Source organism: Suncus etruscus, chromosome 9 (assembly GCF_024139225.1).
Source record: "Suncus etruscus isolate mSunEtr1 chromosome 9, mSunEtr1.pri.cur, whole genome shotgun sequence".
Classification (NCBI taxonomy): domain Eukaryota; kingdom Metazoa; phylum Chordata; class Mammalia; order Eulipotyphla; family Soricidae; genus Suncus; species Suncus etruscus.
Window position 1 is genome coordinate 58683069 of NC_064856.1, and position 60948 is coordinate 58744016.

Genomic DNA, 60948 nt, shown 5'->3' on the forward strand with positions numbered 1-60948 from the left:
TGGCATCTAGTAGATAGTGGTCACAAAGGCTACTATGTATCTTGCAAAGAAAAGGACAGCCATCCCTACAAAGAATCCAACCAAAAATGTCAATACTGAGGTGAAGAAACCTGTTATATGTGAATGAAAATTAATATGAGAACAATTTGAGATTCTGACAAATCTGGTGCAAGACTTCTGATCTAGTTCAATCCTTGGCATATCTTATGATCCTCTGAGCATCGCCAGGAATAACCCATGAGTACTGTAAGTGATGCAAAACAAAGAAAAATGACATAAAAGAACATACTGAAGGCCACAGAGAAAGCTCAAGTGAGAGAGCCCCTGACTAGGAAGTTCAAGGCCCTAATTTTGATCCCAGCACTCTATGGCCTGCAGAGCACTGATTGGTAGTATCCCTAAGTAATTAAAAAAAAAAAAAAAACCACCATAATATTTAAACTTCCTTTCATCAATTATTTTGGCTTCTAAAAATTTTTTTTCGGGGCCGGGAAGGTGGCGCTAGAGGTAAGGTGTCTGCCTTACAAGCGCTAGCCAAGGAACGGACCGCGGTTCGATCCCCCGGCGTCCCATATGGTCCCCCCAAGCCAGGGGCAATTTCTGAGCGCATAGCCAGGAGTAACCCCTGAGCGTCAAACGGGTGTGGCCCAAAAACCAAAAAAAAAAAAAAAATTTTTTTTCTAAAAATGCTAACAGAAAAGTTATTCAGGAAGAAGCTTGGGGGAAAAAAACTATCTCTGATGTTTTTCTCGATGTAAAGAGAAAAAGGAAATAAAATTTAGTACTGAAGAGCAAAGCCTAATAATATAGTACATTCACCCAGTATCACTGGTTTAAGTCATCATTTTTATTTTTTTATTTTTTTTGGTTTTTGGGCCACACCCGGTAATGCTCAGGGGTTACTCCTGGCTATGCGCTCAGAAGTTGCTCCTGGCTTGGGGGACCATATGGGACGCCGGGGGATCCAACCGTGGTCCATCCAAGGCTAGCGCAGGCAAGGCAGGCACCTTATCTCTAGTGCCACAGCCCGGCCCCAAGTCATCATTTTTATGACTTTACGAATAATGTTCTTTTATTTTTGTTTTGTTTTTGGGACACACCTAGCAGTGCTCAGGGGTCACTCCTGGCTGTTTGCTCAGACATAGCTCCTGGAAGGCACGGGGGACCATATGGGACACCGGGATTCGAACCAGCCACCTTTGGTCCTGTATCTGCTGCTTGCAAGGCAAACGCCGCTGTGCTATCTCTCCAGGCCCACGAATAATGTCCTTATAAATAGACATATAAGTTCAGAATTATCTTTAGCTCCTCTAGTTGAGAATTTGCTCCAGCACATAAACTTCTATGTATGGTTATTTTTCACTAATAATTTATTTTTTTTGGGGGGGGGGTCACACCCGGCAGCACTCAGGGGATATTCCTGGCTCTATGCTCAGAAATCGCTCCTGGCAGGTTCTGGGACCATATGGGATGCCAGGATTTGAACCAATGACCTTCTGCATGAAAGGCAAACGCCTTACCTCCCTGCTATCTCTCCGGCCCCCACTAATACTTTATAACCACTGACAGAGACTGGCCATGTGCAGAATAAGAACTTACCCCAACATCATCATCACTCTGTATTAATTGTGAGTGTCCAAAGAGGCGTCGTTTCAATATGGGTTCAACGAGAGTAAGGTACACCATGTACAGAAGCAGAAGACCCAAAATGGAGAGATAAATTATAATGGTAACCTAAAAGATATTAAAAGTAAGTTATATCTCATCCCTGCACTGCAGAAGCCCCAGAAGCTGCACCCACACCCCATAGCCACAGCCATACGTAAGGCCTATGTTCACTGCTTCAGAGATGCTAAGCCAATGAAATTTCCTGGTACATTGGTTTTCAAGTTGAATATTACGTTCCTCTTGAAGTGGGGGTGGGCACACACCCAATCCATTTCGCCAGAAGCCCCAGCAGCCACACCCATATCTCACAGCCTCTATTATGTGGCCCCGCTTCACAGCTTCATGACTCATCTCAGAAGAGATGCCAAGCCAAGCCGATGCAGCACATGGGGCACCAGCCTTTGGACTGAAAACTCTGGGCCCCCCTTGGGATTGGGTGGGCTGAGAATCGTCCCAGTACTACAGATCCTGGAGCTCATTCAAATCCCACAATACTGAGAGCCCCGCTGGAGCACACCAAATTAGGTGAGAAAGACCAGAGAAGCCTTCTAAATTCAATAAACAAAAACAACACAGAGGTTCAACTCAGCAAACATCTCAGTAAAACCTCAGACAGTGACTTTAATGACCTCATTGTGAAATACAACAATTTTCACACATTTTCTTTTATTGAACTATTTTTTGATAATTTGTATTTTGTTGTAACAAGCGCCAAAAAACCCCCAACAAATTATTTTGTGCTTGCCTGAAAGGACAGGTTTTTGGGGGATAGGGAGCTGGGGACAAATGGAAGGAAGGTCATACTGGTGGGTGCCCGAAACAACTGTATTACAAAAACCACAGCGTTTAAATAAAGCTTGTTTTTTTTAAAGTTACACTTGTATTTAAGCTAAGAAATCAGAATTCTGTTTAATAGTGAAGCTCTGTGATATTAGATCTATTTGCTACGTATAAAGATTCTCATACAAACCAGATTCCAGGATAAGAAATAAAGTCAAATATTATTTAAAAGTACAAGAAACAATTTGCCTTTGGGATCTTTATGTGAGTTATCTTATCTTCACCTTATCACACTTATCTTCACCTACTATAGTCACATGTCATCACTGCTAGCAATTTTCTTTTTTTAAGTGTTCTAGATTCTGCAGCATTACTGTCCAAACTAAAGGGAAACCTAACATAAAAGTAATTTAGATGATTTTCATAAAAATAGTCTTCTAGATCAACTTAGATGTGCAATATTTTTATTTATTTATTTAGTTTTTTTTTTTCTTCTTTTTTTGTTACACCCAGCAACACTCAGGGGTTACTCCTAGTTCTGAACTTAATCAGGGGCTGGTTTGTGGCCCTCCTGTATAACATTTTGTGGTCCTGCCCTAGAGGAATCTTTTTTTGTTTTGTTTTGTTTTAGTTGTTTGGGTCACACCCCCCAATGTTCAAGGCTTACTACTGACTTTGCACTCAAGAATCACCCCGGCTTTGCCTCTTGTGGCCCCCAGGTAAATTGAGTTTGAGACCCCTGGGCCTTAGATATTACTCCTGGCAGGCTCAGGGGACCATATGGGATGATGGGGATCAAAGCTGGGTTTGCTGCATGCAAGACAATTGCCCTACCCACTGTGCTATCACTCTGGCCCCAGATGTGCAATACTTTTAGATGAGTGATTATGAGATTTTTTTTTTAAATGTTTGTTTTTAGACTTCACCTTGCAGTGCTGGGAATAGTTCCCAGTGGTGCTGGGGAATCTGGCCATGCAAGGGATTGAAGCCAAGCCTCCTGCATGCAAAGCATGCACATAACCATTGAGCTATCTTTCTGACTCATTTCTGAGATCTTAGTCTGTACAGCATGACACCTCCCACCACCCTGACTATATTAAAAGACAGGCAATATCATACACTGGCAAGAATATGAGAAAATTGAGCATTCCTATATTGCTGGTGGGAATATAAAATGGTATAACCACTTTGGAAAAACAATCTAGCATAACAATTTAAGAGTTATATCTCTTAAAATGTTAGGTATAAACTTACCTACAGGATCTAACTGAGTGAAAGAAAAACTTATATATACACAAAAATGTGTGTGCAGATATCCAGGACAGTATTATTCATAATACTAAAAATCTGGAGATAATCCATATGTTCAACAGATCATCAAAAAGAAGATACATCCATATAATAGAATGCTATTTAATGATAAAAAGGAACTAAGCACTGATACAAGTTACAACATAGATAAAATACAAAATTGGTACGCTAAGTAAATGAAATAATAGAAAACCATGTTTTATTATTCTATTTAAATGAAATGTCCAGATCTATAGAGGCACAAAACAGGAAAGCAATTATGTGGGGCATGGGGTAGGAACTGAATTAACTAACATTAACCGTGGGATAACAGGTTGATTATATTTGGATTTCTAAAACTGCTTTGACTTATGTATGCTTAAAATCAATGACTTTGGGGTATGTTTTTAAGCTTAAACATCTTTTAATTAAAATGTACAAGAATGTCATCACATAACAGTCTCTCCTTGAACAGGCATTCACCCATAGGCTCAATCACAACAGAATTCTTTGAAACTGCTACAACTGTCCAAAATTCTACATGAGGCCTTTTTAGGGGGAAGGAATGGGAAATACCACATAATAAACAATCATAAGAGATATCCAAATAGTTATAAATGGTTTTTTTTGTTTTTGATTCTTGGGTGATACCCAGCAGCTGTGCTTTCTCCTGGTTCTGTGCTCAGGGTTTACTTCTGGATGCTGGGGATTGAACCCATCTTGGCCATGTGCAAGACAAGCACCCTACCTACTGCAATGTTGCCCTGGCCCCAAGAAGTATCGTTCTTATAGAAAATAAAAGATCTTAAAATCCAGAAGTGATGTATATAGAATAGTCATTATATGTACAATTTTTTCTAAGATTTGGGAAGATAAGAAATAGAGGATGTAACCAAGTTGTTCTTATTTCTCACCATGCATATTGTTGTCATACACGAGCTACAGAGTAGCCAGGATATCTTTCTGGGATATGCTACTTCTACATGGAGCATATCTGTCATTTCTCATATCACACCTACCTAACACATCCGAATTAGTCCACCAAGCCTCTCCATGAGGCAGGTAGTGAGCAGATCCACTGCTCCTTTATGGTCAGTTTAGGGGTGTGAAGAGAGAGGGAGATTAGGGGTAGAAATGAGGAGATTAAAGTAGCAGTAAAGTAATGAAAATAAAAGTTAGATGTCCAAATTTTTCTTTCTAGATACCATCAAAGACATTCCAGGAGGGGAAAAGAGTTTTCTTCTTCACCTTGATCGTAACAGAGCTCCTTTCCTCATATTTACATTCACAGCGTAAACAGTATGCTTCAACGTCCGGCCCACGTACAGGCATGGGCTCTACAACATGAAGGCAGTCGCTGAAAAACACAAAAATAAAATATTCATTCAGAATTTTCAATCCACAATAACAAAAAGTCTCCTGAATAATTAAACAATGAAAGAATATAAGGAACCAATTCCTATTTCAATAGTAGGACTTTGTTAAATATAGACATCTAAGAAACCATAAAAATACATACATAATACTGTCTACCTCAAATTTGTAAAGATAAAATGTATCTGAAAAATTCCAAAGGGGTTGAAAACGACTTAGAAGACCAAGTAATACTTACATTTGATCAATTTTTAAGCAAAGCTGTTTTAAATGATTTAAAGTGATCTGCTCAAATATGAGATTTTATAAATTAAGTAACATAATTTTATAACTGAGATGGCATGATATATGAGTTAATAGTTGGCAAATTCTGAAATGAAACACTAAATATGCATTGCTCTGGTAAGAAACAATTACTTTTCTAAAAAGCAACTTTAAAAAGCATTAAAAATTATGTGACCCAAAAAGCAAAAAAAAAATTATAAATAAAAATATAAAAAACTATAAAGCACTGAGGGGCCAGAGAGGTAATCCCAGGGCTGAGGTGCTCGCTTTGCCTTGCAATGGTTCACATACATCTAGGGCACTTGGCAGGTGTCACTCCTGAGGTGAACCAGGAATAGACCAAGAGCACCACTGAGTGTAGCCTCCAACATCCATACCAAAAGAGGAAAAGATGAAGTAGGGCTGATGACAAAAAAAAAATTTAAATTAAAATAGAATACCTTGAAAAGTATATTAAAAAGATAAAAGGCTAGAGGCCAGAGCAGTGGCGCAACGGTAGGGTGTTTGCCTTGCACATGCTGACCTAGGACTGACCACAGTTCGATCCCCCACCGTCCCATATGGTCCCCCAAGCCAGGAGCGATTTCTGAGTGCATAGTCAGGAGTAACCCCTGAGCATCACCAGGTGTGGCCCAAAAATAAAGAAAAAAAAGATAAAAGGCTGAATGTTTTCTCTGTTGGGTGTTCCTTATCTCCCTGCTCCACCTTCTATTTATTTATGGCTTACATAAAAACAAAGAAACCCACACTTATCAAAAAATGTTTTTCTGGGCCTGAGCAGTGGCGCAAGGTGTCCCATGTGGTTACCTAAGCCAGGGGCGATTTCTGAGCACATAACCAGGAGTAACCCCTGAGCGTCACCAGGTGTGGCCAAAAAACCAAAACACACACACACACACACACACACACACACACACACAAAGTTTTTTCTAAAAATCTATCAATTCTAGAAAATAAATTCTGGTAGTCTTCCCAGCTACCAAGAATCTACTATTCTGATCACCTTCAGTAAAAGCAGACAAAGATTTCCTATGCCAGCTGCTGGACACTTCTCTCCCCTTTTTGTCTTTCCATCTGCCTCAAGAACTCTACTGTGGTATCAAGTCTCACTCATTCTATCATCCTTTCTGGGGCACACATTTCTCTAAGCTGATCCTTTCACTCTGCCCTATCAAAGTGACTTTTTAATGTCCCATTCCTTTTTCACTGCCGCATTAGAAAGAAACCCCAAAATAGTATACATGGAAAAGGTTCAATCTGTTATTCTTAATGAGTAATTTAGTTTTAACAAAAAATAATAATAAAAATATATACCCCCACCCAGAGAATTGCATATAAGGGCAGGTTTCCAGTTCTCCACCATTCCAGCGTGTGATATCTGTTCCAAGCACAAGGCCAGGCATGTTATCTCGCTGAGTACAGGCATCTAGCTTCCTCTTTAAAAACAAACAGGGGCTAGAGAGATAGTACAGCCATAGGGCATATGCCTTGCACGCAGCTGATCCAAGACAGATGGTGTTTCGAATTCCAGGCATCCTGTATGGACCCTCGAGCCTGCCAGGAGAGATTTCTGAACACAGCTCCAGGAGTAACCCTTGAGTGCCACCGGGTGTGACCCAAGCAAACCAACCAACCAACTCAGAAGGGTTTTTAATCTCACAATCACAGGGATGATCCAGCCCTACATTCTCAGAGGCCACCTGCACAGGATCACAGAGTCAACTAGTAACTGCAAAAAACTAGTTGCCAGGACTTCTGCTTCCTGTAAGTTCTGGTAACTCTGAACATCGGGAAAATGAAAGTTGTCTCCTATTCAGTTTTTTTCTATTTTAGCTTCAGAAGCTCCCACAGCAAATCTAAGAAATATTTGGTATGTTAAGTGCTAAATACCAAGTGCTTCATTAGAAGCACAAATATAGTATTATAATAAAAGCTCAGAGCTGTGCAAGAGCTGGCCAAAGTGGAGAGGAAGAAAAGGTTGGCCAGTTGGTCTGTCAATAGAAACAGAACACAGATACAGACCACAACCATCACAAGAGCTAGACAACATCTCCCTCTAGTGCCCAATGGAGGATATCATCTGGGTTTTTCTTTTTTGGTTTATTTGTTTTGTGACTACACCTGGCTGTGATCAGGATTTACAGGCTCTGAGCTCAGAGATCACTTCTGGGGACTCATAAATGGTGAAGGGGATCAAATTCAGGTTCAACTGCTGTGCCTTACACACTGAACTATCCCTCTGGTCCCAACATCATCAGTTTTAAAACACACCCCAACACAAACTATAAAACTTTGACCTTAGGCCAACCAGCATAAACCAAAGAAATAAAGTTTACGACTGGAAAAATGGGAGGTCAGAGGTAAAACTATTTCTAGTGTCACACAGATATTGGAGGTCTTGTAAGAAAATAAAAACCTGCAAGATTCTGTTTAATTATACCTTATTTATCTCTCTAAAATCATTTTAAAGCTTTCAGTGACAACTGTGGGAAAGATTTCTTGTAAAAGGCAAGAAAGGAAATAAAGAAAGGAAAATCCAAAAGAAAACTGGTTTTCAATGGTCTATTTTCTTTTTTATTTTGGTTTTTTGTTTGTTTGTTTGTTTGTTTTTGTTTTTGGGCCACACCTGGCGGTGCTCAGGGGTTACTCCTGGCTGTCTGCTCAGAAATAGCTCCTGGCAGGCACGGGGGACCATATGGGACGCTGGGATTCGAACCAACCACCTTTGGTCCTGGATCGGCTGCTTGCAAGGCAAACGCCGCTGTGCTATCTCTCTGGGCCCCAATTGTCTATTTTCAAAGATCCTTATTTAGACCAATAATTAATGATAAATGAAAATATGGTTCTGTGGGACCGGAGAGATAGCATGGAGGTAAGACGTTTGCCTTGCATGCAGAAAGTCAGTGGTTCGAATCTCAGCATCCCATATGGTCCCCTGAGCCTGCCAGGAGTGATTTCTGAGCGTAGAGCCAGAATAACCCCTGAGCGATGCCAGGTGTGACACAAAAACAAAAACAAAAAACAAACAAACAAAAAGGGAAAGGAGCTGAAGAGACAACATACAAGACTGAAGAAAGAGTATGCTTTGCAAATAGGTAGCCCTGGCATCAAATATCACAAGGTGTGACTCCAAAACTGAAAAAAGTCAGAGAAAAGACCGGTGCTAAAACATGACTAGTGAATTCACCTGCTACTAAAATAATAGACATCAGATTCTATTACTGATATAATAATCACAGAGCAAACTAATTATAAGTATCCAAGATAGAAAATTTATAGAGTAACTTAAAAACCTTATTTGTGTTTTCTTCCCCCTACCTTTTACCTTTCCATCAATGATACCTTGTTGCTGCATGGCCTGGGTCACACATAATAACTATGGTCCTTATATATTTAGCTGTGGTGCTCAATAGATTGTATGTTTGCATATAACTGGCAGCAGTGTAGTTGGAAATGGCTTTACTATATCAGGTATCTCCATGAGCAGAGCTGCCAGGAACAGCTGAGTTGCCAGGATGGCACTCAGTGCAGGCAACTACACTGGGGATTGAACTCATTTCTTACACATACAAAACAGATGTATTAGCCACTGAGCCATTTATCTACTTGCCCCTGCCCTAAGATTTCTTGTATTTGTTTGTTTGTTTGTTTTGAGTTACTCCCAGCAGTACTCAAAGGACCTTATAAGGTACTGGTATTGAACCTGGATTGGCCAAGTGCAAGGCACATTTTTTTTTCTTTTCTTTTTTTTTTGGTTTTGTGTCACAACCGGCAGTGCTCAGGGGTTCCTCCTGGCTCTACGCTCAGAAATAGTTCCTAGCAGGCGTGGGGGACCGTATGGGATGCCGGGATTCGAACCACCGTCCTTCCCTCCATGCTATCTCTCCCGCCCAAGGGAAATTTTCTACCCAATGTACTATCACTTTTGGCCCCCAGAGTGTTTTGTATTATATGAAGCAACCTGCTGATATAAAACCTGGAAGAATGCTGGAGCTGAAAAACTGTATAGCAGTTTGGAAGCATACCAGCCTATGCGCCTACCTGATTCCCAGTTTCACACTGCCCTCAAGCATCTCCAGGTGCAGCCAGGAGGCCTCAGAGCACTGTCAGATGTGGCTATGGAAGCCCCCCTAGCACCACTGAGTTACGGGGTGTGAGTATATCAGATCCTGGGACCCTTGCACTGCATTAAAACAAGTTTCCCTGGGGCCAGAGAGATAGCATGGAGGTAAGGCGTTTGTCTCACATGCAGAAGGACGGTGGTTCGAATCCTGGCGTTCCCATATGGTCCCCGGAGCCTGCCAGGAGTGATTTCTGAGCATGGAGCCAGGAGTAACCCCTGAGCTCTGCAGGGTGTGACCCAAAAACAAACAAACAAAAAAAACCCCAACAAGTTTCCCTTACTTTTTAAAGCCAGCTTGCAACATGCATGAATTCAATTTTGCCTTCAAATCTTTGCTAGTTATTTATCTGTGAAACCATATATATAGAAGTATACAGCATTTAGAACTATTTCCTTATAATCCTAGTAATCTTCCACTGAGGTTTTGCTGTAAAATATCTGCTTTTTCACAGGCAGAAGAAGCTATTACTTATAAGGTCCAATGAGATAACTAGAGAAGCCTGCTGAAGGCTTAACCAGTCAGAATATCAGCCATTCCAGGCCTGACTGATTATCACAGGGGCTGAAAAGATCAATACAATGGCATACTTAAAATCTATTCATGGCACACCACTGAGAAAATACAGGACTCACTGGCTTTCTTTTAGAAACATTTTAAGTATTTTCCCAGAGTGATACTGCTCCTGAGAACACTGGATCAATTTAGGTATTGGGGCTGGGGGTGGGGGCACATTCTATTAGTTTAAGCAAAGTAGATTTTCAGAGGGACACCAAGTAATTTTTTTCTCATAAAAGTAATGGGCAGGGCCCGGAGAGATAGCACAGCGGCGTTTGCCTTGCAAGCAGCCAATCCAGGACCTAAGGTGGTTGGTTCGAATCCCGGCGTCCCATATGGTCCCCCGTGCTTGCCAGAAGCTATTTCTGAGCAGAGAGCCAGGAGAAACCCCTGAGCACCACCAGGTGTAGCCCAAAAACCAAAAAAAAAAAAAAAAAGTAATGGGCCAAATAATTCTGCAAACATCTACTTTCAAATAGTCTCCTATATTTGATAATATATCATCAGATCTACAAGTTAAAAAAATTAAAACCTAAATGAATCAGTCTTAGATCATGCACTCAGGGCTTTAGTTTCATTTTTAAATGAAAAAATAGAATTCAATATTTTTAAAAAATAAACTACACATTGAAAAAAACATTCTGGTTCTGCCTTTTATTCTTTTAGTGCTAGGAATCAAACTAATGGACTCATAATTACAAGACACGAACTCCCTACCACTGAGCCTCCTCCATGTTCTGGAAGAACATTCTGGGCTAACAGTGACAATCACAGAAATAAAGTTAACAGGCTTTTCAATAATATAGAATACTTACCAATCTTTTTGGGATATGTTCTTATTATAAATATGCCCAGAATTTTCTTTATAGGGAGGACAAATACATTTACATCGGACATCTTCGAAATTCTGTAACCAAAATGGAAATAGCATAGCTTATTGATGGTTGGTTCATCATTAATATTTAAAAAACCTACAATAGATCCATTTTGCAAAACATCCCCTGCCAAATATTCTAGACTTTCAAGGCTTTCTTTCTTTCTTTCTTTTTATTATTTTGTTTTGTTTTGTTTTGGGTCACACCCGGCAGCACTCAGGGGCCACTCCTGGCTCCACACTCAGAAATCGCTCCTGGCAGGCTCAGGGAACCACCGGGATTCAAACCACCGTCCCTCTGCATGCAAGGCAAACACTCCACCACCATGCTATCTCTGCGGCCTCAAAGCTTTCTTTAAAATAAACTTAAAGCTCAAGAGAAATAATTTTTTGCAGGTCATAGGTTGATTTTTGGTAATATTAATGAAATATTACATATTATATAACATTATTTTGAAATAATACCTAACCCATGATTTGTAACTTTCCTGGGCCACATGACAATCGTGCTACACCATTCATCACTATCTACCTGCCAGCAGAAAGACACACAGTAGACAGAGAACTCAGCGAACAAATTAGAATGTTTGGTACGAAAGGCTGAGAAAGCATCAAATTAAAAATTACTCTCAAAACAAGTCACAATTCAATCTAGCATTTTTATACCCTTTGGTATAAAGACATTGATATAAACCAAAGGAGCTAGGCCTCAATGCTTAGAAAGGATGACATTTTAGAGGCATTTAGCTTCAATTAGAAGGAAAGTAGCTTGAGTTTAGCTGAGATCAATTTGTCTACTCTATCCCAAGAAACTTTAGTACCAATCCTTGGAAACCAGACAGAATAACAAACAAAAAAATTCAACAGTCTTCAGGGCTGGAGGAAGAGATGACTAAATATGTAAATAGACGAAATAGGAGATACTTCTTCCGCAAAAGGGGATCTACCTGAGAAGGCAGTGGTTTATCAGTCTCCAGAGGATTAGCCTACTGCTCAAGTACAGGATGGTAAGTCAGACATGACCACTAACTGACTACTCATTCTTTCAACAACCATTTAGTGAACATTTCCTTGGTGTCAGACACTGAGCTAAAAGAGATGGAGTCTGATAAGCCTAAGAAGACACAAGTCCTGCCTGCAAGTAAGACACACCCTGGCATAGAAGACAAATAAATAAACACAAATAAATGTGTAATTACAACACAACGTAAAGTCGTGAGAAAAGATATGCAGAGAGTGCCAGCAATAATTAAAAGTAGAAAAACTTGGGCTGAAGAGAGAATTGAGCCCAAACAATATACACCCCCATCCCACTCTCTTGGGGTTCCTGAGCACTGATGGGAATAGCCCCTGACAGCTGGTTGTGGCCCAAAGAATGAAATTGAACAGCGCATCCTGACTTTGCCACTCAGAGTCAGGAGACTTGCAAGTAAGTGCCCCTGTTTCTGGGAAGCAGCAGGAGAAACTTCACTAAGAGCCCCTGTGATGTGCCTGCCTCTAACAGATCTTTCTCGGCCCCTTTACTGAGACATTACAGGCTAAAAAAAAAGTATGATGTTTAAACATCATTTGGTGGTGGTGGGAGACTCAGACAAACAAACGGAGCGGCAGGGGTGGAGGCCACAACCTCACTTGGGAGAGTGACAACCCTCGCTAACTACCAAGGAAAAGGATCAGAAGGAGAGCAGAAAGAGAGAGAGAGAGGTAGGAGGTGAGACCACTGGGCCGGTGACAGGCCCAGTGGGTTCGAGGGCAGGTAGTAAAGAAAGGAAGGGGACCGAGGGGGGGGGGGGCCGGAAAGCTTCTGCAAGAAGAGGCTTAGGGAAAGGGGGAGGCAGCGTAGCTGTCAGAGGTGGGATTTCAGAGTTACAGCCTGGGAAGTTGGAGCAGGGCGGAGGAAGGCGATGGCGATGGCAGCAAGTGGCAGGAGAGGGGCGCGCGGTAGGTGGGAGGGGGGTGAGCACTGCCAGGGTTGTCAGCAGCGAGAGTGCGGGGTTCTAGGAGGCGGGCAGACAGAGGGGAGCGGGGAGAGCTCCGCAAGGGGCGGCGCTCGCACCCGGACTCACCTTGGCGGCTGACAGCTGCACCAGCAGCAGCAGCGAGAGCGCCAGGGCGGACAGGCCGAGCGTCCCGCCGCCCAGCCGCAGTGGGCCCGCGCCCGCCACGCTCGCCATGGCTGGAAGGAAGGCAGGCAGGCCCAGCAGTGCCCGGCGCCCGGGACCCGGAGACCTGCTCCCGGCTGGGGCTCGGCTGCTCGGGCCGCACTTCCGCCCAGGCCCCGCGTCACTGCCCGCCCCGGAAACGGTTCCGGGCGCCGAGGGCCCGAGGTTGTGTGCTCGGGGCCGGCTGTCGGCCCGGCCTGCGCTCGGGCGCGGAACTGGGGAGGTAGGCGGGTGCCGGGGGTGTAGGGATCGCGTGTCTCCGATGCCTGATCCTGGCTCAGCAGCAGCTGGGACTATGGCACCAGATCCTAGACCCTAGGAACGACCCGCCCAGGCCCGCAGACCCAAGAGGATGGGCGGGTGGCTCTTCCCTCTAGGCCCGGGCGCGCTGCACGGGTGCTCAGGCGGGTTTGCACCGGCCTGCGCCTTTGCTTCCCGAAACTCAAGGCACCTGCTGCCCAATCGGGGACTTCTCCGGCCTTTGGGGTAACTAACACCTGTCTGATGAGAGACTTTTCTTGCTTTGGGGTGACTAGGCAGCTGTGCCGGCTTTCCCGCACCTCTCCCGTGGCAGTGCAGGTCAGGCCACAACATCCCTAGTTCTGGAGGTGGTCAGGTGCTTTCCCAGTCCAGGAGCCCTGAAGGAAGGCAATCCCGGGGCTAAGATCTTTTCCTTAGCTGTCACCCACTAAGTCAGAGTTGGGTGAGGGTGCTGACCCAGGCAAGTCAGCTTCCGGTCTTTAGGAGACTCCTGGAGATGTGTGAAAATCCTGTGAAAACTTTTTTCCCTTTGTGGGGATGGATTAGAGTTTCGTGGTCATGGAAAAGAACGAGGACTTAACACAGCCAAGGCGAGCTTGTGGAATGACATTGGGCAAAATAGTTAGCGTCCTGGACCTGCGGGGCTATAGCTCAGTATGAGGGGCGGGGGATCGATGTTTAGTTATGGGTTTCAAATTCTGCTCCTAGAATAACCAAGTTCCTTTGAACACATTATATTTTGAATTTGAGCCACACCTGGCTGTGTTCAGGGCTTACTTACTCCTGGTTTTGCGCTGAAGTGCTGGGGTACCTGGAGTGCCAGGAGGTGCTGGACACGGAACCACAGCCCAAGTAGGGTTAGCAGCTACAAAGCAAGAATTCTACCATTGTACTCTCTCTTTAGTCCGTTTCAAAACATATTTAATGTAATATATTTATATATACGGATTCTTGTTAATGCTAGACTCTAACCCAAGGTATCTCGATATTTCTTTCATTAAATATATTTAGACCTTGGGGCCAGAGAGGCAGTATAAGATTTAACACTCTTGCCTTGTATGTGTATACAAGGGCTCATTCAATAGTCCCTTGAGCACTGCTGGGTGTAGTCCCCAAACCCACAAACACTCTCATTCACCACCACCTCTTTAAGGCTCAACTGGCAAGTTGTGACCAGTTCTAACTAGAGGAGAGGGTTTTCATTAAAGTTCACTCTGGAGGCCGGCGAGGTGGCGCTAGAGGTAAGGTGTCTGCCTTGCAAGCGCTAGCCAAGGAAAGGACCACGGTTCGATCCCCTGGCGTCCCATATGGTTCCACCCAAGCCAGGGGCAATTTCTGAGCGCATAGCCAGGAGTAACCCCTGAGCATCAAACGGGTGTGACCCAAAAAACCCTAAATAAATAAATAAATAAATAAATAAATAAATAAATAAAGTTCACTCTGGCTGCAAGGTTGTAGTGGCATTAATATGTCTGTGTGGAAGATGTTTTGCTGACCAAAGGACAATGGGAGAGGGAAAAGGAGAGCAATATGACATTTCAGACTGTGAAGTTCTAGATCTGTTCAGAGCTAAAAGCTCAATGGCAACTTTAGAATTAATTTAGCGCTGTCTAGGTCTCCAATTTAGGAAGTGCTTCTCTTTTTTTTTTTTTTTTTTTTTGGTTTTTGGGCCACACCCAGTAACGCTCAGGGGTTACTCCTGGCTATGTGCTCAGAAGTTGCTCCTGGCTTGGGGGACCATATGGGACACCAGGGGATCGAACCGCGGTCCGTCCAAGGCTAGCGCAGGCAAGGCAGGCACCTTACCTTTAGCGCCACCACCCGGCCCCGGAAGTGCTTCTCTTGGGCTGAGTCCTCTAACATCCTCAGAATTGTTTTCAAAGCTTTGACTGGGGTACACAGATTTACAGGAAATACATAGTAATGCGTCATTGTGATATTTGTTTAGCAGAAACCATCCAGTAAGGTCAAACTTTAGAATTACACTGCTCACTCTAGCTAGCTACATGTAGTAATTTAGCACTTCGAAATGTAGCTAGTCTGAAATGAGATATGCTATAAATGTAAAATGTCTCTGGATTTCAAAGAACACTAAAACAAGAAATTTAAAAATATATTAGGTAGAAATTTTGGGATGCAATGTGCTAAATTTATATAATTTTTAATACACTGCTAAAATATTTTCCTTTGTTCCATTTTACTTTTTAAATGTGGTTACCAGACGTAGGGATGTACCTTAGGGTAGAACACTTGCCTTGCATGCATGAAGCCTGCATTTGATCCTGACAAAATAAAAATCAATAAAAATGTAAATATGAAACAATAGCTTTGCTTCACAGTCAATTTTGAAAGAGATGCCAAGCTAATGAAATTCACAGGTACATTTGTCTTTGGGCTGAAGACTAAAACTTCCTGGGGGTGGGGGCAAGTTTCCACACAGCTGAAGCACCAACAGCCCCACAGCTGTGCCATATAAATGGCCCAGTTTCAATGTTTCATGACTAATCTTGGAAGGGATGCCAAGCTGATGAAACTCACAGGTACAGAGGTCTTAAGGTTGAAAACTCAGGCCTTTTCAAAGTGATGGTAGACACCCCAATTCTACAGCTTCTGGAATGTGCTGCCATATATATGGCCACATTATACCTCCAAATTCCACAATACTGACAGCCCAGCAGTAGCTTGGCAAATTAGATTGTAAAGTAGCATAGAAGCCCATTAAACTCAATAAACAAAACAATAACACAGAAAGCTCAACTAGCAACAAATAGCTCAGTGAATCCTCAATAGTTGACTTTAATAACATTGTGAGAGAAATCTTAACAAATTTTCTGAACTATTTTTTTTTATAATTTCACTTATTCTGCTGTAACAAGGAATTATAACAGATTGTATCTGCTAAGAGAGTAAGCTTGGTAGAGATGGGAAATGGGACAATGGTGGCAGGAAGGTCACATAGGTGGTGGGATTGGTGTTGGAACATTGAATGCCTGAAACAACTATATTATAATAGCTTCATAAATCAGGGAATTTAAAGATAGGTAAAAATCCCTAAATATAGCTACTCAAAAATAAGCAAATTGGGCTCCACTGTCCTAGAATATAGAATATGACTGCCATGAGTGAAATGGGACAATAAGATGTTTTCTTATTGAGACGATGCAATGTCCTGGTAAAGAAGGGGGATGGCATAAAAATGGGAGAAATTGGCAGAGCCAAGCCAAGGGTTGGGGAGAACATACCTACATAAAAGGAAGTAAGTGTGGTTGTAAATGGTGCAATGAAAGGTCTTGTTCATTCTAAAAGGTTGAGATGATCTGAATCAGAAAACGTACCCTGACTCAAGGGTCTGTTTGCAGGTCTCTTTTCTATCTTATCTCATTGTGTAAGTATTTTCATATATACTTCTATAGTCCCATCCTTCATCAAAATATTATGAGCTCTTTGGAAGGTAAGGAGCTATTTGTCTTTTTTACCTGGAGATGGGGCAAAAAGAAATCCAATAAACCCAGGAAAGGAAAAGGGGAATAGAACTACTCATCAATATCTGAGAACCAAGCCCCTATCTGAATGCCTATTGAGTCTCTCATGATCAGGAGAGGCCGTGCTAAAATGCACAAAGAAGTACAGATTTAGAGCATCAGACAAGGCAGGAAGATGGAGAATTTCTGATCTTTATTTTTTTTTTCTTTTTGGGTCACACCCGGCAGTGCTCAGGGGTTACTCCTGGTTGTCTGCTCAGAAATAGCTCCTGGCAGGCACGGGGGACCATATGGGACACCGGGATTCGAACCAACCACCTTTGGTCCTGGATCGGCTGCTTGCAAGGCAAACAACGCTGTGCTATCTCTCCGGGCCCAATTTCTGATCTTTAAATCACATCAGAGTAAATTCAGCTTTAGATGCACCCTCACATCTGGCCTGGTCCATTCTTTATAAGCCTGAAAATAGGTCATCAATTGAGTAAGAACCTTCTCTAAACTTAATTGTGGAAGTCAGAAAATTAGCACGCAGAAGTGACCATCTATCTGAGACTTTTTTTAGGGGGCTACACCCATCAATGCTCGGAGGTTACTCCTGGTTCTGGACTAAGGAATTATCCTAGCAGTGCTAGGGAACCATATGGGATGCCTATGATCAAATCCAGGTCAGCCGCTCTCAAGACAAGTGCCCTCCTTCTTGTCCTATTGCTCTTACATCTTTTGATATTCTTTGATAGGTGATGATCAGGAGAATAAGAGCATTCTCTGGAAGTCAGAACATTAGGAAGCAGAAGTGGCTTTAGGGACCATGCCATCTCCCATTCTATCTGAAGTCTTCTCACCCATTTTCTCCTCCAGTAATCAAATAGCTCCCTGGTGGAGTCAGGAACAGCATCCATGATGATGTAAAACCACATAAATTGCCATGCCACCATTTGATGGTCCACACCAATTTAACAACTGCATAGAGGACCAGAACATTCTGTTTCTAGAAATGCTGGTGTTGCTATTGTTGATAAGGTGCTATAAGCTCTAAATGAGAAGGGGGAAAAAAACACCTTTCTGTGGGCTTACAACATTTAATACCAAAAGAGGAAGAATTTATAGTTTTTCAGAGAGATGCCAAATCAGTATTGCTGCTTTCCCAGTGTCTCACAATATTTAATGAGAATAGTCCATCTTCTCTCACTGGTAAGATGCTCAAATAAATGAAACATTGCATCACTCGGATTCATTTTAACTTTTTACCAAAATAATACATTAAAAAAAACCAGTTATTTCACAGACTGTTACAGCCTTTATACTTTTCTCCTTAACTATCTCTACGGGTGAGTGAGTGAGTGAGTGTGTGTGTGTGTGTGTGTGTGTGTGTGTGTGTGTGTGTGTGTGTGTGTGTGTGTGTTTTGGGGTGCTACCCAGTGGTGCTCAGGACTTACTTCTGGCTTTCCACTCAGGATCACTTCTAGCAGGACTAAGGAAACCATATAAGTTGTTGGTGACCAAACCCAGGTCAACGACATGCAAGGCAAGCACCCTACCTGCTGTATTATTTCTCTGACCCTCCAATTTTTTAATAGCATGCTCATATTATTATGAGCATACTATAAATTTTTCCACATAGAACTATTATTTTATTTACTGCTATAGGAAAAATACCCTTACTTAACATGCTTTATTTCTCTATCCTCCATCATTCAATATATCTATCAATTTAGGTAGATTGCTTGCATTATATTATGACTATATATAACTCATAGGTGATCATCAGCATATTTTACATTTCCTTTTTTGATCAAAGTTCGTTTCCTCTTTTCCATACTTTAACTTCCATTCAAATATCTTTAATTTCTCCTAAACTCTCAATATCTCCATCATATCTAGGAGCCAGTATCTTTCAGCTTTACTTGTTTCTTCTTAAAATTATAGTAGCTTGATTTATAATAGGGTCGTTTATGCCCTTGGCAACATTCCGGCAGCACTACCACTACCACTGAAGTGTCAAAAATTCTTTTCCCCTGGGCCAAGCTCCCTTCTAGTCTACCCCCTCACTCCAACCCTAGTTAGTGGCCTCACTTTTTACTTTTTTTTTTAAATTGAAGACAACCAGAAGTTGATTATCCTCCCTTTACCATGAAATAAGTCTCTTGCAGGGCTTTTGTTATAATTTATCATTTCTACCTTTTTATTTTTCTGAAAGACTTCTGTTTTCTTTCAAACTTTCATATTTCTGCTAACCCATTTCAAATTTAAAAATTTTTTTTTGGGGGGGGGGTCACACCTGGCAGAACTCAGGAGTTACTCCTGGCTCTACACTCAGAAATTGCTCCTGGCAGGACCATATAGGATGCCGGGATGAACCACCATCCTTCTGCATGCAAGGCAAATGCCCTACCTCCATGCTATCTCTCCGGCCCCTTAAACTTAAATGTTTATACTTTAAACAGTTGAATGTATATAAAGATGATCTGGGCCCAGAGAGATAGCACAGTGGTGCTTGCCTTGCAAGCAGCCGATCCAGAACCTAAGGTGATTGGTTCGAATCCCGGTGTCCCATATGGTCCCCTGTGCCTGCCAGGAGCTATTTCTGAGCAGATAGCCAGGAGTACCCCTGAGCACCGCCGGGTGTGACCCCCCCCCAAAAAAAAAAGATGATCTAAGGAAAATATGTGATATCAAATAGCATAAAGCCAAAATTGTATGCATTTACATAATATCTTTGGCTCCTTTCTTGCAACAATGGTAGAGTGTTGTGGCTGTAAAACAGACTCATGCAAAGATAGTTAACCTTTTATATAAATAGTTTTATAATCCCTGATCTAGGAGAAAGGGATGATAAATGGCTAAGGAAGTATGATGATTTGGCAACAATATGGGCATGAAATGTATGGATATGAATGTAAAATGAGACCAATCAGTGTAACTGCTGCACAGTTACAGGCACAGCATAGAGGTACAGCTTAGGATACTGATACTAGAAGGAAGAAGGAACAGCTGACAGAAGATATAAGGTACAACAGAGATTAGTTTGATTTCTACAGAGCAGCAATCTTTGTTGATAAAAACGTTCATATTTTCAAATAAGGCTTTTTAGTGATTGGCAGAGTCAGCAGGAAGCTACATTTGATTCATAATATCATTTAAAATCTATTATAAAAGAATTTTTTTTTTTTTTGGTTTTTGGGCCACACCCGTTTGACGCTCAGGGGTTACTCCTGGCTATGCACTCAGAAATCGCCCCTGGCTTGGGGGACCATATGGGACACCGGGGGATCGAACTGCAGTCCGTCCTACGCTAGCGCTTGCAAGGCAGACACCTTACCTCTAGCGCCACCTTCCCAGTCCCTATAAAAGAATTATTACATTAGGAAGTATTTCTTTTGGAACGTTAGCAGTGTATGTGGTAATTCCTATATACAGAGAGAGATTTTAAGCTATCCCTTAAAATTCTTTATTAATGACAATGAGTTTAGCAGTTTCCTTACTTAAACTTCTATTTAATGAAGAATTCTCCTTTATAACCTTACTAGACAGTAATTTCACTTTTTACTAGCAGTAAAAAAGAATTTATAAATTATCTATTTAATTCTAGTTTTTAAAATTTTGCTTCTTGTGCTCTTGGAGATCAAAGTGAGAGCCACACACACAAAAAAAGTATGCATTCTTACCCCTGACCCACTTCCTGACTCAGTTGTTTTCTTTCTACTACTCTGAGTCTTTGCTTTTCCTTTTGAAAATTTATGAACAACACAACTCATTTTTGTAAGAATTAGTATAGTCCCTGGTTTACAGTAGATTTCTCCCCTCCAATTGAATCAGGATATGCTTCTGTATAATCTCCATGCATTTAGAAATGCCTGTTTTATGCTAAGAGCAAGAATAGTTTATACTTAACAGCTTTGAGACAATAATCATGTTACCCTCATCCTTTTCTGTATATTCAAAAACTATATATGCATCTTTGCCTTATAGATACCCCCTTCTCACTAACTACTATATCTGTATATAAAAATCCATATTCAATTAAAGCACCAATAATGTTCAAGAAATTCCATTAATCCAAGTTCGCTGCCACTGTGCAAGTACAATAGGTTTTTCTCAAAATGAAAGTAGTTTAAAAAAACCTGTCAGAAACGGGGCAAAAGGGATAGTTAGTACATTTGGTAAGGCATACAGTTGATCCAAGTTCCATCCTGGGCACCCCAGATACCTCCCCATGAGCAATGCTAGGAATGATACTTGAATGAAGAGCCAGGAGTAAGCCCTTATTACCACCATATCTGACCCCTCCCAAATACCTGATCAAACTTCATTTCATCATACTTTATGATTATTCATTTTTATTCTGTTGTTTATTTCTTGAGAGTGAGAATCAAGACAAAATCTTTTTTTTTTTGGGGGGGGGGCACACCTGGCGATGTTCAGGGGTTACTGCTGGCTGTCTGCTCAGAAATAGCTCCTGGCAGGCACGGGGGACCATGTGGGACACCGGGATTCAAACCAACCACCTTTGGTCCTGGATCGGCTGCTTGCAAGGCAAACACTGCTGTGCTATCTCTTCGGGCCCGATTTATTTATTTATTATTTTTTTTAAGACAAAATCTTGAAGTAGAATTATAGTGTCATTTAAATATAACTGTAATTCTAGGTTATGGTAACTGTTCTCATAATGTTTCTTGCTGAGTGACTATATTGTTTAAATATTCGTACTTAAAAGGAATGATACCATCTGTAAAATGTATTTATTTGGAATGTTATTTAAATAGAGGCCTTTATTTTTATTATATATTAAGGTTCATTCAACCCTTTCCAAATCGCTACTGTTTTTTTTTTTTTTTTTTTTTTTTTTTTTGGTTTTTGGGCCATACCCGTTTGACACTCAGGGGTTACTCCTGGCTATGTGCTCAGAAATCGCCCCTGGCTTGGGGGGACCATATGGGATGCCGGGGGATCGAACCGCGGTCCTTACTTGGCTAGCACTTGCAAGGCAGACACCTTACCTCCAGCGCCACCTACCCGGCCCCGCTACTATTTGTTTTACCTAAATGTTTCCCCGAGGTGGCGCTAGAGGTAAGGTGTCTGCCTTGCAAGCGCTAGCCAAGGAAGAACCATGGTTCGATCCCCAGGCGTCCCATATGGTCCCCCCAAGCCAGGGGCGATTTCTGAGCGCTTAGCCAGGAGTAACCCCTGAGCATCAAACGGGTGTGGCCCAAAAAACCAAAAAAAAAAAAATTCTCTCATATGCTCCACATACTAAGAGTGTTCCCATATAAAGTTAAAGGTTTGAGGGATTACCTTGTAATCACTTCTTTTGGAGTGGCGGGGGGGGGGGGTTTGCTTGTTATTTGAGCAACACAGGGTAAAGTTCAGGGACTACTCCTGGGTCTGCACTCAAATTATTCCTGGTAGGACTCAGGGGATGATATGGGATGCTGAGAATCAAACCTGGATTAACCTCATGCAAGGCAAGCTCCCTACCCTCTGTACTATCACTATGGCCCCTGGCTCACTACTTTATGTGCATTTTCTTTTGGTACTGATAGTCTTTAGATCATTTCTATTTACAGGTCACATAACAAGCCCACAAGGTCTCTGATTTTCCCGAGGACACAGAGCCAGTAAGAACATGTTTATTTGACTTTCATCAAATAAAAAAAATGAGGACTACAAAACCTTTGTTCAGAAGGCTCTAGGATAAAAACCTGTGATTAAGCCTTGCTGGGTTTCTGCTACTTTCAAGGGCCCTGATATAAAAACTTTGTCAGACACACACAGAGGGGAATATTTCACTTTATTATTACATTAGTGTCACAAATAAACCATATACAGCCAGAAACACAGCAGATAAAGTGCCAATGCAGAGGTCTGGCAACAGGAGGGAAGAATCCAGTTCATTTCCTCCATGTCGCAGCTTGAAAAGATATTTATATTGCATAAGAGTGAGGGGAGCTAACATACTAATAAGTTCATTCTATATATACTTTGAGCTAAGGAATAGAAAATCTTACCAGGTGAGAATCTCTGCAGGACAAGGCAATACAAAAATCTGAAAACATCTGTTCCTCAAATGAGTCAGGCATAGAAATGACAAAAATCAATTATTTTCAAATTCCCTTATTAGATGGACATCTAATAAGGAATAATAGTATTGGCCCTACAGTATTAACTTTTTGCTACTATTTTCCAGACTGTGGCCAGGGTAGATACTCTCTCCCCACACCTTCATTCAGAGTTGCCAGAGAGAATTTTCTATGATTCAGCGAGGACTATCTGATTACCTGGCCTATCCCTTAAAAGTAGACCCAGTGCTCCCTTACGAATATCAGAGAGAAGATGCTATCAGCATAATCGACTTGGCAGCATTTAAAGGTTAATGATGTTCAAGATTTGCTATAATTGTCTTTGGACAGTTTTGAATACCTCTATCAAGGCTGAGATTTAAATAAAAAATTACTGAGTGAATTTACACAACTAGAATAAACTGAGTGAAATTATGATTCCCTAAGGTCCAATCACACCAACAGTTCCTATTACAAAATTAGAAAATTACTATCTGATTCTTACATGCCAAAAATATCGCTAAAGATCATCTAGTCATCCTCCTAATAACATGAACTCAAAGGGCCAGATCAAATACATCTTTTCAAGCAGCAGAAAATTCCTAGCTTTACTGGGTCCATAAGGAATCCAAATAAGGATAAAGCATGCTAAGGGATTTCCAACATGCTTCATTTATGGCCAAGTTAAGGCTCAGACTAGAACTTTCAACATAATAAAGAGGTGAAGAATTTCAACTGAGACCTGACATAAGAAGTAGGTCAAATGATAAATAAGAAAGCAGTATAAAAAGGCCTCTATATAAGATAATGAGGTGAGGCTGGTGGAGATACTGAAATCTGGCTGGTAACCCTAGGATCACTTTGCTGAGGTTCAGATGTGCCATCCCTGCTATGTTTAGTTCCCATCCTGCCTCCTCTGTAGAGCCTGGTAGGAATGGGAACTGGGGTTTACTCTATGACATCTAGTTCCTCAAATGGAGGTCAAGTTCCTAGTTTTATGGAAACTTCTGTGAGGATAAAACCATTAGATAGGTTCAGTAGATGAACATGTCACAATTAGTAGGACCTAACAACACTCTAAATGGGATTCAGTGAATATTCTGGAACTACAATTATGAAATAAAGATGGCTTTGGAAATCTCTAAAGTGATATACACAGCGGAGTATTTTTCTGACTTTGCTGAGAACTTCTATGGCCAAGTTGAAGGAGAGATTACATTATAGGAATCTTTTTTTTGTTTTTTGTTTTTTGTGTTTTGGGCCACACCGGCGGTGCTCAGGGGTTACTCCTGGCTGTCTGCTCAGAAATAGCTCCTGGGAGGCACGGGGGACCATATGGGACACCGGGATTCGAACCAACCACCTTTGGTCCTGGATCGGCTGCTTGCAAGGCAAACGCCGCTGTGCTATCTCTCCGGGCCCACATTATAGGAATCTTCACCTGACATCCCAATAAAAATAGTTCAACAGACTGCTGTAATAACCTAAGGTTTTAAGAAGAATCAGGAAATACTGAGCAGTCTTAAAAATAAAAAGGTTATTTGTAATACTATCAATTCCTGCTCTGTCCCTTCAGTTGGTCCCATGAACAAAACTAACGGGTTTCACTTCCTACATTCCCTATATCAGGATGTTTCTTTTTTTTGTTTTTTTGGGTCACACTCGGCAGTGCTCAGGTGGCTACTCCTGGTTCTATGCTCAGAAATCGCCCCCGGCAGGCTCGGGGGAACCATATAAGATGCCGGGATTCGAACCACTGTCCTTCTGCATGCAAGGCAAACGCTTTACCTCAATGCTATCTCTCTGGCCCACATATCAGAATGTTTCATTCCTCACTCCCATCTCAGTAAAGTTACCATAGGAGGTTCCCCTGCAAACTCCCTTTTATTCTAGACCTATTCTGAAACTTTTCACCTCCTTCCTTGTTCCTGCTTTCAGGTTCTCAAGTATGGACTTGAAAAATAGCAGAGTAGGGAGAAATACTAATTAGATCTTGGGGTATCAATATCTGACATAATGCCCAGATGATTTATTAAGTACTCTGATTCCAGAGAGCAGTTGGTTTTCCTTTCTGTGTGCTCCCTTTGCCCAGCTCCACTCTAAGTAGTTCAAGGTGAAAGACCATGTCATTGATGTTTGCATCCTCAATTTTTAGGATCCAAGTTAAAGGCCTAAATGTGACAGTTTGCAATTAGCATACAGAAAGGAGAGCTACTCAGATCTCCATCGTATCCAACCCTAAAGCATATTTTTCTTCTGCTTTAAATGTCTACAGACTTTAGAATAAAAAGAGCTTTGGCTCGTGAGGGGAGATCCAGGACCCTTCTGCCTTTGAATCACTAAATGAGTTATTCAACCACTGGTCTATGAATACATTGACTTAAATAATTCACTTACCTCTCTTGGATTTTTTTTTTGCATGTTTAAGTGTTTTTCACTTCTTGGGCCTCCTCAGCACTGCTGAGGATCACCAAGGTGAAAAACAGTGGGACTTAGAGCCCTGTATCTACCAGGCATGTGATTTAGCCCTTTGAGCTATCTTCCCAGCCCTTTCTTGCCCTTTCAACAAAGGTTGATAAATGATCTCTCAGAAATTTCATAATAACACGTATTTGAGAAACCAATGAATGAATTAGAAGAAATTCTAATTCTGAGACATAGGCATCCTTCATCTCTGAAATATAAGAAGGTAAAGGTCAGGTTCTTATTATATATTTTAACTACAAGAAAAGAAGCAATTGTACACCTTAGTAGCCTCTGTTAATGACTAATAAAAGCAAATTCCTAGAAGATGCAGAGAAGAGAAAGAGGCCACAAGTGAGACCTGGCAGTGTCAAAAAAGGTCTATATATTGAGTAATGATTAAAGGAGTAAAAAAAAAAATGGCTATAACCAGACAAGATCTCTAAGCACAGACTAAAGTCTAGAGAGGTCTGGGTAGGAAGGAGCCCCTAGAACTTCTATTAAAGGAAAGGACTTGGTCCACAGCAAGCTGTTACTGCATTTGGTTCAAACCCGTTTTCCCAATCCATCAACCTGAATGTGTATACACGTGAAGACATGTTGCAGGCTGTAGTTATGCTTCTGAAGTGCTGAAATGAGAAAAAAAATAGATGAAACAATAACAAGTTCAAAGAAATTAGACTTAAAATAAGTACAATTTTAGTTTTAAAAGCAACTCACCACCACCACCACAGTGCAGAATTGTACCTGCTTATTTTAAAATATGGCTAAAGAATTTTATGGGAGGTAAACTTAGGGTCAGGAGGCAGGTGTGTGTGATTTGATGAGATAAAAAAAGCAGAAAAAAACCAAGATCCCTTAAAGGAACTTTCCAAATAATGAAAAAATGGATTTAACTTGATGCATTGGGCACTCACTTTTCTTCATTCAAGGAAAGTGTCTCCACAAAGGGTATTTCTTCCTTGTCTGTCTTTCCCATGATCAGTCGATGCTTATCCAAATTTATGATGCACTGAAAACAAAGGAGAATCCCTGGTCACTGTTAACGATGCTGCCATGAAGTCTTCATAAAAAAGAAGTTTTTGCCTCAAAAAGAAAGTATCAAAGGCAAAGTAAATTTTACCCTACCTTGAGTGATCGGAGAGTCTGGAGACCCAGTGACAAATTTTTCTCATTATCATCTAATAAAAAAGATTAAAAAAGATAAGAGTTAGCCAATTTTAATTTCTACTTTATAAAAAATATCTTTCTGCTATTAGGTAATATTCCATATATATTACCACTATCTACATACCCATGTAGCCCGCCAGCCTCTATATAAGTAATTTTCCCAGACCTGATAGTTAAAAGTGACAGAGCCAAAAAGCAGTTACATCTTTTTTTGTTTGTTTGTTTTGGTTTGGTTTGGTTTGGGGCCACACCCGGCAGTGCTCAGGGGTTACTCCTGGCTATCTGCTCAAAAATAGCTCCTGGCAGGCACGGGGGACCATATGGGACACTGGGATTCGAACCAACCACCTTTGGTCCTGGATCGGCTGCTTGCAAGGCAAATGCCGCTGTGCTATCTCTCCGGGCCTGCAATTACATCTTTAACTCTGAATTACAAAGGTCTATACACAAAATCTAGAAACTTCAAGTATCCTATAAGAGAATTTATGAAGAGATATATTAGGAAATTCCTAGAGACTATGGCAAAGGAGTAAAGAGTAAAAAGATTGGGGCCGGAGAGATGGCATTTGCCTTTCATGCAGAAGGACAGTGGTTTGAATCCCGGCATCCCATATGGTCCCCTGTGCCTGCCAGGGCAATTTCTGAGCATAGAGCAAGGAGTAACCCCTGAGCGCTGCCAGGTGTGACCCAAAAACCAAAAAAAAAAAGAGTAAAAAGATCTACTTACAAACAGCTCATGCATGGAAAACTTTGACAAGCCATTTTTACAAATTTACAAAATTTTATAATATTTACCAAAATATTGGGTAATTTGACTCTTGAAATTTTTAAGAGTTCTTCCTTTTTTAAAAAAATACTCACACGTAATGTTCCTTGGGGGTCACCCTTGGTGGTACAAGAGGAACCAAGTGATATCAAGGATCAAAAAACCCAGGGTTCCCACATGAAAAACATGTGTTCTAGCTCTTTAAGACATATCTCTGGCCTGCCTCTTGAATTTTTAATAGGGAAAATGTAGAACTTGGGTGGTTTGGGAGCCACTCCTGGTGATGCTTGTCACCATGCTGGTACTGTGTCCAGTGCAGGGAACAAGTTGAGTTGCAAAGGACAGAACTCAACACTTTATGCAGGATAAGCAAATGTTCTATCACTTGAGATCTTTCCCTGGATTCTCCCTCTTGAAATTATCTGTTTGATTGTTTGGTTGGTTTGTTTGTTTTGGGGCCACACTGGCAGCGCTCAAGAGTTACTCCTGGCTCTGCACTCAAAAATCGATCCTGGTAGGCTCGGGGGACCATATGGGATGCTGGGGATTGAACCCGGGCCCATCCTGGGTCATCTGAGTGCAAGGCAAATGCCCTACTACTGTGCTATCACTCTGGTCCTCCCTCTTGAAATTTTAAAAATATTTTAGAAATTAAATCATGTAAATTAGTTATTCATGATTGAGTTTCAGGCATACAATATTCCAACATCAATTCCTTCATTGCATATAATTCCCTCCACTAATATCTCTCTCCAGCATCCCTCCACTCAGCCTGCATCCATTTTTATCATAAATTAGACAGTCCTTTTTTTATTCTCAATATATGATTCTTAATATATCTTGATTGTAGCTCTGGGGATCTGATACTTTAAAGGAAAACAACTAAGACAAGATCTATGATACAGTAAAGCAGACTCCTAAAATTTTTTTATTTCTTTTTTTCTGTTGTTTCCCGCATGGTTTGTCTCCTCAGTCACGGTCGAGGACTGAGAAGTCGTAGGAATATGCTGGCGCAGACTCCTAAAATTTTGAAGAAGTATTTACAGATATGAGATTTTTATGAGTGTTTGGTGGAAGTAGGAAGTCATCCCTAGTTCTACTCACCAATCACAGCAGCTGAGCAGTCTAGGCGGAGAGAACCCAGTGTGATCACTAAGTGCTCAATGTGGCCCACCACTTTCAGATATCGGGGCAAAGAAAGTTTCTCTCCATCATGCTTGTGAGATTTGACATGTTCCTTGAGTCTGCATCAGAAAGGAAGAAAGCAAAATTTCTTTGGTGGAATATGACAGTACTTAACTTTTGATCAACAATGGAATTTTTCAAAGATTTCTGAGATTAATTTAAGCAAAGAGACATGCTAGCTAGCCACTTAGTCCTAAACATGCAAGAGGATCAAAAAAAAAAAAAAAAAGTAAGGGGCCGGAGAGACAGCACAGTGGTAGGGTGTTTGCCTTAGACACAGAAGGACGGTGGTTCAAATTCCACCATCCCATATGGTCCCTAGAGCCTGCCAGGAGTGATTTCTGAGCATAGAGCCAGGAGTAACCCCTGAGCGCTGCCAGGTATAACCCAAAAACCAACCCCCCTCCCCGCAAAAAAAGTAAGGTTCCCTTCTATCTCACAAAGTGACATCATGACTTGCATTGGATAAAGACAACAAACACACACAGAGAATCCTAAGTTACATCCTAGTATCATCACCTATGTACAAATTTAGTTAACAAGTTCCTTCTATGCATTTGTGGACAACATCTAAAAGAGGCAAGGTAAATTTCTTTTTTCTTTTTTGGGCCATACCCAGTGATGCTCAGCAGCTACTCCTGGATATGTGCTCTATGTGCTCCTTGGTAAATAGCTCCTGGGTTGGGGGACCATATGGGACTCCGGGGGATTGAACTGTAGTCCCTTCTTAGGCTAGTCATGCAAGGCAGATGCACTTGAGCTATCACTCTGGCCCCATGGTAAGGTTAATTTTAATTTTAGAATATGTTTTGTTTGATGTCTCCTTGTTTCTTTTTTCCATTTTAGTCTATCTCAGCAGGTTGACTTAGCTAAAAGGTTAGTAGAGGCAGGCATTTATTTGGTAAGTGCATTGATATTGGTATCAGAAAGAAATATCATGGAGAAAGTCCTAATTAATTTAACATGTCTGTGGAGTGGAGGTTGGAAAGCAAAAGTACCAAGGTTTCACACAGTTATATAAGCTGATTGGAACATTGAGCACCCAAACTATTATTATGGGTTAGTGGATAAATAATTATGGATTTTCTGTGCCAATACTTCTGCTTTACTCCATTTTTTTCTCTTTGTATTATAGCCCATCCAAAAGCAAAATAATTGCAGTTTTACAGATGGTTATTAATTCCTCTGGTATCATGGCAATCTGCTGCCTAATTATGCACCAGGACATTAATAGTCTTTCTGGAATCTTCATTTTGTGTTATATCTCATCTTTCTCCCAATAAAGATTAGGAATCATCACAAGAGCACTTGTCTCCTGGACACCACCACCACCTAAGTAACAGTGGTAAAACAAACAAAAAACCAAAAAAACACAACCTTAGAGCCAAATAGAGTTGTGAGGGTTGAGTACAGTACAAAAATGAGAAGGAACAGATATTCAAGAGATTATTTATTATATAATAAATCTCAATGAAATCCACACCTAAGATTATGAACAATTTGAAAATAAATTAAAAATGAACCATTATATATCTTTCCTACTGATACTTTCAATACAGAGATCTGAGCAGGAATAATCTACTGAACACAGGGAAAATCATATTGATTAGTTCCTCCTGATTTTGGACTATACTATGGAGAGAAGAGAAGGAAAGAAAAAGTACAAATTGAAAATGACGAAAAAACACAAAATTACTCTTTGAAAAAGGGAGGACCATATCTCAGCTGTTAGGGAACTGAAAACATTCAATATAAGGGATGTATGTCTCATATCCAGTCCCAAGTAGGGGCAGTAGCAAGATCTGACTTCTTTCTTCCAAGAGAAGTAAGGTGCTAAGAAACAATTGGTCAACTATTACCCCTAGGATGGCTCAACCTAGGATAGCAGCAATAGCTATCCTATTCCAGGTCCTGGTTGATTTTTTGCAGGACAGGACGAACTGTATGACCTCAAGAAGAATTTTGAATATGCTAAGGCCAACCACATTTCCATTTATATGGAGTATATACTTGTAGGACAATTTTTAATCTGTTGATTAAAAGATCACCAACCCTAAACCAGGATTTGGGTAAGGCAACACAATAAGTCACAGATCTCTCCTAGCTGCCCCAAAATCCACCACTCTATCCCTTCACTGAGACTGGTTTCTGCTGATACTTGAATTCTTCATAATTCTTTGGGGCCTCTGAAGATACCATCTCAAATATCAAAACATATAAAAACTGCATTAGAGGGGCTGGAGCAATAGCACAGTGTGTAGGGAGTTTGTTTTGCTTGCAGTCAACCTGGGTCAATCCCTGGCATCCCATATGGTCCCCCGAGTCTGCCAAGAGTAATCTCTGAAACCCACCAGGTGTGGCCCCAAAACTAAACACAACAAAAAAATATTGCATTAGCTACTGACTTACATCCAACGCAAATAGCTACTTACCCTAGTCTGTCCACACAGGCTGAAGAGATGAGATTATATTGACAGCCTGTGTCAACCAAGGCTTTAACATCCCTGCCAGCACACTATGAAGACGAAAAATACTGTTTAACAGGAGCCAGACAAGTAAAAGGTGGGAAATATAAAAAGCAAACAGATGTCATATGAAAGGAGTTGGAGCGCATTCTCATGAGTAGTATCTCATCTTAATGAAAGCTTTGGTTCATTTTCTATAAAGTTGCATATGCATACGAAGTGTTACATACACTTCAAGGAAGGACTGCATAAAGTTCTCTTTTAAAACTCATTTATGAACTCCTTGCTATGACCCATACTCTATAAAGTTTGGAGGAAAAACCCACTATTCAGAAAATTCTTAATGGCTATTCTTAGAAACTTACCTGGCAAGAAACCAAAATCATGTCATCATCGTCAGACTTCTTTAGACCCTCTGACTTGGAATGATTGAGTTTGTTGGTCTTGGATGCCCAAGGGACACGGCTGCTTCGAAGCTTAGACAGATTAGTTTCCATAAGGCGCCTTTGCAGAATGTTATGAGGTTGCTTGAGGAATAGAAAACAGTGGCTTCTTAGAGACATATCACTTATCTCTTCTCCCACTGTCCCCAAGATACCACAGAAATCATGAATGAGCTTCAGCTAAATTAGTTCTATTTTTACTTCTTATTAATTTTCCTTCAACTAGGGACATCATAGGTATTGTCAGAGCAAGTAATATAAATCAATATAATAGAGCACCTTGAGTGAATGAAAGAAAAAGGTGGGGCACTACAAAATATAGATATGCCAATGATTAGGCTTATCTGTTTTCTTCCTTCCCTTCCCTTCCCTTCCCTAAACAGGGTATTGCAGGAAAAAATAACTTTTGCCTATGTGAACAATTTCTATATTTCCATATAACTTACAGAAAGTACAGTTTAGTCCCATAGATAAAGGAAAGTTACCTAAAAATACTTTATTTCTATTTCAAGTCTCATTCTCTACAGCATTATCTTTTGGGTCAAAGTATAAAGTATACTTGATGGCTTGTATTTCTTATAGCTGTTGGGCAGAATGTGATGTATGAGGTAGGAAGATAGGAATTCAGATCTGTTCAGGAACCCTGTCAGGAGACTAACTCTGAAGCCTGGAAAACCCCATAGCACTCATGCTTATTAACCACCTGCAGAATTTAAGGAATATAACGTTTCTCTCTTCATATGTGTCTTATGAAAAAATTCCCCTTTTATTTAGTGGCCAAAAAAGTGTGGTATAAAACTGGCATATGTGCAGAAACATGGTAATCAAGATTTGTTCAAGGGGCCAGAGCAATGACAAAGCGGTAGGGCATTTGCCTTCCAAGCAGCTGACCCAGGGCGAACTGCAGTTCGATCTCCCGGCATCCCATATGGTCCCCCAAGCCAGGAGCAATTTCTGAGCACATAGCCAGGAGTAATCCCTGAGTGTCACTGGGAGTGGCCCAAAAGGAAAAAAAGAAAAAAAAGACTTGTGCAAGATTTGGTCATTGCAACAACAGAAAAACAATAGGGAAGGTGGAGGGAGGGAAGGATGTGTGGTATATGAATAAAATAGGTAGAGACTGACCAAGAAGCAAAGTTCTCAAATAAGCTCTATATCTGTCTCAGAATATTTAATAATAGAAAGCAGAATAAGCAATTTTTTTTTTTACTTTGGGCCACATCCGGTGACGCTCAGGGATTACTTCTGGTTATGCACTCAGAAATTGGTCCTGGCTTGGGGGACCATATGGGACACTGGGGGATCAAACTGTGATCCTTCCTAGGCTTAGCGCGCACAAGGCAGACACCTTAAGGCTTGCACCACTGCTCAGGCCCCCAGAATAAGGAATTTTAACTAATTTTTTCTTTGATATAATTTAAATAAGTTTCTAGGAAATATATCAAAATATATATCAAAATGTACATAAAAAGAAATATAATTTATTATAAAACAGAGTATTGCCAAACAGAAATGATCTGTAATTTCTTGAGAAGAAATCAATTGACTTGGGAAATTTCTATATAAAAGCATCTTATTGAAAAATCCCTCACAAGATAAAATCCATACAAGTTTCTATGTAACACATACTAGATGATACTCCAATTCTAGGAAGAAGAATATCTCTCTTAGAAGACAAGTAACTTCCTAAGGAAGTTAGAAAAACTGGAGAAGGTCTTCATTATCTACCACCCTACAGATTTCTAAGGAAGAATGGAGTTGGAGCCATGACTCACTGCAACCCTGGGGAGGTGAAGAAATGGATTCCCAAAATACACTGATTCTTGGCAAAGCAGAGTTTAAATTAGTATCTTTGGGAAAAGGGGAAAGAAAGCCTCTTACAAGAAATGAGAGGTTCTTAACTTGATAGGGAGCTAAAGGAAGTGCTAACTATCAGATTTCCTCATCTGACACTGGGAGAAACCTTCATTTCTCAAAAGAAACAAATTCTTTTGTCTCTTACTATTAAGCCTGAATTCCTAGCTCAAGTCACTCTAACGCTGGTTGCTTGTTTTTGCCAAGTCTATGCTTAACAGGTCATCAGATAAAGTGGGTTTGCAGAACTGTAAAAGTAAAAGGGGCTTCAAAATTCTTTTTTTTTTTTTTTTTTTTTTTTTGGCTTTTGGGCCACACACATTGCTCAGGGGTTACTCCTGGCTGTCTGCTCAGAAATAGCTCCTGGGAGGCACAGGGGACCATATGGGACACCGGGATTCGAACCAACCACCTTTGGTCCTGGATCGACTGCTTGCAAGGCAAACGCCGCTGTGCTATCTCTCCAGGTCCATTCAAAATTCATTTAATCAAAATTCTCTTAACCTAAAACTTGAGGTTTCCCTTCCATACGCTATTTTTTGACCATTTCTCTACCTGATTGTACTTAATCCTGCAGACTAGTCTAATTGTCACTAGAGAGAAAAGACAAGAAAGGTTTAAAATCATTTTTCCTTGATGTCTTGTGTTCTGAATTTCCTCTCTCCCTCTCCAGAACCTGTCACCACTCTGTCCTGTAATCACAGTCTTGTCTTAAATGATCTTTTAAAAGCATACACAAGTCACAATATTTATTCCTATGACCAATGTTTCCTTCATCAAGTGGGAGCCAGAGCAATAGCACAGCCTTGCATGTTTGCCTTGCATGCAGCCAATCACGGGCTCGATCCCCGGCATCTCATATGGTTCCCAAGCCTGTCAGGTGTGATTTCTGAGTGTAGACTCAGGAGTAACTCCTGAGCACCGCAAGGAGTGGCCCCAAAACCAAAACCAAAACCAACCAACCAAAAAAATAAAGACCACTTCTAATCTTACAATACTAATTCTCCATGAGCTGGAAAGAGTACAGTGAGGAGGGTGCTTGTCTAGTCTGCTGTCAACCAGGGTTTGATCCCTAGCACCCAATATGGTTCCATGAATACCACCTGGAGTAATCTCTGCGAATAGAACCTAGAGTAAGCTAGAGTAAGCCCTGAGCACTATTGAGTGTAAGCAACCCCCCCAAAATTTACAAATATAATGTTTTTTCTTTTATTTTTACCAGATTCTAAAATCTGATAGGCAGTTTTTCAAGCTTCCTATTACTTGATTAGGTCATTTGACCCTTTTTACTATTCCTTAACTTATTATTTTCTTTAATTATTATAAGATGTTCAAACACACAAATATACAAAAAAAAAGATGTTCAGACACAAATTCAATTCAATTCAAATGTCATTAAAGGGAAAAAAATTAAAAGGGGAAAAATAATATCAACCTTCAACCACTAACAAATTTAAAGGCATATCTTTTTTTTTTTTTTTTTTTGGTTTTTGGGCCACACCCGGTAACGCTCAGGGGTTACTCCTGGCTATGTGCTCAGAAGTTGCTCCTGGCTTGGGGGACCATATGGGACACCGGGGGATCGAACCGCGGTCCGTCCAAGGCAGCGCTGGCAAGGCAGGCACTTTACCTTTAGCGCCACCGCCCGGCCCCTTAAAGGCATATCTTGAAAAAAATTTAATACTAGGAACATATTGTAACACTGTTCTGAATTTCTCTATTTTAACATTAAAGTTTTTTTGGGGGGAGGGGTTTAAGCCACACCCAGTGACACTCAGGGGTTACTTCTGGCTATGCACTCAGAAATTGCTCCTGGCTTGGGAAACCATATGGGATGCTGGGGGATAGAACCATGGTCCGTCCTAGGCTAGTGCGCACAAGGCTAGCACAAGGCCTTATGCCCTGTGCCACCACTCTGGCCCTAACATTAAAGATATTTTTCTATAATCATACATAATTTTTATCACTTACATTTAACAGGATACATAATATAATCCAGAAATTAAAATTTGACAGCAAATAAACTCATGAACCTCTAAGATGCTTTTTCTTTTTTTTTTTTTTTTTTTTTTTTTTTTTTTTTTTTTGTTTTTGGGCCACACCCTGTGACGCTCAGGGGTTACTCCTGGCTATGCGCTCAGAAGTTGCTCCTGGCAACATATGGGGACCATATGGGACGCCGGGGGATCGAACCGCGGTCCGTCCTAGGCTAGCGCAGGCAAGGCAGGCACCTTACCTCCAGCGCCACCGCCCGGCCCAAAGATGCTTTTTCTGTGGTCATTTTATTATGCCTATATGTTCTATATTTTTATTAAATTTTTTTTATTTTATTTTGGTTGATGGTCCACACCCAGTGATGCTCCTGGCTTACTCTTGGCTCTGTGGAAAATCCCTCCTAGCAGTGCTTATGGGATCATCTGTAGTATCGAGGATTGAACCAGGTTGGCTGTATGCAAGGTAAGTGTCTTATCCACTGTTTTATCTCTATGTTCCTAAAATATTTATTTCTGTTGTATTTTAACGTATTTTAACATGTAGTTAACATTCTGGGGCATTTGTGTGGTGGTTATTTTTTTCTGTTTTTGGTTTGTGTGGGTGGGAGGGAGTGGTTGGGCCACAGTCAGTTCTGCTCAACATTTATTTTTACTGTGCTCAGGAATCGTTTCTGGCAGTGTTCGGGGGATGACATACAGTACCAAGGGTCAAAACCAGGTCTGGTGCATGCAAAGCAAGCACCCTAATGGCTACTCTATCTCTTCAGGCCCAGAGATTATGGTTTTGATATGCAATTACTGCACTGTCACTACCACCAAAATGCCCAAGATCCTCCATCACTATTTTTTGTTTGTTTCAGGCTTTTTTTTTTTTTTTTTCATACTGGCTGTGCTAAGGGTTTACTCCTATCTCTGTGCTCAAGGACCACTCCTTGAATGGGCTTGGGGACTATAAGTGGTGCTGAAGATCAAGCCCAGGACATGTGTAAGGCCAGCACCTAACCTACTGTGCCATCTCCATGGCCAACCACCACTGTTCCAGTCTGCCTTTCCCCACACTCCATTTACTAGTCTCCTCCCATCACTGCTTGGAACATTAGTTCTGTAATAAAATATCCAAAGGTTTGTGATCATCTGATAATTAAGTTATTTTCTTGTTTTTTTTTTTGTTTTTTGTTTTTTTTTGTTTTTGTTTTTGTTTTTGGGCCACACCCGGTGACGCTCCGGGGTTACTCCTGGCTATGCGCTCAGAAGTCACTCCTGGCTTGGGGGACCATATGGGACACCGGGGGATCGAACCGCGGTCCGTCCTAGGCCAGCGCAGGCAAGGCAGGCACCTTACCTCTAGCGCCACTGCCCGGCCCCGTTTTTTTTTTTTTTTTTATATGCCACAATTAAGATCATCTGGTATTTGTCCTCTCCTTCTTTTTTGGTTTTTGGGCTATACCCGGTGATGCTCAGGGGTTACTCCTGGCTCTCTGCTCAGAAATCGCTCCTGGTGGACATGGGGAACCATATAGGATGCCAGTATTCGAACCACCATTTGTCCTGGGTCGGCCGCTTGCAAGGCAAATGCCCTACCACTATGCTATCTCTCCGGCCCCCTCCTCTGACTTATTTTGCTTAACATTATAACCCTTTCTCCATCCTAACTGCAGCTTTCATCTGCAAGATTTCTTTTTTCTTAGGTTTTTATAGTAGTACTTTGTATACAAATATCACACTGCTTTATCTACTTATCTGGACATTTGGGTTGTTTCCATATCCTGACAATTGTACTTGGTGCTACAATGAACTAGCTATGCATATACCATATTTTTCGTACCATAGATGCACTCCCCCACAAAAAGAAAGATGGGGAAAATGTGTGTCTTAAGGAGTGAATGCCTCCTGGAGCTGAAACCTGAGTGCAGGGGAGAAGAACATACACCAATCACTTGACATCTGCAGTGTTATGTCCCCTTTTTGCACACACATACCACATAGTATGAGCAATCAGGTTAACACACTTTCATCATCAATCACTTATAGAGCTTTGTTTAAGACTATTTGATTGATGCTGCAACTATTTTTTTATATTACTAAAAAAGTTTTTTATTTTATGATGTAAAAAGAGTTAAGTAAATGTGTTTAACCAGCTGTGTACTGGCATATTGTAAATATACTTCGACTTTGCAGGCTGGTTGTTCCTGACAGTGTCTTACATTGTGTTTATTAAATATTTTAGTACACCATTTGCTCTGAAATATTTTTTTCTTGTTTTCCTCATCTAAAAACTATGTGCATCTAATGGTCAGGTGCATCTTATAGAAAAATATGGTAACTTTTCCAGTAAATGCTTTGTGTTTTGTGTAGATATCAAGAAGTGGGATTCCTGGATCACATGGAAGTTCTAATTCCTACTATTTTGAGAAATCTCCATATTGCTTTACAGAGGCTGAATCATACAATATGCTATCAAAAATGAATGAGAATTCCTTTATATCACATCCTTGCCAACACTGGTTGACATAATTCTCACTGGTGTGATGATATCCTATTTTTGATTTTCATTTCCTTAATACTAAGTGATGCTGAACACTTTTATTGTAGCACAGCGGTAAGGTGTTTGCCCTGCACATGGCCAACCCAGGATGGACTCAGGTTCGATTCCTGGCTTCCTATATGGTCCAGACCTTGCCAGGAGTTATTTCTGAGCACAAAGCCAGGAATAACCAGTAACCAGGAATAACCCCCGAGTGCTGCTGGGTGTGGTCCAAAAACAAACCAAAAAAAAAAAAAAACTGGAGAAGAATGATTTATTTTTTTCTATAAAAAATAAATCAAAAGACTAGTTGGTTGATAGTTTGGTTAGGTTTAGAAATTCTGTGCTCTTCGATTTCTAGAATATCTAAGGGTGAGGGTGGAGTTCCATAGAAAGTCAAAACTAAAAGATACAAGTTAAAAGCCTGAAAGAACCCACACACTTTCTTTCCCATATTAAAAGAAAGAAGATTTATATCACAATTCCTCTCTGAAATATCTTAAATATAAAAGATAACAAAATGTTGCAAGGAGAAAACAATAATCCAAACACAAGGGATCAGGAAACAGAATAACACAGGACTGCTTAATTGCAATAATAGAAGATAAAAGAATATGGGATAATAATTTATAAAATTGAGCTAGAGGGACCAGAGCGATAGTACAGCAGTAGGATGTTTGCCTTGCACGTGGCTGACCCAGGACAGACCTCAGTTCTGAAAAGGGAAATCAGCCCCCCCCCACCAACCTTGGTGGGTGCCCCGCCCTTTAGGGAAGTTGTTACTGCTTTGGCCCCACCCTTAAGGAAGTCGTCACTGCCTCGGCCCCACCTCTACCCCTACCTCACGAATCATTGGTGTTATCGTAGCGGAAGTCCAGCCCTCAAGGACTCTTCTTCCCCTCCCACTTCCCATCCTATATAAGGGGGTGACGAGGGACCCACGAGGTCTTTGGTCCCCTTTCTATTCTGGGGGAACTTTGACCCTGGCCATTTGACTGGTCAGTATTAAAGCACTTTTCAAAGTATCTGCTGGAACTCATCAGCCTCTTCATTTCTCTGCGCCGGGTAACTAAATTAGGACTTTCGAACTTTTCATTTTGGCGAGCCACCAGGAGTCCTCATTCCCGGCATGGAGTTATGAACAGGTGTCTGGTGAGTTCTGATGTGTATGTGTGTGTGTGAGAGCGCGCGCTTTGCTTCGTGTCTGTGACCAGCGGGAAGCTGACTTTGTGGTGGTTTGGCTAATGTTATGAGCTCTTTACTCGATGTGGAAACTGAGTAGAAGCAGACTTTGTTTCATAGGGGGGTTAGAGTCCCCCCGGGTGACTAAGGAATCTTCCACCTGATGCGTTTCCAGGTGTGTGTGGTTCCCCATCTGATGCGTATACCAGATGGGCAGAAAAAGTTGACGAGCTTTGGCTGCTTAGGTCACGACCCTGGTGGTACCCCAGGGGTTTAGTAAGAGCAGCTGGAAGACGTTCCGAGCTGCTGAAGAGGTTGTCTGTCTGTGATTTTTGGAGCTCAAGAACTTGGTCATTGGCATAGTTGTCTGTCTAGGATTTATTGTGGAATGCAGAGATTACTTGAACGCATTTTGCTTGGTTATTTGTGGCGCCACGCTGTCTGTTTGTCTGTTTCTTTTTTTTTTTTTTTTTTTGGTTTTTGGGGCACACCCGGTAACGCTCAGGGGTTACTCCTGGCTATGTGCTCAGAAGTCGCTCCTGGCTTGGGGGACCATATGGGACACCGGGGGATCGAACCGCGGTCCGTCCAAGGCTAGCGCAGGCAAGGCAGGCACCTTATCTCTTGCGCCACCGCCCGGCCCCCTGTCTGTTTCTTGTCTGTGTGTTCTATGTTTTTTTTGGTCTGACCACGGGACGCAAGCCCGACCCCCTCTCAAGGGCCGACCCCTGGGGAAAGGGGCCGACCGCCGGTGAGCCCGCGTCTCCCTCGCCCGTCAGTCGTCCCAGCAGCAGAACGCGCGATCCCCGCCGCCCGCGGCGCGACAACAGGGCGCCCGAAACCCGTCCCCCCCCCAACCAGGAAGCGGGCGCGTGCAAGGTCCACGCTAGGGACTTGGCGGGGGGTGTTGGAAATTGCAAATCCCAGATTTCTCAAATGGCCATCGGGAATAAATTTTCCTGGAGAATTTCTGAACTTTGCAATTCCCCAACTATCCTGCCATGCGTTCAGGCCAAAAAGAGCAACTGGCCGTTTTTTTTCTAGCCGAAAAAAAAAAATGCTTTTTAAACTCACCACGTGGTGAAGAAATTCACCACGCCCCAGGGCAAACTATTGTCCTCCCAGCCTCACCTGGCTGAGGAATGTAGATCATTTACATATCAAAAAAAATCTAGCTAATGGTTTGGAAGGCAGAAAAATAATAAGAGGATGTTGCAAATTACTGTTGTTATTTTTGTTTGTTTGTTTTTCGGTGCACGTGGAGTTTTTTTTTTTTGCAACAGAACCACTGCAAAAGAATGTGTGGTGAAGCTTAAAAAAAAAAAAAGGGAAGGAAAAGAGAAGGAGCCAAATGGTAGAGCGTTTGCCTTGCATGTAAAAAGGAAAGTGGTGTAAAAATTAATAATGTGTAATAAAAAAAATCTGTATAATCAATCTAAATAATTATTAATATATCTCTAGGTTAAAAAAAATGTAAATGTTTTTAAGCATGTTCTACCAAAAGTAGTAAGCATTCATTCTTTCTGGTTTTCAACATTAATTTGTGTAACGTAAATTCCTGGTGTTTTCTGTTTAGAAAACTAAGTGAATTTCTATATTTAAAATTAAGCATAATTAAAATATTATTTTGCAATTTTTCATTATATGTTACCAAAAACATTAATATTTGTATCACAGAAGGTTTTATAAAATTGGTCATGGTTTTAAAAATGTATAAAATATTTCGTTGTAAAAAAAATTCTAAAATTATCTAAGTAATTTAAGTAATATTTGCTTTTTCTCTTCTCCCAGAACCTTTTAGTACCATTTATATCATGGCATCATGTTGCTTTGCACAAGATACAAGCAGATGGCTTTTCTCTCTGCATGAGGAGTAGTCCTCATGCAAACAGAAAATCAAAAAATTAGTAAGGGAACCCCAAAGCCCTCTTTCAGAGGAATAATTGGAGTTAAGGCGGTGTGACAAGCAGGCACCGGCGAGAGACTGAAATAAATGGCCTGAGTAAGGAAATTGGTTCCTAGAAGATCATCACAGCCTGTGGGCCCTGCTCTCTCCCTCAAGCTCAGAAGAGAATTCGAGGTCAGTCTCTTCCAAACCTGGAGAGGAGTGGAACAGACGAATCACCTCTAAAAATTCCTGCAGAGGGTGAGATGCCCAGCCAAAAGAACCTCATGCTGAACCGACCAACTCATCAGCCAAACCTGAGTGACTGTGAAAAACCTGCAGTGTCCACAACCTATCCTCAGAAAAGCTCTGTAAGTAATGGGGGTGCCCCAGATGGAGATTTCTCCAACAGTGCTGTATATGTGCAAAGGAAAAAGCCAAGTTATTCAAATACCGGGTAAGGTACAAGGTAAAGGTGGAGAGAAAAACCATTTTTGGTAGCTAATTAAAATTCTAGTGGGCCTAATTTAAAACCCACTTCTTTGAAGTAACTTATGTAAAAATGCTCTTACTAGTTGTATTAAACCAAATCATAAATTGTAAATGCAAATGTTAGTCTAACTGAAGTAACTCAAAACTGTGTTTATTCATAATGCTATAATGCTTTGTTTTCTGTTAATTAATTTGTGCTATCATTACAGACAATAAGAACAGCTGTGCCATTCAAGTTGTGCTATTTACTGCTCCAAGACCTGAGTGGGTTAAGTAATATTCCCCTGTATAATTAATCTAATCCTTTTCAGGTGTTAAAACTGTAAAAGTAAACCAGTTAACTGCTCCTTTAGGGAAATATGAGATTTCACCCTATCTAGAGATTGAAACTGCAGTCCCCTGTCAGCCTGAAGTAGCTACAGAAGATTGATCTTCAACCACGTTCCCTCTAATAACTTCTAGGGTAATGAAATCTCTAAAGCAAAATGGTCATCAAAAAAAAAAAAAACTATAAGGGGAAAATAAAGGCCGCAGGAATTAATAAGCCAAGTTAACAACTAAAAATAACATTATGCCTATCTATCCCAGAGGTTAAAGCAGGTAGCAAAAATTATGCTTCTCTTGGTAATGTTAAAAAGTAAAACAGTCATTAATAAAAATAAAATTTCTTCATCTCTGTCTAACCCAGTGCAGGAAAGGCAACTGAAGTTTAGGGCTCTCTACCGCAACAGCTGTTTAAGTTGCAGAAATGAAAAAAAAAAAAAAGCAGAAACCTCCTTATTTTCGTTGTGGAATTCACAGCCTATGTGAAAAGAACTGCTGTCAAGGTGAACTGCATGCTTCCTGGGTTCACGCCTTCCATCTAAAACCTGAAAAGTGGAGCACACTGAGGATCCTCTCAAGATACGGGTCCGGCGGGCACACTTCAGCCCTAATGCACTCACTAACTCTGAAAATGCTCTCCCTGGCACTTGCTAAGGAAGGGCTCGAACTGCTTACCTCCGGTCCTCTACTTCCCATGTGTGTGTTTGGGGGAGCCGGAATGGGTGTGTAAAGCAAAACCTCAGCCTTTGCCTCCCTCTTGGGGGTGGGGGAAATTGGCCTCTGGCTGTCCCTGTCTCACTAGGTAATCTAACTTTTGCTTCTTCTAGCTGTACTTATGTCAAAAGGTAATCCCGTTTAGCTTTAAATCTTCTGTTTGCTATTCATAACAGCACCAAATCTGTAAACCTGGGTCAGGTAGAAGGTACTCAGTGCTCAAAAGTCCTGCCTGCTCCCTCTAGCCCAGGGTATTTACCTCCGAAACGGGTATAAATATGTGGTAAAAATTTGGCTTATGCATCCCAGCATTAGTGCTCCCCAACATTAACATCATCCCAGAAACAGAGCCCATCCCTCTGCCTAGCATACATTTCTTAGGCACTCCTAGGTCTGAGCACTCTACTGGTAGGGCTCAGAAGTTGCAGGTAAATTGGTAACTGGAAAAGCAGAACTAACAGGGCTAGCAAAACTAGCGGGGCTAAACAAAAATAACAAACTCTCACAAAAGTTAATTTCAAATGTGTAAAACAGAATCAAGCACCATCAAGAGTAGCTGGCCAAGATACAAAGCTATTAAATGGTCCCTTATGGTCTTTATGGAATGGAATTCTCCCCTATCTAATACTCCTACTGGGGCCCCTCCTAAGCCTTTTTACTTCTGGTAGCCATTGGCCCATGCAGGGTTAGCTCATGCAAATAATTATGACCAGTAATATCAGAAAGTAAAGGCCCCAAAATCACATTGGCTTCTAGGATTAGAAGCCTCCAGTACAAGAAGTGGGGATTGAAAAGGGAAATCAGCCCCCCCCCACCAACCTTGGTGGGTGCCCCGCCCTTTAGGGAAGTTGTCACTGCTTTGGCCCCACCCTTAAGGAAGTCGTCACTGCCTCGGCCCCACCTCTACCCCTACCTCACGAATCATTGGTGTTATCGTAGCGGAAGTCCAGCCCTCAAGGACTCTTCTTCCCCTCCCACTTCCCATCCTATATAAGGGGGTGACGAGGGACCCACGAGGTCTTTGGTCCCCTTTCTATTCTGGGGGAACTTTGACCCTGGCCATTTGACTGGTCAGTATTAAAGCACTTTTCAAAGTATCTGCTGGAACTCATCAGCCTCTTCATTTCTCTGCGCCGGGTAACTAAATTAGGACTTTCGAACTTTTCAGTTCGATCTCCGGCACCCATATGGTCCCCCAGAGCCAAGAGCAATTTCTGAGCACATAGCCAGGAGTAACCTCTGAGCATCACCAGGTGTGGCCCAAAAACCAAAACCAAAACCAAAAACTGAGCTATAAATATGGTTCAGTGCTTCACTCCTCAGCACTGCATATTTTAAGAAGCACCAACGAAGAAGGAAAAGAAGCTGGAGGATATGATTCAGTGGTAGAAGCACAAGCCTTGCATATATGAGTCCCTGGATTAAATCCCTGGCTACCACAAAATAAGAATAGTAATAATAATCATATAGTACATAATTTCAAAACCTAGCTCAAGTCGCATTCAAGACTACTCAGAAAAACTCTTTTTTTTACCATACACCCTCAAGAATTACTGAAGGATATGCTACACCAAAGCAAGAGAAAAAAAGTATAGGCTCCAATTAATAGAGGATCTGCTAGAGAAAAGAGAAGAAAATTCTGAAAATAGGGGCTGAAGTGATAATACAATGAATGGGCAGGGTTCTTGCCTTGCACATGGCTGACCCAGTTTTGATTCCTGGTGTCCCATATGGTCTCCGAGCTCTGCCAGGTGTAGTTTCTGAGTACAGGATCAGGAGTTGCTCCTGAACACTGTCAAATGTATTCCCCAAAAACAACACAACAAAACAAATTCTGAAAATAATCTTGAAGATTAAGTCCATGATACAGGTTGCAGAGCAGATCTTGAGAGCAATCAGTACAAAATGAAATGAATAGAGAGAGCCAGGAGAAAGATACAAAAGAAAAAAAAGGGGGCTGCTAAATGTTCACAGTATTTTTTTTCTCCCTTGTATTGTTTTGGGGCCACAATGAACAGTACTCAGTTTGCGGACTTCTGCTCTCTGACATGTCTAGATCTCACTTTGCATTTTATACAGTTTATATAGTTTTATGCAGTTCTACCCATAGATATGACTGCTTGTTTTTGTTTTAGGGAGACATGTGATTGTGTCAGGGCCTACTCCTGACAGTGCTCAGGGATCTTTCCTAGCTCAAGGGAATGAGTCGGTGTCAAGGACTGAACCCAGGTCAACCACATGCAAGGCCTTACCCACTGTATTCTCTCCAGCCCCGAACTGCCTTTTTTTTTTTTTTTAACATCTCCACTTAGCCATTTCCTTGTCACTCTCAAACTTAATTTGTTCCTCAAATCTTTCACTCAAAACTTACTCTTTCTCCTTATTCCCTTACCTCCATGAATGAAATTCTATCTTAACAATTCTTTCTTTTTCTCTTCATTATATGGTTATTTCTTTTTTTTAATTAATTTTTATTGTGACCAAAGTGCATTACAAATCTTTCACTGCATCATTTATGGTACATAGTGACAATGAATAAGGGGCATTCCCACCACCAGTGCTATTATATGGTTATTTCTAAATTCTGGAAATTAAGAATATTACTTTTATAGTCTCCCACTAAGTGGCTCCCTTCATAGTTGTATCAAATACAATATCTCTATTTAGTGATGTTCAGAAGTTATTCCTGTGGTAGTGCTCAGGGAGATCACATGGTGCTGAGGCAGGCAAACCCAGCCTGAAGAGCATGAGCTTCAACCTATTGAGCTATTTCACTGGTCCCCTCATTTAGTTTTTAAAATTCCCCATTAACTACCACTATTTTCATTCTAAGTTTTATCTTAATTCCTCTACAACAGTTTTCTACTTTAAAAAATGATACTAGGGGCCGGAGAGATAGCATGGAGATAAGGCATTTGCTTCGCATGCAGAAGGTTGGGGGTTCAAATCCCGGCATCCCATACGGTCCTCCGAGCCTGCCAGGAGCGATTTCTGAGTATAGAGCTAGGAGTAACCCCTGAGCTCTGCCAGGTGTGACCCAAAAACCAAAAAAAATGATACTAAATTAGACAAGTCACCAATCTCTCTAAGCTTTGCTTTTCCCTAAACTGTACTTTCTTCATCAGTAATAAAAGAATAGAAAACTAAAAGTCATGTTCAGTTTTAATATTTTGAGTTTCTACCTATTTAGTAATTGGCTTCATCTCTCTCAAGTTTAATTATGCTCTTTTCATGATTTCCTATCCCAAATATTGTTTCTGCTTTTCCCAAAATTTTTTAATTCAATCTAGTACTTCTCTCACATTTATCCTCTGTTCTAATTCAAGACACCATTACTTTGTTGTTGTTGGGGCGGAGGGCAAAAGCAACTCCCAGTGGTGCTCAGTAATTACTCCTGGCAGTGCTCAGGGGACCATATGGAATGCTGGAGATCAAACCCAGGTTAGCTACTTACAAGGCAAATGCCCTATGTACTGTACTATCATTCCAGCCCTCACCATTGCTTTTGTTTGTTTGTTTGTTTTTTGGGTCACACCTGGCGATGCTCAGGGGTTACTCCTGGCTCTGCATTCAGAAATTGCCCCTGGTAGGCTCTGCGGACCATATGGAATTCGAAACATCACTGGCCCTGGGTTGGCCACTTGCAAGGCAAAAGCCCTAGCTATCGCTGTGCTATCTCTCTGGCCCTCCCACCATTGCTTTTTAATCTGTTCTGCAATAGCCTCTTATCATTGTTCTTCCTTTGTCTTTCTCCCTTCACCAATTCTCTATTGAGGAACTAAGATGACTTATAAAATCTGTCAGATGGCACATTCTTACTCAAAGTCATTCACTAACTCCACACTTATAGATTCACACTTTGAACAGAATTCAAATTTCCTTTTTTGTTGTTGTTGATTTAGGCCACACCTAATGGTGCTCTGGGCTGACTCCTACCTCTGTACTAAGGATCATTCCTGAGGTGCTCAGGAGATCATATCAAGTACCAGGAATCAAATCCCGACAAGTGTCCTACCCTCTGTACTATTGATCCAGCCTAAAATCCAAATTTCTTATAATAATCTAAAGGATTCTGAAGCATCTAATTTATTTTAATTTCTCCAACCTTCACATAAATGCCATATACATATCATTTTTCTTTTCATCCATGCCTCTTTGCTCATAAACTTTTCTATTCTAATCCTTTGCACCTGCTGTTTTGTCTACCTGAAATTTTCTCCCCTTAATATTTCAATCACAGTTTTCTGGCTTCAGTTCTAATGTACCTTCCTCAAAGAATAAGTAATTCAACTCTTCCATTACTAATATATTCCACCACTTATTTCATAGTAATTATAAATTCACAATTATTTCTGCTTAATTTACTATTTGCAACTTCACTCCCTTCACTAGAATTTTAATTACACAAGGGTAGAAACTTGATTATTTTTATCACAGCCATCTCCAGTTCTTGATGCAATACTAAGTGAGCAAATATCTACCCTTTATGTCCAAAGATTATTTTGTGTGGTGCTAAAGATAGAAATCAGGTACTCATCTATTTAAGGCAGGTGTTCTGAGTCATATCTTTTGCCCTCATAAAAACTTTCTTAGTTAATATCATTTAGTTCTTTCCTTGTTATAATCCCTTCAATACTTGTGCATTAATTTGTACTTCATTTGTTCCCACTTCTTGTCTGATGCTTTGAAAATTTGCATAAGTGGTTAATATTTTTTTTATTTTGGGCCACATCCAGCAGTGCTCAGGAGTTGCTCCTGGCTTTGTGCTCAGGAATTACTACTGGTGGTGCTCAGGGGACAATATGGGATGCAGGGAACTGAACCTGAGTTGGCCATGTGCAAGGCAAATGCACTCCCCACCATGCTATCTCTCCAACACCATATGTGGTTAATTTTTATCTTTATTTAAATACCGTTTTTCCAAAGGCTATCTTCTATTTTTCCTAATGTTTAGATATACGAGAACAATGATCTAACAGGCATTCTTCTGGACATAATTCTCAAGTCATAGTGTGACATGAGTCTGGTCATGTCCATTTTATGCTTTAGTTTAATAAAGCAACCACTAACCTAAGCAAGTCACTAGTTCTATACTGGTCCTGAGATTGGGCTACTAAATCTTAACTGGGTTTAGGCATCTAAATCTAGACCAGACTATCTTAAATGTACTGCCACCTCTTTAACATCAAGGACTCCTGAAGGAAATGGGTACTATGAAAAGTGTCTTTTTTCCAGGTAAAAACAGTCAAGGCTCCTCAACCTGGTACCCACTCCTAAATAGTTCTAGTAGAGTGGAAAAAAAAATTAAGGTGACCTTTCAGATTGTACTGCAGAAATGTCACAAAATCGTGATTTGAATCCTGAAATAAAACTAATATATTACAGGGCTAGAGCAACAGTACAATGGGTAGAGTGTTTGTCTTGCACATCTGACCCAGTTTAATTCTTGGCACCACATGTGGTCCTCCAAACCCACCAAAAGTGATCTTTGAGTGCAGAGCCAGGAATAAACCCTGAGCACCAATGGGTGTGGCTCCAAAACAAAATAAAACAAATATATTTCTATGATCCACAATAAACCAGATTGGAAAACAAAAATGACAAAAGTCTGCCTTCATAGCAACAATTACTACCAGAGGAACAATCCAAGACCTCTAGTTAATACTAAAATCACAATGAAAATCACTTAGGAATAAGATCAGTACATACAGTATACAAGTTAAATACAATATATACCTGTTTTTGTAACTATGTGAGTACAATAAGCCATATCATTTACTATGGATGTTATTGTTCCTATTAAAACAAGAAACAAATATCATGAGAGATGGTTCAGTTTACAAAGAAGATATTTACTATCTGATCCTTTATAAAGCTTAACAACTTCTGACTCAGTGTTGAAAGACAGCCTTCAGAGTCATCAGAGCTTAATTTGAATTATCTTGCACATATAAAGTATTCACAAAGATCAATATCAATAAATCCAATGACCCCGATTAAAAATGGGAAGAGAGAGCTAGAGCGATAGTACAGTGCTTGTTTTTGCATGCCGCTGATCCAGATTCAATCCTTGGCATTCTATGTGGTCCCCCAAGCACCACCAGGCATAATTTTTGAGTGAAGAGTAAGGAATAACCCCCAAACATTACCAAGTATGACCAAAGAAAAAAAAAGAGAGAGAGAGAGAGAGAGAGAGAGAGAGAGAGAGAGAGAGAGAGAGAGAGAGAGAGAGAGAGAGAGAGAGAGAGAGAGAGAAAAGATAAAGGCTGGAGCAATAGGGCAATGGTAAATCACTTGCCTTGCATGCAGCCAACCAGTGTTTAATCTTGGACACCATCATAAATGATTCATGAGTGCAGAGCCAGGAATAACCTGAATGATGAGACCATAAGGAAATGATGAAATAATGCAATTTGCTGCAACTTGAATAGATCTACAACTTGAATGAAGTAAGAAGGACACGCCAAATACCAAATGTTCTCACTAATCTATGGTATATAATATATCAAGGACATAAATGATAGGGAAAGAGGAGCAAAAAAATAGTTCCAAATTACAGAAGCAAAAATGTCCAAGAAGATAAATAAAGGGAGTAAGAAAGAAGAGGACTAGAAGTAATCTGGGAAACTGATGTGGCTTTGGACTCATTTATGGTATAGGGTGAGGAACCTGTATATATCTAAAACTCTAGACCCAATACTACATGGAAACTAACCTACAATAATTAAAATGAAAATGTATCTGTCAATTATTCAGGAGGGAGTGGGAGATAACCTGGTGTTATAGATAAAAAATGGGGTTCAAAGATAGTGGGACTGGAGATTGGAACATAGTATGCCTAAAGCTCTATTATGATATTTTAAATCATTGTCTAAAAATTAAGTTTAAAAATTACTGGATCAGAGAGAGAGCACAGTGTGTAGGACACTTGCCTTGCATGTGGCAATCCAGGTTCAATCCCCAGCATATGGTCCCCTAAGCACTGAGAGCAGAGCCAGGAATAACCCCTAAGTAACACTAAGTGTGCTCCCACCCCCACCAAATTACCTAGCAGTGCTTTTGTGTGGGTTATGTGAGATGATGCATATAAAGCATTTAATGCTTTCAGATACAAAATAAGCAATAAATGTTCATAGTAGTATGTGGATTGTGTATTTGAAAATTTAAAACCCAGACTAATCAAGATCGAGTAACATTTTTTCAAACTCCCCCCTCCAAAAAAATGAAAAAGAATGTGAATAATCTTTCTCTGGTTTAGTCCTCAAGCATAGTTTGCGGACAAAATGTCGCTTCAAGCCAGGTATGCATATTTATTCTGGCCTTACAAATCAAAAAGAGCACTAACATCTCTGTCCTTTGCTTACTAGCTGAATACACAAGACATGACCATTCTCTCCCCACAAGAACACAAATTGTCCCCTGGGTTTGCAGCTGCTCAAAAACATATGTGAACCTAAGACAATCTGTCACATTATCACAAGACTTCCATATTCTGTCTCTTTGCCTTGCCTTGTGACTCAACATACACGCTATTTCAAAGAAAATTTATTCCTGATTGTTATCTGCTTTGTGGATTGGTCAGAGATGATACAGTTTCTCAGCTACCCATGGCACAGAATTCTTACTCGTAGATTCTATATAGGGCACACATATTCCTTAGGTTAGTGTTACATCCATACCATCTCACAGTCTGCTGACTAACCAGGAAATTTTGAAACTATAATCAGATTTTTGGTCTTTTTCATTATTATCATACTAAGCAAGTAACCACAGCTTCCCCTAAATTTCTCTACTGCTTAATGATTATAACATCTTGTCAAGTAACATAAGTTTCCTGGTGATATATTTATTTTTTGGAACTGTCGAGTCAACATCTACATTTGAATAGCAATAGATATCTCAAAAAAATTTTTTTGGGTGGGTAACTCCAGGCTCTGAACTCAGGATCATTCCTGGCTGGAATCTCATACCATATGGGATTCCAGGAATCAAACCCAGATCACTTCTGATCATCCTTCCACATAGTTTTCTACTGTTTTCCTATATCAGATTAAAATCCAACTCTCAGTGGGTTTTATGATCAACATTAACCTACATAATTGTAAGCTTCCCATTCTTTTATATTATATTTATAAATATATGTATATATATTTATATATCATCTCCATCACTCCCTACCTTTGCTCATTTTGCTCTGGCACAATGGCAATTTGAATGCTTCTTCAATCACATTAACACTGATACTTATACTTGTGGCTATATGATCTTTACACTTTTCTGTTCCTTCTTCCTAGAACATTTCCCCCTAGTATAATGATCCCTCTTTTCCTTCAATATCTCCTAAAATGCAATCTTATCAGAGAGGTATTCTATCCTACCCTAACCCTTTACCATGGTTAATTTTCTCCAGGCACTAATTACTGCTTGATATAATTTTTTTCTGCATTTTTCCCATATAATAATGCAAACTGCATAAGGGCACGTTGGTTCACTATTATATCTGTCAATAATAAGCATTCAATTAATATTTGTGGAATAAATTAATTAAACTGACTTTACACCTAACCTATAAATTACCTATAGAAACTTTGCTAGCAGGGCTGGAGAGATAGCATGGAGGTAAGGCACTGGCCTTGCATACAGAAGGATGGTGGTTCAAATCCCGGCATCCCATATGGTCCCCTGAGCCTGCCAGGAGTGATTTCTGAGCCTAGAGCCAGGAGTAACCCCTGAGCGCTGCCGGGTGTGACCCAAAAACCAAAAAAGAAACTTTGCTATCTTCATCTTCTAACACTACAACTATGTCCTGAACACAGAAAATATTCGTACAATAGTTGCTATAATTATATAAAAAAGAAACTTTGCTATCTTCATCTTCTAACACTACAACTATGTCCTGAACACAGAAAATATTCGTACAATAGTTGCTATAATTATAATAAAATTATAGCCCTGGAAATACTCAGTTCTCACAAGATCCTATTATATAAGGAGGTTCATCCTCATTTTGTTTTCCTTTTGGGGGCATGGTAGAAGGGGAATCACACTAAGTGCTGCTTCAAGACTGGTCCAGGCATGGCTCGCTCTTTTCCTTCCTTCCTTCCTTCCTTCCTTCCTTCCTTCCTTCCTTCCTTCCTTCCTTCCTTCCTTCCTTCCTTCCTTCCTTCCTTCCTTCCTTCCTTCCTCCCTCCCTCCCTCCCTCCCTCCCTCCCTCCCTCTCTCTCTCTCTCTTTTTCTTTCTTTCTTTTTTTTTTTAGTTGTGATAGCCAGCATCTCAGGCATGATTCTTGAGCATTGCTCTCTGCAGTGCTTAAGGGTCCATGTGGTACAGGGATCAAATCCAGGTCTCCCCTATCTTTGCATGCACTCAGTCTGTTGAACTATCTTTCTGGACCCATCCCTCCTTCTCTAAGACACTGAAATTTTCTTGTTCAAAATCTGTATGTAGCAGTGTGGATAGCTTACCCCACTATCAATGGCTAACCTCTAGGATACCACAAAGGGCTGTTCTACATTCTGATCAGATAGAGCTAATAATCAAGGTATATGACTACTTATTTCATAGTCAAGTGGGCCAGCTATGTCTCACCATCCTTTATTCTGTCTTTGTTCCTAAATCTAGTGAATTCTACTAAAATATCTGGATCATTCATGGCAGAAAAACTATTTCTGGGTCTTTAAAGACATGAATTTTGTATTATCACATTGGAATAACAACATACTATCCCCATGGCATAATTTTTTTTATTATGAGTCTTTGAGCTCAATGAGAATATTTATGAAGCTGATAGTTGAAACAAAAGAAATCATAATTATAGTCAAAATTCCAAGTAGAGATTTTATTCTTGTTTCACCTTCAAAAAATCAAATTATCACTTACATTTCTAATTTTACTTCTTAATCTAATAAAAAATTTAAAAGCATTAAATGAAAGAATAAATAAAATGAGTCAGATATAAAAAATAAGATTAGGGTCAGAACAATAGTACAGCAGGTAGGGTGCTTGCCTTGAACACAACCAATCCTGAGTTCAATTCCCCAGCACCCCATATAGTCCCTCAAATACCAGCAGGAATTATTTCTGAATTCAGAACCAGGAGTAATCTCTGAGCACCGCCAGATGTAGCCCAAAAATTAAAAAAAGAGATTAATTTCCATAACAAACTTAGTAACAAGCAAGTATACATAAATAAGAAAAGGGCAAAGTCTTTTTCCTGGAGCTAAGAGAACAAGATCACCTTTGAGGGGCCAGGTAGGTGGCGCTGGAGGTAAGGTGTCTGCCTTGCAAGCGCTAGCCAAGGAAGGACCGCGGTTGAGGACCGAGGTTCGATCCCCTGGCGTCCCATATGGTCCCCCCAAGCCAGGGGCGATTTCTGAGCACATAGCCAGGAGTAACCCCTGAGCGTCAAACGGGTGTGGCCCCCTCCAAAAAAAAAAAAAAAAGATCACCTTTGATTGACTAAACTGTTCTTTGCCAAAAAAAAAAAGGGCAGGCAGGTATCAAATAGTAAACATTATAAAAACATCATGGAAAGATAGATAACTCAGTCGTGTAATAGGTTATAAAATAAAAAATTCAAACTACAGAGCCAATTAAAAATGATTTGTGGGCCAGAGAAATAATACAGGACTTAAGATGCTTGCCTTGCATGCAGCTGACAAGGGTTTGATCCCAGTACTACATATGGTCCCCAGAGTGCTGTCAGAAGTGATCCCTAAACACAGGGCCAGAAGTAAACTCTAAATGTCACCAGGCATGATACAACCTTCCTCCCAAACAAAACAAAACATAACAAGCATGTACATCCTCTTATTTTATTTATCCTTATTTTATTAAATTTGTGTTATAACCTACTTTAAGCAAGAACTAGTCAATGGACAACTTTCAAATCTCACTTTAGTGAGAAAAACTGAAAACAGTTTTTCTGAATAGATAGATAGATAGATAGATAGATAGATAGATAGATAGATGTAGAAAGTGATAGGAAAGCACTCCTAAAGTTATTCCTAAAATTGTACTGAGGCAGCAAAGTTAGTTCCAAGAGTATAAGCACAATGCCTCACCCCATGTTCACAGCTCTTAGTTTTACCTCACTCTCCCTGGTACAGCTCTCTGTGCAATCACTTGCGCATTCAAGGTGTGAGAACAGTGGGAGAGGGATAGCAGCTCATGGCAATGGGGGAGGGGAGAAAGTGTGAACCATGACTCATAGTCTCACAGTCAACTGGTACCTTCATGGCAATAACCTGCTTCCTCTGTCTAGTCTACTGTCAATACTCTATGCTATCAACCTTAGGTGGCTCAAAGGAGACTAATTGAATTCAGAAAAAGAAATGCAATACTTTCTACAGAGCATCAAGTAGTTTATAGAACGGCAGTCAGAAGGATGGAAAGGTATTCCTTAGGGCTAGAGGAATCTGTGGCAGACTAAGACCATCAAATGTCAATCATATTTTAATCCAGTGCAAAGGAAGACAAACAACCTATATTTTAATTCTGCTAATACTTCTTTATTGGTTCCCGAGTCTTCCAGGAACTAGAATTATTTTGGCCTGAAGATGAGAGTTGGATGTTATTTGCAAAATAAATGTAGACTGCTTTAATGAGAAATAAGTGACTTTTTTTCTAGGAATACATTTCACTACGTTGCCATTCTGAGTTAGTATGCATCAGACTATCATGGGGTTGCTGCAAGGATAATACCTTTTGGGAAACAGAGCAAGTTAACTGAATAGACATTTCCTGCACAAAATAACACACACACACACACACACACACACACACACACACACACACACACAAATTGTGCATGAGAAAAGAGTACAAATCCGACATTAGCATCTGCCATTCCAGTTGCTTAGAATGTTTGTTTAAAAAGCAAGTAGATTTATAAGCTCTAACCTCCAAAAACATGCTCAGGCTGGAAATGACAGTTTTAATGAACTAGGTTGACCCCCATGCCCTCCCTGCCCTGTTCAATGAAAGATATCTAAAAAGCTAAAAAAAAAAAAAAAGCTGAATAAAGGCTGCAGAGCATCATCTAGTTCACCCAAATAAAAATTAATACTCCATAAATTACAGCCCAGAAGAATACACTCACTGACCATGAAATAAATTCAAGAGAACCACAAAAAAAAAAAAAAAAAAAAAAAAAAAGAAAAGAAAAGAAAAGAAAAAGAAAAAAGAAAAAGAAAAACCTCCAAATAAAATAACAAGGATCAACATCAATTTGGCTCGGCACCACTGATAGAAACTGGAGGAGGAAAGCCAGGTAGGGTTCGTCCCATCAATAACCCTTGGCCAGCCTTTCCCTGCCTGGAGTTGGGAGGGCAACAATATCTGAGTGCAGCCCCCCATCATCCTAATCCTAAATCAATCCTAATTCTCCTTCCTGCCCACATCCACAGAGCTGGGTCAAAAAAGACTGCGCCATCCCTGGCTCCCTCTCTGGTTAATGAGCCTGAACTGACCCCAGTTGCCCAACCTGCTTCCCACTCTTTGGGGGGCAGAGAGGTGAGAATGATGAGATGTTTGGGGTTCACATTTGACTCCCCCCACCAGGATAGATGAGACCCCAATCAAAGGAAGTAGAGAGTAGATTTTTCATGCAGGAGGGGCGGGGGGGGGGGGAAATCAACTCAACAAAGGTCATCTGGGTCCTGGGACTGTTGACACCCGACACCCCCTTTCCCACCCGCGTCCTCTCCTGACACCCATTAGGCGTCGCCCCGGTCTGGGACCCGGAGACTGTGCTCCTGCTGCTGCTGGAAGGGGACCGGGAGCCGCGCCCCGGGAGCCCGACGCGGACGGGGCGGCGGGGGCCTCACCGTGTCCTTGGACGAGCCCAGCTTCTTGAGGCCGTCCAGGGGCAGCAGGTCGGCGGAGTCTTTGTGGATGAACTGCACGGCCTGCTTCATCCGGCGCTGCTGCCTCAGCGACGCCGCCTCCCGCAGGTCGCCGTCCTTGCGGCCGCTCTCGGTGAGGAGCCCTGAGTAGAACATCGCGGACGCAGACAGCGTCGCCCTCGGCCTCGAGCTCCACTACAGCTCTGCCGAGAGCCGCGCGCGCGCCGCGGGTTTTTATAGCCGAGCGTGACGTCACGCGGAGCAGCCAATGAGCGTGCAGGGGGCGTGGCCGACACGGAGACGGGGACCGAAGTGCGGCTGCGTGCATCTTAGTCTACCCCACCCCCCCACCCCTCGGGAGAGGTGAGTTCAATTAAGAGAGTTAGCGCCAGTGGAAGGAACTCTCCATCCTATGCCATCCTACGACTAGGAGGAACTTTGGGAATCCCATTCCGTTCCAGTCGCAGCCTCAGGGTCACAGCTCACCTGTCCACGCCGTGGCCGAGCCCGGGATCACCGACAGCCGAGCCATGATGCCCAGGGCCCAACCGAGCGCACCTGCTGCTCTCGGAGCTCCCCGCGCGCACAGTCCGGTCTTGGGAGGACAGGTGGCGCCCTCCAAAGTTGGGAGCGCTGGGATTTCTCCCCTTGCAGGTCGATCTCCACCCACCTGCTCACGTCACTCAGGAGGGGGCAGCCGCGGCTGCAGGCAGGCCTTCCTGGGACCCTCCTGCGAGCTTCTCCCCTGTGCTGGGGGGACTGGGTCTAGGGCTGGCAAGGGTCGTCGCCTCTGCGCTCTGGTTGGTACCTGCACTTTGGAATGACAGCCAGCGGGAAAGCTAGTTTTTCCTCAGCTAACTCTTTGGGGGAGAGTTTTCACCTTCTCTCCAACACGCTTCCAGGAATAATCGGAACCCAATTTTCTTCAGACATCTTTTCTATTCACATGTCATTTCAATGAGACTTTCAGACAGTCTGGGGTTGGGCCTTCACATTGTGACTTTGTACAAACCATGCATGTGTCTATCCTAGGAATTAGCATCACCGTTCTTTCCCAAGACCATGCTCAACACAAAAAAGATTCTCACTTAGGATAATAAAAGTAACAATAATGACATTTACCGGGCCTTTATGTGACAGGTGCCAGATTGAATATTTAACATGCAATGCCTCTAAATTCTGGCAACAAATTAGGAGGTAGTTTTTAGCATCTTACAGTGAACTTTCTGAAGCCAAACATGTCTCCTGAACGTGACCTGGTTTGGTTTCCTTCCAGTCCATTCTTTGTGGCTGGTTGCCAGAGTAATCTTTCCAAACAAATGTTATCGTCTCACTTTCATGTTAGGCTTCCTACTGCATTTAAGATAAAAACCCACATTCTTGCATTGTCTACTTGGTACCTGCCTCTCTGCTCTACTCCAGCTTTATGAACCTATTCAGGATATTCTGGGGAGCTATTCTCCCTCTTGCCAATTGGCCAGCCTTTGGATATTCTGTTCTCTCTGCGGGGAGTGCCCTCTCCTACTTTGTTCAGTAAACAGAGGTCAGTATATCATTTCTTGAGACTGTGGCTCTGTTATCATTCCTTTAGGAAAGCCTTCTGTGACTGCTCAGTGATGAATTCTTCCCAAATAAAAATCCTACATCTGGAACTGGAGTGATAGCACAGCAGTAGGGTGTTTGCCTTGCACGCAGCCAATCCAGGATGGACCCAGGTTTGATTCCTGGCATCCCATGTTAACTCCCTGAACCTGCCAGGAGTGATTTCTGGGCGCAGAGCAGGAGTAACCATTGAGTACCACCTGGTGAGGTCCAAAACCCCCACAAAAAATTTCTACATCTCAGCCTGGAGAGATGGTGCTTGCCTCATATGTGGCTAACCCAGATTCAACCCCCAGCTCTGTCAGGAGTGATACCTTTACATGTTTGCTTCTCTTATGGGGCCTATCCAGTATCAGAGAAATATTTTAATCCTAAGATATTAAAAGATGAGGAAAGTGCCAGGAGTAAGCCCTGAGATCACAAGATATAATTCAAAAAATGGGGGTGGCAGCTGCGGAAAATGGGGCATGCTCTGAATCTTCTATTTTTTGTTGTTTTTGTTTTTGTTTCGAGTGGTGTGGGAATCCTTCGGTGAGATGTTGGGTGTCTTATTGGTTGACTAGTATCTATGTCCCTAATTAATTGTAAGGCCTAAGAAGATATACACGTTTTTCTTTTTCTTTTCTCCATTGATTCCCTAGTATGTAAATTCATATGATATTTTAAATATGACACAAAAAAGGTCTTGTCCAAGAAAAACAAATGACAGAGCTGGGATTTTTAAATTCAGACTATCTGCCCACCCCCACCCCCCTAGTCCTGAATACATGCTAGAGCTTCCCTGCCTGGAAAGACCAGGTTTGATCTCATGAATTTGCTCTTTTCCTCCATTACTCTCTTTAACATTTGTCCTAGATCTGAGGTTTACAGACCATTTGTAGGATAATTGATCCTCAAGACCAGAAAACCACTCACCTGGCTTCAAGGAAGGCCCATGCTGCTCCCATCACCACCACACAACTCCATCATCCACCAAGGGCAAAATCTCTGGATGCAGTTGCAGCTCACCTTCAGTCTGGGCACATATCCAGCAGTGAACACAGTGGCTGCCCTGGCTTCTTCTGTCCTGTCGCCTGGATCCCTGCCTAATCATTTCTCTAGACTAGAGTTGCCCGGGGACAGTAAAAGACAGCATTGCCTTGTCTCTCGAGGACAGGTGCCCCCGAGCTCAGCAATACATCCTCTTCCCAGAGGACAGACACAAGAGCGAGGATCTCTGGGGTTTGGGCCAGATCATCTACCTTCCGCTGGGAGGAAGCCAGACATTTTTCAGTTCCCTACTCCTCAGCTCCCTGGCTGTTCTGTAACCTTTTCCTTTCTGCTGAAGATGGCCAGTTGAAGAAAGAGACTCCATTCATAGCTCTATTTTCTCATCCCCCAGGAATACCAGAATGAAGACTCTGTCTAGTTTTATTGGAACCTATCCATGTCAAGGATTGCTGAAAAGAATTGGATCTTGACTAGAACTGGAGAGTATTTTGTGGATACATTGTTGTTCTAGTGGAATTTGTGTTCTTCAACTGGATCTGTGGCCTCGTCTATTAGTCCCCTCATCTCTTAGTGATCTTCTTAAACCAAACTGAAACCATTACTGACCTAATTCATGGGGCCATGCAATGAGGTCAACACCCTCCCCGGGTGCAGACTGTGAATCTCTGCAGACTGTAGCCTAGCTGATTGATATGAGGAAGGGCATCTCTGGGCAGTTTATCAAAATGGCTAAATAAGTCACTTATTACTTCTTAGCTTCAGCTTCCCTGTCAGTAAAATGAAAGCAGCAAAATTGCATGTAAAAATTGGCATTGTAAACTCTTAAGAACTGTACTAGCAGAAAAGGTCATTATTAATATACATAACATTGACTTAAATTAACAAGACACAAACAACCTTCACTAACCTACTGATTTATCTTGCCAGTTTGAAAGAAGCAGAATATAGTTGTTAAATGCTTGGACTTGAGAGCCCAGTATAGATAGATTGAATCCCTGTTCCTCCACCTACTAGTTCTATGACTGACAATTTTGTTAGCCACTGTGTCTTTCAGTTCCTCATCTAAGAAATAATACTGATAATATGTCCACTTATCTGAACTGCTGTAAAATGCATATAACACATTGTTTATAAGTGCTCAGCAGAAGATAGCCACATTATCACTTGTAATAAAATCAGAAAACCTTGTATATCTCTAAGTCTCAAAGCTGGCTGTAGCTGATGCTTCCTCTAAGCCTCCCCGCAAAGCTCCAGTCAATTCACACAAATATGATCTTGGAGCTAAGGTCTTCAAGGTGGATGTTAGCTAGCTCCTTTCCTCTACCAGATGTCTCTTGATTCTGAATTTAACTTTCCAGTGGCTCTGTTAACATTTCTACATACTGCATTAGCAAGCATTGAGGATCAATCCTTGAACATTGTTCTAGGGGACTGGGTAGATGGCCCAAAGAACTATAACACTTGTTTTGTTGTGGTAGTCCTGGGTTTGATCTAGTGATCACCATTAGGTACCCACATCAAGTAAAATAAAATTTTAATAACATTGGGTACTATTACAGTTTGGGTTTTGTTTGTGAATTCTTCTTCTTCTTCTTCTTCTTCTTCTTCTTCTTCTTCTTCTTCTTCTTCTTCTTCTTCTTCTTCTTCTATTCTTCATCTTCTATTCTTCTTCATCTTCTTCATCATCTTCTATTCTTCTTCATCTTCTTCTATTCTTCTTCATCATCATCATCATCTTCTTCTTCTTCTTTCTTCTTTTTTCTTCTTCTGTTTTGGTTTTTGGGTCACACCTGGCAGAGCTCAGGGGTTACTCCTGGCTGTATTCTCAGAAATCGCTCCTGGCAGGCTTGGGGGATCATATGGGACCTGGGAATTGAACCACCATCATTCTACATGCAAGGCAAATGCCCTACCTCCATGCTATCTCTCCAGCCCTTGTTTGTGAATTCTTGTGACAAAAAAAAATAAAACAATTTCTAAACAATAAGGCAAACTTTTGGTCCTATAAATTAAAATGTGAAGGGCAAGGGGTCAGTTATGACTGGATTATAGGACTTGAATGCCACATTCATTGTGTCTTAGTTCTGGGCTGCTGCAGCAGCAGGCAGTCTCTTTATGACTCATGGCTGTCAGCAGCTCTACACTTACAGTCTGTTCTCCCAGCAACCTTCCTTTGGGTCTTCTACTAAGAGGAAGACCTTTGAGAATGGGAAACAAGATGAGTGCCAAGACTGAGAGAACAGAAGAGTGGACTGGAAGTACAGAAGAAGAATAGGAGATAGGTAAGGAAAATTTCAAGAAATCTTTATTTCCCCTTCTCTTTGCTACTCACACATTTTTTGCATGACTCTGCCCTTGGGCATATCATGGATTTCACCTTTGCTAATCACCCATATCCTGGAAACTAGAGTCTCCTTTCTCTCTTGGTGCCTTCCCCAGCACCCCAACTGACAGGAAGATTCTATAGCAGCTGCTGCAGGTTCCATATGTGTGCCAGGATGTCTGACTATACAATCCCCACACTTTGGCATCCAGCCCTAAAGACAGTGTCTGCTTTGGCAGGTTAAAGCAAAGACGAGATATTTTGGTCCTCTTCCTTCCGAGTGATTCCCAGCAACACCATATTCATAAAACATGACAATTGGCAGTCCCCTTGTGTTTTCCAAAGTTGGCTGGGACTTTTGGACCCATTCCTGTCAGCAGTGATTTTGTCTTCTGGGATAAGGACAGGCTGTGGCCTCAAATCAGACAGCAAGAGAGGAGAGAGAGAGGTGGGAGGCAAGATATCAGTGCTTGAAGGAAGAGCACTTGGTGAAAGAGGAATATTCCAATCTTGACTTTGAGGCTGACTTCTGCCCTTGCTCACTGTGCTGCCTTGGCTGGGTTCCTTTATCTCCCTGAGCCTCAGTTTGTCCATTGGGCATGACTATGTGTGGTTTAAGTCAGATAACACAGATACAGCCAGACATGACCCAGTCTTCACTGCATATTCTTCATTTACTCATCCTCACCAGCAGAGAAAAAAAAAGAAAGAAAATGACTGGCTCTCTGAGGACAGAAAGAGTTCCACATGCATGCTGGCAATGGATCTCCTAACTTCAGACTTCTTCAACTATGGCCAGTTCTTCAGCTTTTCAC

At 41.3% G+C, this 60948-nt stretch overlaps 2 protein-coding genes across 2 annotated transcripts in view; both read right to left on the minus strand.

The window, feature by feature from the left end:
- Positions 1–13236, minus strand: part of TMEM9B (TMEM9 domain family member B) — an 18552-nt gene extending 5316 nt beyond the window's left edge. The window contains exons 1-4 of the mRNA XM_049781091.1: positions 13017–13236; positions 10892–10983; positions 4987–5095; positions 1600–1734 (exon numbers count right to left, since the gene is read on the minus strand). Of these exons, the coding sequence (XP_049637048.1) occupies positions 1600–1734; positions 4987–5095; positions 10892–10983; positions 13017–13124 (444 nt within the window). The 5' untranslated portion in view covers positions 13125–13236. The remainder of the gene's footprint in view (positions 1–1599; positions 1735–4986; positions 5096–10891; positions 10984–13016) is intronic.
- A 12185-nt stretch (positions 13237–25421) lies between these two features.
- Positions 25422–55374, minus strand: NRIP3 (nuclear receptor interacting protein 3). Its single transcript, XM_049781086.1, has 7 exons — positions 55201–55374; positions 31326–31487; positions 30928–31010; positions 28415–28554; positions 26503–26555; positions 26292–26386; positions 25422–26003 (listed from the first exon to the last, which is right to left on the minus strand). The coding sequence occupies exons 1-7, from the start codon at positions 55372–55374 to the stop codon at positions 25988–25990; spliced, it is 723 nt and encodes a 240-aa protein (XP_049637043.1). The 3' UTR covers positions 25422–25987.
- Between the last annotated feature and the right edge of the window lie 5574 nt (positions 55375–60948).

Bases quoted from the DNA above. Each gene is read 5' to 3' on its own strand.
- NRIP3 (XM_049781086.1), bottom strand. From the start codon at position 55,374: ATGTTCTACTCAGGGCTCCTCACCGAGAGCGGCCGCAAGGACGGCGAC. The intron at 31,488-55,200 runs GTGAGGCCCCCG...CTATTCCTCAAG, and splicing joins TGGGCTCGTCCAAGGACACG to CAACCTCATAACATTCTGCA. The intron at 31,011-31,325 runs GTAAGTTTCTAA...TCGTCTTCATAG, and splicing joins TGATTTTGGTTTCTTGCCAG to TGTGCTGGCAGGGATGTTAA.